The 72,089-nt window shown below is 36.5% G+C and overlaps 1 protein-coding gene across 1 annotated transcript; it reads right to left on the bottom strand.

The window, feature by feature from the left end:
- Positions 1 to 53,821: 53,821 nt before the first annotated feature.
- On the bottom strand, positions 53,822 to 54,775 carry LOC126080524 (olfactory receptor 8K3-like). The gene has a single exon (XM_049891725.1). It carries the CDS (start codon positions 54,773 to 54,775, stop codon positions 53,822 to 53,824), a length of 954 nt encoding a protein of 317 aa, XP_049747682.1.
- Between the last annotated feature and the right edge of the window lie 17,314 nt (positions 54,776 to 72,089).

Genomic DNA, 72,089 nt, shown 5'->3' with positions numbered 1-72,089 from the left:
ACCTCCATTTGTAATGCATACAGTGTGGTGCTTTGGACAAATAACATAAGTTATGTGAATATTTTTATCTCCATCTGAAAAATCATATTCTGTCTCTTTTTTGCAGGGTTTTTAGGAAGGATAAATGAGAGTTAAAGGCTTCAATGTGTCTACGATACTTGAAAATAATTCTAAAATAGTGTGTCTACACTATTTGTCTACCTATTTGTCTTTCTGTCTGTATACCTATCATCTATCATCATCATCATCTGCTGTTTTTTGTTGTTGACAGTAGTTACTTGGAGTTATTATTTTTTGTTGTTAATTGTTTTGATCTTTAAGATATTTATAGGTATATTGTTCTGGGCTGTGACTTAAGATCTTTGTCGCCATTTTCATGATGAATAGGTTCATTAAAATGTTATCCTTGTAAGTGACCCCAGCCCTATATTCCATAACACCTATTCTATGACTAAAGTATCTAAAAGTGTCATTCCTTAGATTACTTTCTTTTCTGGTCTAATTAAAATACTTCCATTTCTAGTTGGGCATTTGTACTGTAACTGACATGTTCTAAGTTTTTTGTAAGAAATCAGGTGTATATATTTTTTCTCATGGAGAAACTTAAGACATATGAGGAAACCTGAATAGTGAAACCTTGATGCCATAAACTCCCACTTGTAAAAAAAGTATCCTCTACTTTCATGAAAAAGAAAGTTTAGAAAATCACAATATGATACAGTAGCATAGGAGAAGAAAAAAATGTACCGATGATGACATCTATGGGAATTACCGGAAGTTATTCAAAAACTTTTTGAACATGAAACATGCTCTGTTAAACATTGGAACTCCCATGTGGCATGATATATCATGGATAAATTTAAGTATAATCTTTAAAAAAGTGCATCTGAATATACCACAGAGGTTTTAAAAATAAAAGAATAGCCCTGCAGGTCAATATACCAAAATAATAGGTTTAAAACTCTGTGGTCATTACTGCCTCATATGAATATGTGTGTATCTACCCCTCCATCTATCTCTCTACCTCTCTACCTCTTATCTCTCTATCTATCTACCTATCAATCTATCCATCTATGTATCTGTCTACATATCTATTTTCTATCTGGGATGTATCTATTCCTGAACACTATGAGTAGTGCAGTCTCTGAGTAAATTATTAGTCAACAAATTCAGACATTAAATTTCATACCATTAAATTACAAAAATGAATAAATGAAGTGCATTTTTATCTCATATAAAACATATCAAGAATAATGGTGGAAAGCAGACTGAATTGAAATAAAATTATTAATATTTTTCTGTGGCTTTGCTATCAAATAACAATGAGGCTGTGAAACTGTGACTAAAATATTCTAGATGCTAGTAAAACATGCTAATTTATAAACATATTCTACCTTTTACCTGTAATGAATCTGTTTTGACACCTTGAGCATATTCCACCTGAGTTTAGAGGTCATCTTAATAGATTTGACACGTTGAACACTAATGACTGAAGATTAGCCAAGTTTGCAATGACATCAAGCATCGTAGATGAAGAATGCAACATGGCGTACAGGAAACAATATATACTTTTCTCTCAGTCTTTGAGCATCTCCCTGGGGAGATACCAAGCAATGTGTTAATTACATCTGAAGCACCTGAAAGCTTAATGAAATATGTAGGATATTTGTTAATTTTCTAAACAAATTGTATTCACCAGGAAGTAAATCTCTTTTAGATATATTTATTCATTTATTCTCAGTTAAGTTTCAATTTGCCCACCCAAGGATCTAGAGTAAAATATTTTACCTTTAGGTCAGGCCATACTCAATATTCCCCCATTTGCTTAATGTTCTAAAATGGAATTAAACTGGTACATTTCATAAATATAATGCACCCTTTCTTTGTGTTTAATTTCCTATATTTTCACTATTTTTTTTTTTTTTTTTTACCTTGGGAACAGATATTAGTCACTTCGACACCTCCTATTATTGCAAGTTTTCTTTTTAAGTCTTCTCTCATTTTATTTCATTAGATGAACATATTCTATTTTATGGGCATGACTCAACATGAGAAGAAACAGCTGCATACATCCATTAATAATTGGAACATGGAATATACGGAGTCTGAATCTCAGGAAAGTGAAAGTTGTAAAAATGAAATACATAAATATCAGTCTCCTAGGCACTAGTGAGCTGAAATGGACTGGTCTTGTACATTTCGAATTGGACAGTTACATGATATATGGCACCAGGATGAAGAATAGAAGAGGAATGACATCATAATCATCCTCAAAAAGAGCATTTCAAGATACCTGTCATGAAGCGCAATGCTGTCAGTGATAGGATGATCTCCAAAAGCCTCCAAAGAACATAAGTTAGTACTACTAGTACTCAAGTTTCCCCACTGAGCACTAATGCCAAAAATGAGGAAATTGAAGACTTTACTAACTTATGAAGTCTGAAATACAGCAAAATTGCAATCAAGATGCATTAACCATTAAGAGCGAATTATAATGTGAAAGTCAGAAAAAAAGAAGTATTTGTAGTTGGAAAATGTGGCCTTGTTGAAAGAAATAATGCCAGAGATTACATGTTGGAATATTGCAAGACCAACGAATTCTTCACCACAAATAACTTTTTTCAAGAACAGAAACAGAGAGCACACAAGTGAGCCTTGCCAAATGGAATATACAGGAATCAAATCGCCTGCACCTGTTGAAACAATATCATCAGTCAGAACCAAGCCAGGGGCCAACAGCAGAACAGACCATTGATCACTCACAGGCAAGGACAAATTGAAGCCGAAAAAAAATTAGAGCAAGTCAAGAGAGCCACAATACAACCTTGAGTGTATTCCACCTGAGTTTAGAGATCATCTCAAGGATAAATTTCACACATTGAAGACTAATGACCAAAGATTAGACAAGTTTGGAATGACATCAAGCATCATAGATGAGGAATTCAAAAGGTCATTAAAAAGGAAGGAAAGAGAAAACCAACGAGAAGGGAAAAAATAATGAAGTTAAAAACTGAACTGAAGATTTCCAAAGGGCAGCTCAAGAACACAAATTAAAGTATTATAATGAAATGGGCAAAGATCTGGAGTGAAAAAAAGAAAAGGGAAGAATATGGTCAACATTTTTTGAGCTGAAAGAACTGAAGAAAAAATTCAAGCCATGTGAGTGAGTGATATGGTAAGTTATTCACATCTTAATAAAGGTTTTAATAAATAAAAGTAACAAGAAGAAAAAAGCCAATTTATCTTACTTTCTAGATATGAAATGAGTGATATATCTATGTATAAGCACTTTAAAAGATGCAGAACCCATATTTTCTCTAGCAGATATTAAATTTTTTTTATCGCTAACAAAATCCTGAAAATTTACTGACTTTGTAAAAAATAAAGCCTTGAAAAAAATCCTTATATTTTATTTCTCTGTCCGCCATTTTAAAATAAGTTCAAAATTTCCATAGAATCAATTGGTTAAGACAGACAAAGTTCAATGAAAGAATGAGTTTTAAAAATACCTGCATTTTCTATGAGAGAGTTTTAATCTAGGATGGACTAATTTCTATTGCTTCAAGTAATAAATTAACATTTTAGGCTAAGAAGTATGTAAATAGAGAAATACCTGATCTTATACTTTGCTTTTATTTCATATGTTGCACATGTTTGCTGGGTTTTAAGTAATTTATCATACTAAGTATTTTTATTCTTCACATCAAGGAGAATATACAGGTTTGTTATTGTTGTTAGGTGGCGTTTTGTGTAGGTAAGACTGGCTATGAATACAAGGTGGACTTCTGCTAGAATATGGCACTGTGGAAACGGAGAAACACCATATGTTGTAGTGAAAGCCATGCCCCTCCCAGTTCTAGGAAAGTGTCAGTCACATATGCTGGCGATTCGAGTATCACTTCTCCTGTACCTTGACTTCTGAGTCTTCCCTACCTCAAAGCATTTCTGTTCAGCTCTCCACTGGTTCACTCTTTCTCTAGGGAATCCAGCAATGTAGGTAGTAGAAATTTGTCAATTCCCTCAGCTCCCTCTGCTTGGTGGTAACTTTCTCTAATAGAGAAATTATATGCAGGTACTATTTGACACGTGGTTGGAGGGACCAATCCCTGGAAGAGGACATCATGGTTGCCATACTAGAGGGTCAGGAAAAATAGGAAGTCCTGCAGTGAGATGGATTGACACAGCCCCACAACGGGCTCAGACCTAGCAAGGATTGTGAGGTGGTGCAGGACAGGGCACTCTTTTCTTCTGTTGTTCATGGGATTTCTGTGATTAGAACCCACCCGATGACACCTCACAAAAAGAAGTATTAAGATTATTGGGGATTATTGAATATTTTAATGAATCACAGGTTAGTTCTTATTCTAATTTCAATAATATTAACTTGTATACTCAAGCTCCTCAGTATTTCTCAACATTCTCTCTCTTTTTCTCTGTCTGTCTTATCTTCAGGAGCCCCTTCAATGAAAACCTATATAGGTAGATTAGACATTTTTTTTTTTTTTTCCTTTGGGTTGATGGATATTCCTGAGTTGTGTATTGTTCCTTTTGATCTGCATGATTACTTTGGTGGGAAGCTCTTGGATGTTTATGTTAATCATGGCAATATCCAATATACTGCAAATTTTGGTTCTTTCACATTTTTGGCATGTGCTGGCACATTGTGGCCCATACCCATAACCACAGGACCACTTCATGCTTGACGCCTGGCCCTGCTGATCCCTGGCAGTGTTCTTCCATGCTGTAATTGATGGGTGACTGTGTGGTCGGGGCCATCTGCACTCACTGTCCATTCTCTGGTGATACCTGCATCTGTCTGATGTCTTTATCAAAAGAAATTTGTGTTTGCAGTTTGCATAAGTTTCTTCTCAGCAAAAGAATGGGAGAGTCAGGCATATAGAGAAAAGAATGTGTTAATGACTTTCCTTATTTTTTTATTGTATGGAGCAGGTTAGGGGCTGGAGGAAGGGATGATTCTCCCCTTACCTGAGACTCCCAAGCAGACACAGTTTGATGGCAGGCTGCCTTTTTCAGGCTCAAAACAGAGTGGGCTGCTCTGATATCCACTAGAAACTGTACAGTTCCTCCCGCCTCCACCTGCCACACACACACACCTTCATCATAACCAGTGGCTCAGGTGGAAGACTTTCTTCTAGTCCTCCTCAATTAGAGGCTTTACACATTGGCATCATGGGCCACTGGGCACCCCATGTTCTTTCTTTCCTCTGGGTAAGAACTTAGGGCTTCTCTCTTCCAATGCCCACTCACTTTGCACTGGGCACTCTGGTCTCAGCTTAATGGGGTTCAGGGCCTCCCAACTCCCTCTCACTTCAGGGTCCCTCCTCTTCTTGAGCTGCCAGGAAACCAGTCATTTCCCTACAAGGTGGTGTCCAGGAATGCAACCTGTCTCTTCTAATCGGTGATTTTTCTCTTTTCCTCTTCCTGATCCTGGTAGGAATACACTTGGTAGGCAAGCTCAAAAAGACAAGATCCCCATCTCAACATCTTCCTCAAGTTTTTGGAGTTTTCTCTGTATATCCTGGGTGCTCTGTCTAATAAAAATCATATTCAGGATGTGAGCATTTTCAAGACTCTCAGAGTCTGTGTCTGAGAACCATCTGAACGCTTCCTACACACACGTTATACACTTACACAACCTAGTTAGTTTTACCAGCCTAATAACTAATACCTAGAGCCTTTTACACCCTCAAGGTCAATTCCTGCCCCTTCTTGGGACTCTAAAGGCCTTACCTAGTAATTTTCCTGTTATTTACCAAATAACTCCAAATATCTAGAGCCTTTCTTGCCCTTAATGGTTAATTCCTCCGGCTTCTTGGGCCTCTTCGAAGGTTTTATGTAGATACTTACCATATAACCCAGGTGCATTTTGTATCTCCCAAGAAGTCATTGTTAGGTCCCAGGCGAATCATCTACCAGGGCTACTGGAAGGTCTCTAGGAGAAATCTCCTGGTGGCACCAGATGTTGGGGTGGCCTGTTGTCCTATCTGCCTCTGGAAATGGGAAGATGACTACTGACTGGCTCACCAGAAATGTTGATGGCTGGAAACTTCAGGTTCTGCTCGGCACAACTCATCTCAGCCAATAAACAAGAGACCAAAGTAGACGAGTGGGAGAGTAGAAAGGGGTCTTTATGTCACTGTGCAAGGATGAGAAACAATTGGGGCTGCTTCTGCCAAGACTGCTCAGACAGGCCGAGGGGAAACATTACCTATAAGGGGTTTATAAGTTGGAAACTCATACAAGTTACATCAGCAACATTATTATCCACATTGCACAGCTGCAATAAGGTTTACATGTAACTTCATGCATCACATCTTCAGAATATGCTGGTTAAGCTACAGCCAGAGCCACGGTGTTACTATATATGAGGGCTGAAAGGTTGTCCTGAATGTCAACATGTCGTCTAAACTTGTTTTTGCCAATTTCCTCTAGTTTTGGGAAGCAGTTAAGGAGAGGGGAACCATGATTTTAATGTGAAGCTTTGCAGCATGCCAAGTAAAGGAACAAGGATTCTAATGTGAAGCTAGGGGTGTGTCAAGCAAGCTGCTCAGGAAATGGAATCTTCCCCAGCCTGGGGAGCTCTGTCTTATCATGACCATCTTCACCTTCTAAACGCTTCAAACTTTCAAAAATATTTATGCTCACGTGACAATGTAACATGCATCTTTTTCTTATATTCCAATGAACTATATTTATTCAAATTTCATTGGCTACGCAGGGGATCTTCTTTCACGATCTTGAACAAAGAAAATAATTTAGATTCTAGGAGCTTCAATAAAACCCTAGAAATGTTGGAAAAAAGAATACAGGAAAAATTTTGAGGAGTAAACTGGAGCAGCTATGTCATAAGGCAAGACAGCTGTATCCTTGCCGCATAATAGACCTTCCTTTAATTAGATATACAGCACGGTATAAAACATGGAATTATCTCATTTTGCCTCTCATAAGTAGGGTAAACAAAAGTCCATGAAAATATAATGCCTAATAAATATTGACCAAAGTTTAAGAAGGTCAAACCTATGAAACAGAATATCCTTTTACCCAAGGAAGTACGCATAAAATAATTGAATGAATATTTTAAAAAGTTTTTCATATAGATAAGAAAAGATAACTACCCATGAAACAAAAACAAACAAAAGATAATTATTAAATAAGAACAAGTAGTGAGGAAGGAATCCCAAACCTGAGAGCAATTCTGGATGACAGCAAGAAATTTATCTTAATTGGTATATACCCAAAGAAAACCAGTGCACACTGATCAGAATATACATTAATTAAGATAAGCTTCTTGAGGTTATCCAGAGTTGCTCCCAAGTTTGGAATTCCTTCCCCACTCTTAGATCTAGGCAAAATGGGTTGATTAGAACAAAGTCAGATAGACAGCTGAACTTGTAAATTGCTAAATTGCAAGGTGCGTTAACAGATTGATATGTGAAATTAAATGCATTAATAACAATGGAACTTCAAAGTCGAGAATCGGGGCACTTGAGCAAATTTAGATAACTTGAGTACTTCAAATCATCACACTATCCTGTGACTCCTTGCAACCTGGCCCAAATCTAACACTCCCCTCGGAAACTATGAAGACTAAAACAGAAGGCAAGTGCTTACACAAACACACATACACAAATGGAAGAACTGACACTGCAAAGCTTATTTTAATAGAAGAAAAAACACCAGAGTCATTGTAGCTCCACTTTTGAAACTAGTGCCTTTTCCCACTTCCACTCAGCATATCCACTCTCCTTTCCTGACTTCATGGTTCCCAACACATTCTCCTGGAGGTCTGGTGGTGCATTGGTTAAGAACTTGGCTGCTAACCAAAAGGTCAGCATTTCAAATCCATCAGCTGCTTCTTGGAAACCCTATGGAACAGTTCTACCCTGTCCATTAAGTTTTCTATGACTCAGAATTGACTCAATGAGAAAAGGTCTTGTTTTCTAGCACTTTCTCAAAAAAAAAAAAAAAACCCAAATGCACTGCTGTTGAGTAGATTCCAACTCCTAGCAACGCAATAGGACAAAATAGTACTCATGCATAGGGTTTCCAAGACAGTAAATCTTTGTGGAAGGTGACTACCACATCTTTCTCCCATGGAGTGGCTAGTGGGTTTGAACTGGCGATCTTACAGTTAGCAGCAGAGCAATTTAGCCACTGCACCACAAGGGCCCCAACATGTTATTCTGCACTATAACATTTACGTAGTTTTTAAGTGTGTGATCCATCTCTTCCCTGCAAGGAAGACAAAGGTTTTTACTCTTTAGTTTCCTCTTTTGTTCATCAGTGCATTTAGAAGAGTGACTGGCACATAAAAGTAAATTTATTAATATGTGTGGAATGTATTTTTGCTCACTATACCCTATAGAGGCTCACAGACAAGGTTTGAAGCCCATGATATAAGAACCATTTGATAAGTGGTAGAAAAGATATTGCTTAATTTATTTCATGTTCTACAAATGGCATGTTTTGCATCTTTGTTCCTCAAGCTATATATCAAGAGATTCAACACTGGAATAACCAGGGTGTAAAATATGGAAGCCACATTATCAGTTTCATGGGAATGACTGGACTCGGGATGCACATATGTAAAAATTAAAGTCCCATAGAACACGACCACCACGGTCAGGTGGGATCCACAGGTGGAGAAGGTCTTGTGCCTGCCCTCTGCTGAGTTAATCCTGAGAGTGGCTAAAAAAACAAGCAGATAAGATACAAGGACTATTAGAAGGGTTGAAATTGAATCAATAGATGCTGAGATGAGAATATCAATTCAATTCTGGTTGAGCAGAGCAAAGATACTAAGGGGAGACAGTCACAGTAGAAAAGACTGATGACATTGTAGCCACAGAAGGATAAATTAAAAATCTTTATGGTTATAAGAAGAGAAACAAATGCACTTTAAAGATAGAGGATTGCCACCAGTACCCGACATACCCTTTGTGACATGATGACTGTGTAGAGCAGAGGGTGACAGATGGCCACATAGCAGTCATAAGGCATTGCTGACAGAATGAATAATTCACTAATGATGAACAAGAGAAAGAAAGCTAGCTGTAGAGCACAAAAACAATAGGAGATTGTATTTTCATCTACAACAAAATTTACCAACATTTTGGGTCCCACAGCTGTTGAATAACCAAGATCAGTGATAGCCAGGTGTCTGAGGAAAAAGTACATGGGAGTTTGTAGCCTGGAGTCCATCTTGGTGAGGATGATGATGCCCAAGTTGCCCACCACTGAGATCATGTAGATGATGAGTAACAGCCCAAACAATGGAGCCTGCAGCTCTGGGTGGTCTGTGATTCCCATCAGAATGAATTCATTCAGGACTGTTAGATTGTGTTTGTCCATCTTGGTCTATCAGGAAACCTATTGTGGATAGAGACATCAGCATCGTCAACAGGGTTTATGTAGTATCCTCTGGTGGATTTTTAGTATACAAGGGCAATATGCTAAATGAATAAGATAAATCCAAAGTTTCCAGTAGAGATATTTGCAAGTAAACCCACCTCCCACCAATAAAGCATAAGTCCATGAAGATAGACAGGGAGAGAACCATGGGGAGAGAAAGAGAAACCTACCTTGTTATCAGTCGGGGAAAATTTGCTCCCCAAAGAACATTTCTCAATGTCTGAGACATTTTGGATGTCACAACTAGGAGAAGGGAACTACAGGTATCTAATGGAAGTCTGGGATGTTGCGAAATATTTTACTATGTACAGGTAACTCCTCACAATAAGGAAATTTCCAGTCCAAATGTCACTGGAGGGGAAGATGAGAAACCCTGATATAGATATAGATACAAGTGTAGATGCAGATGTGCATGTAGGCAGAGACAAAGGTACAGGTGTAGGTATAGGTGTACATGTATGTTTACATGTGCTCGTAGGCATGTGTGTACTTGCATATATACATATATATACACACACACTCATGCACACGCTCACGTTCTTGCACATACACGTACACACATACACACACAGAGATGGGATCCCTGGCAGAGCAGTGGTTAAGGGCTTGGCTGCTAACCAAAAAGTCAGCTGTCTGGATCTACCAGCCACTCCTTAGAGACCCGAAGGGGAAGTTCTCCTCTGTTTTAAAGGGTGTCTATGAGTCAGGATCGAACTGATGACAATGGGCTTGGGTTTTTTTTTAATATACAGATAAATATATGAAGCAAAAATTTAAAAAATATTAAAAATGTTAGGTGTTATGTATATGAATGGTTACTAAACTTTCTCTTTGTTATGTCTTTAATAACAATCACATAATGGCATTTACAAAATTATAATACATTTGTTGATTATAAAAATTTTAAACTGCAAATTCCCAGAATGTGTGCAAGTATCTAATATGCCTCATTTCAAAACGAAGTCCAGTAAAAGCCTTTGCGCCACAGATGGTGCAGACTGAAACAACATACTTGACAAGAATCAAACACATGTCTTGCCAGGGAAAATCTAATAGATCTTTGTGGGGATTTTTCATCTTTACACAGGGGAATATCCAAGGTGGTAGACACATGCAGATACAGCCTCTTTTATACCTCCTCCTGTGGCTTATAGAGTAAGATACCTTAATCTCTTTATCCACACTTGTAAAATGACCACTTCCTTTCAGGGTTGTTGAAAACTCAATGAGGATTACATGTTTCAATGTGTTTAAAGTATCAGGACATAACTCTCAAATATGGAATATATAGTGTCCTTGCTGTTTTTAAAGTGATGACAGTAAGTTATCTGAAAGGAGTTTTCTTTACATATGTATATGTAAATCCTTCTAGTGTGACCTAGCTTCTATGCCAGGCTATGAAGATGAGTAGCTTGAGTAGTGTGTTATCCATGTAACTGACCCAGCCCTTCCTTCCCCCACCCTGAACTCTCTGACTAAAATTGGGCCATCAGTGTACCAGTCTTCTGGGTCATATATCTTCTACCTTACTTACATTTTAATATATCTTAATCGACTGCTAACCTAAAGGTTGGCATTTGGAAACCACCAGCTGCTCTGCAGTAGAAAGATGTGGCAGTCTGCTTCCATAGAGATTTACAGCCTTGGAAACCCTTTGTGGTCACTGATGGGTCAGGATCACCTTAAAGGTAGTGAGTGTGTTTTAATATAAATTTACTTAAAATATGTCTTAATCTAGTTGTCCTTTCATTATAAGTAACACATATAAAGTCATTTCTAACAAATCACATGTATTTTCTCACAAAAATATTTACAATAGTGGGAGGAAATTGAGAGAAAGTGAGGTCACTACCGTTGATTTTAAAATGAACTTTCATTAAAAAATTCCATCTGGTTAATGAAATCCTCTAGTCTAAACTATTATATAACACATAATGCATATAAATATAAGTATATTTAAACTAAAATGTGTATTTTTTTTTTAATAAACCACAGACAAAAAAAAAAAAAAAATTCCAGAAAAGGATGAGGATGGCAGTTTAAGATAAAAGAATAAATGGCTTGAAATGATACTACTTACATGAAAACAGCAGTACCAGCAGCCTCTGAGCCAGGAATAATCAAGGAAATAGAAAAAAAAAAAAAAACAGTATCATATTAAACAATAAAATGGGAAATATACTGTCTCATATAAAATATTGCTGAAAAAGTTGTGACCTACACTGACAAAATGCCTATGTCAGAAAGCAACTATTGGTCTTTTCCCGACTAGCCAAAGGAGAATGAAGAAAACTGAGGACATAAGGAAGCAATTAGTCCAAAGAACTAGTGGGCCACTTGAATCCAAACCTCCCATGACCTGACAACAGAAAACTAGATGGTACCTGGCTGCCACTACTGACCACTCTGACCAAGATTACAATAGAAGGTTTGGGGCAGGATGGGTAAAAAATGTAGAACAAAATTCAATTTGAACAACAACAACAAAAGACCAGATATACTGGTTTGAAAGAGGCTGGAGAAACCCCTGAGACTGATCCCTTAAGATAGATTCTAACATGAAACTATAGACACCCCTGGAGGCCTGCTTTCAGCTCAATAACACACAGGGCTGTTAAATTAAAAGACAACATCTGTGAAGGAGGTGCCACTTAGGACAATCAACTACAGGAGACCAAAAGGGCAAGAAGTCGGAGAGGTACAGGGAAGCCTGACAAATGCAAACAGGGAAACCAGGGAGGAGATTAGGAGACTGCTGGCACATGTTGTGTAAGAATCTTTGATTGGAAAATTCATTCGCTAGGTAACCTTTCACCTAAAACACAATAAAATCTTTTCTTTCTTTCTTTTTTTTTTTTAAAGAAGAACTGAATTGAGCATCAGTAGATATTACAATTAGGAAATCAACTATCTTCAATGAATCCAATAAAACCAACATAAATCTTTAGTTACAATGATGAAAGGCTGAAGTAAAAAAGTTCTTATATTGTTAAATACTGCTTTTTCTATAAAGTAAGGGAAGGTAAGAGGACTTCCTCTTAACAGCTCTGGAGTCCATGGAGAGCACGAAGTTATTTTCCATAGTTTACTATCTTTGTTGAACATCTGATTCTCATTATATAAAGCTATATTTTTTGAGAAAATTATAACTTCTTATGGTAGATTCCATTGGAAATTGAAGAATATGGTATATAGTACACTATCATCAAACTGGCTACTTAAAGTTTCCTAAACTCCAAAACTTGCTTTCACATCTCAACAAAAGGTGTGAGATAGATGGAAATGTATTTGTTTCCTTATCAAGAAAAAAAAAAAAAATTATAAAGAGATTAGCAAAAATGCACATTTGCACAGTTATTTAAACATATACTAAATATTGAATTACATTTGAGCGGGACATAGAAGAGCCTAGAGCCACTATATAACTATTTTGAAGGACATCAACATCGGAGACTGAATACCTGCAGCTTCATCATTCTGCTACGGTAATTTTTAATACTGCACATGCTTCCTTTACTTTCATATTTGAGCCCTGTTATTCACATAGTTAGGCCATCTGAGTTGAGCAAACACTTAAGGACTCAGCTATAAACTGAAAGGTTGGGGGATCAAGTCACTGAGAGGTGCCTGGGAATAAAGGAAGATCTACTTCTGAAAGGTCGCAACTGTTGAAAAACCTATGGAGCACTATTCTCTGATAAATAAAACCGGGGTAATTATGAGGCAAAATTGACTCCAGGACTCTTCTTTTTTTCTCCCTCTTTGTTTCTTGTTTCTTCATATAATTATTTATACAATATAAAATATTATTTAGGCATTTAATGATAATGATTCATAGATGCTTATGAGCATTTAGCCTCTGAAACAAAGTGTGAATATTTGAAAAAAAAAAAAGCATGACAGAAAAACATAGAGAGATTCTAGTCTCAGGCACTATTGAAATGTAGAATACACACAGCACTGACTCAGAAATCCTAATATTTTGCAATGAATATGCCATTGAATAGCAGTGGGACCTTGCAAGTGTCGCTGAAATATCCTGGATATTGCTAAAATATAGAAATAGTCTATCTTTTTACCTGTAACGAAGTCTCCGTCTTCACTCCCCCATGTGATTAACACGACGGAGTGAGACGAATTTATGGACTTTTTTTCAACCCTTTGGAGATGCTCCCTGAGGAGATGACAAGCAATTAGTTGATTATTCCTGAACCATTTAAAAGCTTAAAATATCTGGGGGTTGTTTGTTAATTGCCCAGGACAATTTTTATTCATCAGTAAGCAAGTTTTCAATCATATAGTATGTATACATGTCTATATTTATTTATTTCATACAGACTTGCCTTTTACTCTTTACTCCTTTCCATTTTTACCGCACAGCGATGTGGATTAAAATACTGTATCTATAAAATGGAACTGTCAGTACTCCCTGTTTCTACAGGGGCCTCTTCAAATGGATGACAGAATGAAGATCTGCTTAAACGCTTTCTTATTGCATTGTTTAAAAGACTTAAATGGAACAAAAGTAATGCATCGGGCATGTGTGAGGTATCGCGTCCCAGCTTGCTGTTGTAATTGTTGCTGTTACTGTTATTGATCAGGTTTTTTTTTGTTTGTTGGTTGGTTTTGTTTTTGACCTCAGAAACAGAAATGTTACCCTTCCTTCTAGTTTCATGGTTAATTGCGATCATCAGACTGCTTGGGATTTTACTTGTTTATTTTCCTTTATTACATTTCAATATGTTTTTTTCCATTCTGTCCAATTTTTACCCCAAAACATCTTTCTCACCTTCATACATATCTGGCTGTGCTTCACATGTACTGTACCATGTCAATATACCCTTGTGTCTTGGGCTGAGTTCTCTAGAGTAGCAAAACCAGTAAGTTTAAAAAGGCATAGATAGAGAGAATTATATCAATGGAATGGCTGTAGAGGCTGGAAAGTCACAAGTCTATGGGTCACGTTAGAGGCTTCTCCTGATTTACGCAGCTGCAGGGGCTGGCTAACCCAACATCTGCAGGTCAGACAGCAGGGCTCTTGCTTAGCAGCTGAAGACTGAAGAATCCCAAGATTGCCAGGCAAGACTGCAGGCAAGCTGCTCATTCAATTCCCAAGAACCAGAGATCAGAGTAACAGGAGCCTGGTGCAGGATTCAAAGTGACAAAAAGCCAACAAACCTTGCTAGAATGTGTACTTATATTCCATGCAGGCCACATACACCAACAAATTTGCTATTCCCAGTAGATCCCATCATGGAGATGATGATAACATCATAGGACTGTTATACTACTAAGAATCATGGCCCAGCGAAGTTGACACACAACCTTAACTTTCACACCTTGTAAAGTGTGATATTTTATGTGTAATCTTTTGTTATGAATATACATCTATCATGGTATATCTTATTGGGGCATTTTGCTGTTTAAAATATTCATAATGTATCTATTTATGCTTTTTTTTCTTGTTTTATATATATATATATATTTTTCATTGTTTAAGTAAAAAACTCACTACTAAATGAAAGTTTGACAGTTTAATCCCATAAACCATTATGGGAAGAAAAGACCTGCCCATCTACACCCATAAAGATTACAGCTAGGCAACTTTTGGGGCATTTCAACTCTGTCTTAGAAGTCACTATAAGTCTCAATTGGATTGAAGGCACCTGATAAAATAAAAATTCTTTACTGATAGGTATTTTGTTGTCTCCAGCAGAACATTGTCTGACATTCTTGCTTTGTGCATGTCATCAGGAAAGACCAGTTTCTGCAATCAGACATCATATTTGGTGAAACAGAGGACCAACTGGATAAGGGAAGCCCTCCATGAGATGGATTAACACAGTGGCTACAACAATGGACTCAAGCATACCAAGGATTGTGAAGATAGCAAAGGGCCAGGCAATGTTTTGTTCTGTTTTCCATAAGGTCACCATAAGTTGTTGTCAACACAATGGCAGATAACAACAACCTTTTGAGATGGACTTCTTTCACTTCACATGACTCTGTGGAGGTTTCTCCTTACTGTTGTGTGCATCAATAATTTGTTTCTTTTACTGCTGAGTATTATCTCAGGAGTGGATTTTTTACAATTTGCTAAACAATTTACCCATAGAAGGACATTTTGGGCTTTTACCAGTTTTTACCTATTATAAATAATGTTTCCATGAACATTTTTTTCTTTTTTTTTTTTATTTGTGATTCAGGTGAAAGTTTACGGAGCAAATTTTTTTCCCATTAGATAGTTAATACTCAAATTGTTTTGAGACTTTGGATGACAGACAATAGTGTGAAGTGTCAGCACTTTTCCTTTCTTCACCCTAGGTATTCTGTTTCTGTTTGTCCAGTTTTCCCATCTCTTCCTGCCTTCTTGTCTTTGCTTTTGGGCTAGTGTGTCTATTAGTCTCAAATACATGATTGAGCTATGAATTACATCCCTCAAGTGGGCAATTCTGGCCTCGGAGACCTATTGAATCTTTGGCTAAAGGACAAGCCTCCATATTGACTTCAGTGCTGAGTTAAAAGGGTGTCTAGGGGCCATACTCAGCAGGTTTCTCCAGTCTCTGTCAGACTAGCAAGGCTGGTGTTTTTGTGTGTGTGAATTTGAATTTTGTTCTACATTTTCCTCCCACTCTCTCTGAGACCCTCTACTGTGATGCCTGTCAGAGCAGTTGGTGGTATGAACTGGGCACTTTCTAGTATTTCTCAGCTCGGTCTGGTGGAGTTTGTATTAATTGTGGTCCATTTGTCCTTTGGACTAATCTTTTCCTTGTGTCTTTGGTCTTCTTCATTCTCCTTTTGGTCCAGTCAGAATGGGTTCAGTAAATGTATCTTAGATGACCACGCATGCTTTTAAGACCCTAGTCTCTACTCACCACAGTTGAATGTAGAATATTCTTTTTATAGACTGTTATGCCAATTGAGCTACATGTCCCCTGAGATCGTGGTTTCCTGCCCTCAGCATGGTAGTTCAGTCTCTCAGGGCATATGGATGTCTGTGAAGCTTCTATGACTTTGCCCAGGTCAAGTGGTGAGAACCTTCCCAGTATTGTGTACTGTCTTACACTTCACCAAAGTTACCACATGTCTACTAATTTGTGTAAGTGTTCTTGTATGACCCTAGCTTTCATTTCTTGGGGATAAACACCTAAGTGTTAGTAATTTTAATTTTGACAAAGTCCACTTTATTGATTTGTACTTTTCATCAATGTATTTGCATGCAATGGTAAATCAGTAGATTTTATTGTTGAGTGGTATTCATTTTCTTGGATAGACCACAATTTATTTATTCATTCTCAAGTAGATGAACTGTTGCGTTGTTTTTAGTTTTTGGTTATTACAAATAATTTGCTATCGAAATTTGTACACATGTCTTTATAAGGAAAAAATACTGTCATGTCTCTGGTTAGATATATATGAATAGAATGGCTAAATTTCATGGCAAATCTGTGGTTAGCCTTCTAAGACCTAATCTTTAAAACAAATTATTTTTTTTCAATTATTTATACCCTTTTCATTTTCCACTAGCAGTTTATGAATGTTCTGGTTCCTCCAACTGCCTGATATTCTAATAGCTGTAAAGAGGTCTGTAGATTTTTTCACTTAAATTCATTAATTAAGAATGATGTTGAGCATTTTTTTATGCTTTTTTGCCAGCTGCATATTTTCTTTGGATAAATTATTGTTTATATTTATGACCATTTTTGTAGATTGTTTCTTTCCTTTTTTTTTCTTTTTTTCAGTTTGGAGAACTTTGTGCATATTATGGAAACTACTCATTCATTAGATATATTATTGGAAAATGTTTCCTCCCAAAATATAACTTGTTTTTATACAAGTGTCTTTTGAGAAGCAAAAGTTTTAAAAGTTGCTGTGGTCAAATGTTATATGGATTTTGCTTTCCACGTTTGTCTTAGATGTCTGTGCTGGAGTAACAGAAATATTACAAGTAGATTCCTTTAAGAAACAGAAGTTTATTCTCTCATTATTTACACTTTGGCATAGAGTAGATTCTGAGTCATCTCACAGTTTAGAAAACTAGAAATTCAATTTCAGGGTGCCAGATCCAGGTGAAGGTTTTCTTTCTCTGTTGGCTCTGGGGGAAGGTCCTTGTCATCAACTTTCTCCTGATCTAGGAACTTCTCAGCTCCTGGACCCCGTGTCCAAAGGAAGTGCTCCATCTCCATTACTGGTGATTCTTTATTGGTGGCATGAGATCCTACTCCTTTCTGCTCCTTTCACTCTTCTATCTCAAAGAGATTCACTCAAAATACATCCTAATCCTGTAGATTGGGTCCTTTCTCATTAACATAGCTGCTACTAATCCTGCCTCATTAACATCAGGGAGGCTAAGATTTAAAACACATGGAATAATCACATCAGATAAAAAAATGTTGGACAAGAAACTTATACTGGGAATCCTGGCCTAGCCAAGCTGAAACATATTTTGGGGGAACACAATTCAATCCATTACCAGTGTTATATCTAAAAAATCCCCAAATGTATCTATATAGCAAATGTAAAACCACTTTAAATTCAGACAGGCTTTTTTAAAAAGTTTTTTAATTTGCCACTAACCTGAAACCAAATTCATAAAGAAATGCTAAGTTAACTTTTTAATACTATAACTCCATTGTAGGCTCTATTAGATTTTATACATAAAAAAAATCATGTCATCTATCAATAAGAAGAGCTTTACCTCTTCCTTTCCAATCTGAATGCTTCCTATTTATTTTTTGTTGCCTTACCCTGTTTTCTAAAACACCCAGTAAAAAGTCTGATAGATTTGGGAAGGGTAGATTTACATATTGTGTTCCTGATCTTCCTGAGAATTTATTCAATGTTTCATACCATGTTTGAAGGTAGCTGTAGGTTGATCATGGGGGCCCTCTATCAGTCTGAGGAATTTCCAGGCTAATATTGTCGTTAGTTTTGGTTAGGTGCCCACGGAGTCGGTTCCAATTCACAGCAACCCTATGTACAACAAAATGAAACACTGCTTGGGCCTGCACTATTCTCACAATCGTTGTTATGCTAGAGCCCATCCTTGGAGCCACTGTGTCAGTCCATCTCATTGATGGTCTTCATTTTATTTGCTGACCCCCTACTTTCTTCTTGTTGTTGTTATGTGCCTTGGAGTTGGTTCTGACTCATAGCAACTCTGTGTAGTACAGAACAAAATACTGCCCTGTCCTGAGCCATCCTTACAATTGTTATTATACTGAGCCCATTAGTGCAGCCACTGTGTCAATCCATCTCGTTGAGGGTCTTCCTCTTTTCCACTGATGCTGTACTTTACCAAGCATGATGTCCTTCTCCAGGGACTGAATGCTCCTAATAACAAGTCCAAAGTATGTGAGACATAGTGTCTCCATCCTTGCTTTGGAAAAGCATTCTGGTTATACTTCTTCCAAGACAGATTTGTTCGTTCTTTTGGCAGTCCATGATATATTCAATATTTTTTTTCCAAAACCACAATGCAAAGGCATCAATTCTCCTTTGATCTCCCTTATTCATTGCCCAGCTTTCCCATGCTTATGAGGCAATTGAAAACCCCATGACTTGCGTCAAACAGACCTTAGTGCTCAAGGTGACATCCTTGCTTTTCAACACTTTAACAAGGTCTTTGCAGCCAATTTGCCCAGCGCAATGCATCGTTTGATTTCTTGACTGCTCTTTCCATGGTTATTAATTGTGGATCCAAGTAAAATTAAATCCTTGATAATCTCAATCTTTTCTCCATTTATTATGATGTTATTGGTCCAGTTGTGAGGATTTTTGTTTTCTTAATGTTGAGATGTAATCTACACTGAAGGCTGTGGTCTTTGACCCCCATCAGTAAGCGCTTCAAGGTCTCTTCACTTTCAGCAAGCAAGGTTGTCTCATCTGCATATTGCAGGTTGTTAATGACTCTTCCTCTAATCCTGTTGCCCTGTTCTTTTTCATATAGTTCAGCTTCTCGAATTATTTGTTCAGCATACAGATTGAATAGATATGGTGAAGGGATATAACCCTGACACACCTTTCTTGACTTTAAACCATGTAGGATTCCATTGTTCTGTCCGAACTACTGCCTCTTGATCCGTGCATAGATCCCTCATGAGCACAATTAAGTGCTCTAGGATTCCCGGTCTCCACAGTGTTATCCATAATTTGGTATACTCCACACAGTAAAATGTCCTAGCGTAGTCAATAAGACCCAGGTAAACATCTTTCTGGTATTCTCTGTTCCCAGCCAGGATCCATCTGACATCAGCAATATCCCTGGTTCCACATCCTCTTCTAAATCTGGCTAGAGTTACTGGCAGTTCCTTGCTGATAGACTGCTGTAGCTGTTTTTGAATTATCTTCAGCAAACTTTTACTTGCATTTGATATTACTGGTTGGCTCACCTTTCTTAGGAATAGGCGTAAATAAGGATCTCTTCCAATTGGTTGGCCAGGTAACTGGTTTTCAAACTTCTTGCAGTAGAAGAGCGAGCACTTGCAGTGCTGCATCCACTTGTTGAAATATCTCCATTGGTATTTTGTCAATTCCCCGGCCTTGTGTTTTGCCTGGGCCTGCAGTGCAGCTTGGACTCATTCCTTCAGTATCATCGGTTTCTGATTATGTGTTACCTCCTGAAATGGTTGAACACTGGCCATACCTTTTAGTATGCTGACTCTGTGTGTTCCTTTCATCTTCTTTTGATGCTTTCTGGTCATTTAATATGTTCCCTGTGGAATCCTTCAGTATTGCGACTCAAAGCTTGTATTTCTTCGTCAGTTCTTTCAGCTTGAGAAATGCTGAGTGTGTCCTTCTGTTTTGTACTACTATCTCAGGTTTTTGCACATGAAATCATAACACTTTATTTTGTCCTCTTAGTTGCCCTTGGAAGTCTTCTGTTCAGCTCTTTTGCTTCATCATTTATTCCTTTCACTTTAACTATTGGACTTTCAAGAGCAAGTCTCAGAGTCTCAACTGACATGTGCTTTTGTCTTTTCTTTCTCTCCCGTCTTTTTAGTGACTCCTTGCTTTATTTATGATGTCCTTGGTGTCATTCCACAACTCATCTGGCCTTTGGTAATTAGTGTTCTAGGCATCACATCTATTCTTGCGATGGTGGAGAGGCTCAATATCATCAGTCAGAACAAAGCCAGGGGCCAACCACAGAATTGACAGTCAATTGCTCATATGCAAGTTCAAGTTGAAGCTGAAGAAATCTAAAGCAAGTCCATGAAAACCAAAATATGACCTTAAATATATCCTATCAAAAATATAGAGATCATCCCAAGAATTGATTCGACACACTGAACACTAAGGACCGCAGATTAGTCAAGTTTAGGTGTCATCAAGTAAATCACACCTGAAGAAATCAAAAAATCATTAAAAGACAAGAAAGAGACAAAACCAAATGGATGTCAAAAGATACTCTGACATTTGTTCTTGAATGTAGAGTAGCTAAAGCAAACAAGAGTAATAGTACAGTTTAAGAGGTGAACAGAAGATTTCAAAGGGAGGTTCTAGAAGACAATTTAAAGTATTGTAATGAAATGTGCTGAGACCTAGAGTTAAAAAACTAAAAAGGAAGGACATGTTTGACATTTCTCAAGCTGAAAGAATGGAAGAAAAAATTCAAGACACTTGAGAAAATTTTATGGTATGTGATTTATACCTCAATAAAAGGATTTAAAATATAAAAGTAACAAGAAATAAAGCCAGTTTGTCTGACTTGCTCAATGCAAAATAAAAGATATATCCATGTATGAAGCACTTTAAAAGATGTAGAACCCATGCTTACCTGAGCAGGTATTAAATGTCTTTATGATTAGAAAAATCATGAAACTTTAATGATTTTTAGAAAATAAAGCCTTATAAAAAGTTCTTATATTTTATTTCTGTATCAATTATTTTATATAAGTTCACAAATTCCATAGAATCAATGGTTTGTGATGGTCATAGATAAGTTCCATGAAAAAGTGATTTTTAAAAATGAAAACATTTTCTGTGACAGAATAAATGTTGAATATTTACTTTGCCTGCTCTAGGGATAACTAATTTCTATTGGTCAAAGTAGTAAACTAATATTTTGAGCTAATAATTATATAAATAGACAGGTACTGATCTTGTACTTTGCTGTTATTTTATATATTGTGCATGTTTGGTGGTATTTAACTAATATAATATCATACTAAATATTTTTATTCTTCTCATCAAGGAGACTATACAGGTTTGTTGTTCATTGCTGTTGTATATAGGTAAGACTGGCTATAATAAGATGAACTTCTGCTAGAATATGACACAGTGGAAACTGGAAGAAATATCACATGTTGTAGTGAAGGGCATGCCCTTCACAGTTCTAGGATGGGCCATTCACATACGCTGGAAATTAAAATATCACTGTTCTTCTAACTTGATTTCTGAAACTTCCCTACCTTAACATTTGTGTTCACCTCTCCACCAGTTTACTCTTTCTCTAGGGAATCCAGCAATATATGTAGCACCAATTTGTCAATTCCCTCAGCCCCATCTTCTTGGTGATAACTTTTTCTAATAGAGAAATCATATGCAGGTACTATTTAACACTTGGCGTGTGGGTTCAGTCCTGGGAGAAGGACATCATGGTTGGTGTAGTAGAGGGTCAGTTAAATATAGAAAGAAGCTCAGTGAGGTGGATTGACACAGTGTCTGCAACAATGGGCTCAAACATAGCAATGATTGTGAGGTGGTGCAGAACCAAGCACTTGTTTGTTCTGTTTTTCATGGGGTTTCTGTGATCAGTATCAACTCCTGGCACCATAAAACAACAACAAGTATTAAGATTATTGGGGATTATTAAATATTTTAATGAATCAGATTATTTCTTATTAGAACTGTAATAATATTTACTGTATATCAAGCTCCTCAGTATTTTCTTATCATTCACTGTTTCTCCCTCTTTCTCTGTTTCTCTTATTTTCAGGAGCTCCTTCAATGAAAAACTGTGTGAGTGGATTAGACAAATTTATTTTCTTTGAGTTGATGAGTATCAATGAGTTCTGTGTTTTCCTTTTGGTATGTATGATTACCGTGGTGGGAAGCTCTTCGATGTTTACATTAATCATGGTAATAACCAAAATATTGCATATTTATAAACAGTTCTTTCACATCTTAGACTCTATGAACAGCAAAACATAGAACCACATGGTGCCCTTCACAACTTCAGGTAGTGCTTGTGTCTCTCCTCATTGTATCATCTAGAATTCTTTTCCCAGATGTGTAATGAAACACTCAATAAGTAAATGAATAGCTCAAACAGTAGCTCAAGAGCAGGTTTTAATTTATTTTAAAAAATGAACCGGAAAAGAAAGAAAGAAAAAAAAAAAACTGTCTAGTAGTGGGCCCTGATGCCTCTTGTTGGTTCAGTAGCTCAGCAAAATCAAAGTTAATATACTTGGCAATCCATTGTCCTTAAACTCCCCCAAAGTTGAAGTTCACACAGCAACAAGGTCAGGAAGAAGAAGGTGATGGGGAATAAAACTTCGTCTCACACACCTCCTTTTTTAAAGAAGTAGCATCAATTGTATCTTTATTTTTAAAAAGTGGCTGAATTTCTCAAGCCAAAAGTCCAAAAATCATTTCTTAAAATGGGAAATTCCTCATTTATTGATTTTTAACATCTTTCTTACTAAATCAAAAAACCTAATACATGCCACCCAGTCAATTCTGACTCCTACCTACACAGGACAGATTAGAACTGCCCGTACTGTTTCCAAATAGATGCTGGTGGGTTCGAACTGCTGACCTTTAGGTTAGCAGCTGAGCTCTAACCACTGTGTCACCAAGGCTCCCGTTCCTTAATAAACTTCATAATAATTCCTTATATCCCCCACTGGACTTTTATTACTAAACCTGCCCAGACTATGTCCTGCATCCACATTGTGATAGTTTTCCATTATTTAGTTTGAACTAATCATGCATCAAAATGAATCGATTAGCTTTCTGTGTCAATTTATTAATTCATTGTCTCTATTGAATTTATTTTCTCTTCCAAGCGTTGTCCTAGATATGCACTATTTTATGAACCCCACTGCTATTTCTCTTCTTTTAATTGGATATTCTCTGTCATCTCAGGGATGACATCATTAACTCAGAAAATTTGCATTAAGAAGTTTTTTAGACTAGCTCTTATGAACCTGGAACATGGAACCTGCATATAGAACATGTTTGAAACTACTTGTTTTTGTGCTTAAGACCACTGTGAACTTGGACTATTTATTTATCCTTTGTGAGACGAACTTGGGTAATTTATTTACCCTCTCTTATCCTCCATTTTATCATCTGAGTTATGTAAGTATTAAATAGACTCTGCCTCACAGAGCTGTTGTGAAAACTAAATTACCTAAACATTGAAGAATGACAATGATACACCAGTCAATAAGTATAAGGTATTATTGCCTGGTTGTGCTCATTGTTGCTGTGGAAATCCCTGGTTCCACTCGGACTGACTTGTCTCATCCAATAAACCAGAGACTCAAGTGGGAGTATAGAAAGTCACGTTTGTTTCATTGTTCAAGGGGAGAAACAGTTGGGGCTGATGTTGCCAAGACTGCTCAGTGAGAGCGAGGCAAAAGGTTACTTTTAAGGGGTTTACAAGTAGGAAGATCATACAAGTTAGAACTTCAACATTATTAATCAAACTACTTAGGGGCAACGTGGTTTAAATATAATTTCATGTAAAGTGTCTTCAGAATATGGTGGTTAAACTCCATCCAGAGACGGGGAATTTACCATGTATGATGCTTAAAAGGTTACCCTGAATGTCAACATGGCATCTAAACCAGAACTGCCAATTTCCTCCCGTTTGGGCAGCAATTAAAAAGAGGGAAACCAAGATTTTAATGTAAAGCTATGGGAAATATCAAGAAAAGAAACCAGAATTCTAATGGAAAGCTAAGGGGGTGGAGGGAGAGGGGTGCCAAGCACTCTGCTCCAGGCAGTAGAATTTTCCCCAGCCTGGGGAACTCTGTCTTATCATTGTCATCTTCTCCTTCCAGCTGCTTCAACCTTTCAAAAATATTGATGCTCTTATGACAATATAACATGCACCTTCTCTTGTACCCCAATGGACTATTTTTATTTGCATTACATTGGCTACATGAGGGATTTTATTTCACGATAGTGAGCCATTAAAACAATTTAGACTCTGGTAGCTTCAGTAAAATCCTAGAAATTTTACAAAGAAAAAATAATAATAAACAAAAATACATGGTAAAATTTGAGGAATAACATGGAGCAACTATGTCCATAAGGCAAGAAAACTGTATCCTTGCCACATAACATACCTCACATCAACTAAAAATAGGATTATCTCATTTTGCCTCTCAAAAGTAGGGAAAAAAAGTCAATGGAAATATAGCACATGATAAATACTGAGCAAATGTTAGGAAAGCCAAAACAATGAAAGACAGGCAACAAATTTAACTCATCATAGCATATCCTGTTACTCAATGAAATACACAAAGAGATAATTGAGGAAATGTTTTTTTTTCCAGCTTTTCATATACATAATAAAAGCTAACAACTCTTCAAACAACAAAAAAAAGATAATTATTAAATAAGAACGACAAGTGGGAAAGGGATTCCAAACCTGGGAACAACTATAGATGACCTCAAGAAATGTATCTTAATTGGTGTGTGTACTGATCTCGGAAAAAAGGCACTGATTAAAATGAAGTCAGATGCGGAGCTGAACCTTTGAATTGCTGAACAGTAAGCTAGGTCAACAGATTAACATGGGAAAGTAAAGGCATTAATAAGAAAAAAATGGAACCCTAAAGTCTGGAATGGAGACATTTGAGCAAATTGACATCACTGAGTAACTCAAATCATCGCAATACACTGAGAACCATTAAAACCTGGCAGAATCTAATATCCCCACTCAGAAACTATGACACACATACACAAACACAAATACTGACACTGTAAAGTTCATTTTAATAGTTGAAAAAAACAGAATCACTATAACTCCAGTTTTGTACCTAGTACATTTTTGCACTCCCACTCAGCATATCCACACTCCTTGCCTGATTTAATGGTTCCCAACACACTCTTCTGGAGCCATTGTGGTTCACTGGGTAAGAACTTAGCTGCTAACCAAAAGGTCAGCAGTTCAAATCCACCAGCCACTCCTTGGAAAATCTATGGACCAGTTCTACTCTGTCCTATACGGTCGCTATCAGTCAGAATCAACTCAATGGCAAAGGATTTATTTTTTATTGCATTCTCAAAAAACCCAAATGCACTGTTGTTCAGGAGATCCTGACCCATAGTGACTCTATAGGACAGATTAGAATTGCCCCATAGGGTTTCCAAGGCTGTAAATCTATGGATACCAACTGCCACATATTTCTCCCATGTATTGGCTGGTGGGTTTCAACCACTGACCTTTCAGTTAGCAGCCAAGCACCTTAATCACTGTGCCACCAGGCCCCAGCACATTCTTCTCTACTATAAAATTTACTTAATTGTTATATTTGTGATCCATCTCTTCAGTTCAAGGAAGGCAAAGGTTTTTACTCTTTTGTTGATCAATGTATTTAGAAGAGCGACTGGCACATAAGATATTTATAAATATACGTGGACTATATTTGCCCTCTCTATACTCTGTAGTTTATACCCTAAGGAGGCAAACAGACAAGGTTTGAAGCCCATCATGTAATTTATAGGAACCATATGACACATCAAACTGTAGAAAAGATGTTCCATATTTTTTTCCGTGTCTTATGTAGGGCATATTTTACGTCTTTGTTCCTCAAGCTATAAATCAAGGGATTCAACATGGGGATAACCAGGGTATAAAATATGGAAGCTACTTTATCACCATCAAAGGAATGACTGGACTTGGGCTGCATGTACATAAAGATTAAAGTCCCATAGAACACTATCACTGCCGTCAGGTGGGATCCACAGGTGGACAAGGCCTTGTGCCTGCCCACAGCTGAGTTCATCCTGAAAATGGCTACAAAAACAAGCAGGTAGGAAATAAGCACTATGAAAAGGGATGTAATCACATCAATAGATGCTAAGATAAGAATGATCATTTGAAGTTCATGTGTGTTTGAGCAGAGCAAAGATAACAAAGCATTTGGGTCGCAATAGAAATGCCTGATGACATTGTAGCCACAGAAGGATAAATTAAAAATCTTTATGGTGAAGAGAAGAGAAACAAATGCACAATAAAGATAGAGGATTGCCACCAGCACTGAACACACCCTTTGTGACATGGTGACTATGTAGAGCAGAGGGTTACAGATGGCCATATATCGGTCGTAGGACATTGCTGACAGAATGAACAGCTCAACATTTATGAACAAAATAAAGAATGCTAGTTGTGTAGCACAAAAGTAATAGGAGATTGTATTTTCATCTACAACAAAATTTGCCAGCATTTTTGGTCCCACAGTTGTTGAGTAACCAAGATCAGTGATAGCCAGGTGTCTGAGAAAAAAGTACATGGGAGTTTGTAGCCTGGAGTCCATCTTGGTGAGGATGATGATGCCCAAGTTGCCCACCACTGAGATCATGTAGATGATGAGTAACAGCCCAAACAATGGAGCCTGCAGCTCTGGGTGGTCTGCGATTCCCATCAGAACAAATTCATTAAGCGCTGTTAGATTGTGTTTGCCCATCTAGGTCTATCAGGAAACCTATTGTGGATAGAGACATCAGCATAGTGAACAAGTTTTATGTAGCATATCTGGTAGGTTTTCAGCATACTAAGGTAATATGCTAAATGATTAAGATAAATCCAAATTACCCAATATAGTTAATTGAAATTAAACCCACCTCCCACAAATAAAACATAGGTACATGAAGACTGAGAAAAGCATAGAGGGAAAGAGGGAAAGAGAGAAAAATCTATCTTGTTATCAGCTGGGGAAAATTTGCTTCCCAAAGAACACTTGTGAATGCCTGAGAAGTTTTAGATGTCACAACTAGGAGAAGGGCACTACTGGTATCTAATGGAAGCCTGGGATGTTACTAAACATTGTACTATATACAGAGTAACTCCCCACAATGACAAAATTTCCAGTCTAAAATGTCACTAAGGCGGAAGATGAGAAACCCCGATAAGGAGGTAGAAATAGACACAGATAAAGATGTAGGTCTAGATGTACATGCACATGTAGATGCAAATGTACAGATACACATACATGCACGTATACACAATACTTACACACACACATATACATGTACATAGATGGGGTTCCTGGTGGAGCAGTGGTTAAGAGCTTGGCTGATAGCCAAAAAAATTGGCTTTTTGAATCTACCAGCCTCTCCTTACAAAACATGTGGGGCACTTCTATCCTGTCCTATACTGTCTCTATGAGTCGGAATCACCTTGATGGCAATGGGTGTCGTTTTATTCATTTATTTATTTCTATGCATATGGATATATGAAGAAAAAATAAAAATAAGTTAGAAAATTTAAGTGATAGGTATATGGATGATTGCTAAACTTTCTTTTTTCATTTATGTAATGACAATTACATCATGACATTTACAAAATTTTAATAAATATGTTAATTTCATTTAAAAACTTGAAAGTTCAAATGCACGAAATGTGGGAAACATTTCATATGCCTTACTTCAAAACAGAGTCCTATAAAAGCCCTTGTGCCACGGGTGGTACAGACTGAAACAACACACTTGACAGGTATTGAACACATGATTAACAAGGAAAATCTAATCGATCATGGTGGGGATTACCTGTCTTTATATGGGGATATATATTCCAGGTGCAAAACCCATGTAGATATAGTCTCTGTTATACCTCCACTTCTGGGTTATAGAAACCCTGGCGCTCAGTGGTTAAGTGCTAGGACTGCTAACCAAAAGGTCGGCAGCTCAAATCTACCAGGTACTCCTTGGAAACTCTGTGGGGCAGTTTTACTCTGTCCTATATGGTTGCTATGAGTCAGAATCAACTCGACAGCTATGGGTTTATTTATTTATTTATTTTATATGGTCGCTAGAAGTTCGAATTGACGATAGCAATGGGTTTGGTTCTGGTTTTGTGGGTTATAGAATAAGATACCTGAATTTCTTTATTCACAAATGCAAAATGACCACTTCCTTTCAGGGTTGTTGGAAAAATAAACAAGGATTAAATGTTTCAATGCATTTAAGGTATCGGGACATAAGTCTCAAAAGCAAGTATATAGTGTTGTTCTTATTTTTAAAATGATGACAGTAAGTTACATGAAAGGACTTATGTATACTAAATTCTTCTAGTGTGACCTAGCTTCTACATCAGGGTTATGATGATGAGTAACTATTTATCCATGTAACTGAGTCCTGGCCTTCCCTCTCCCATCCACAACTTCATGACTAAAATGGGACCATCAGTGTGCCAATATTCTGGATTATACATCTTCTAGGTTTTTTTTTTTTTTTTTTTTTAGGGTTATTTAATACACTTTAATATAAGTTGATGAACTGCCAACCTAAAGGTCAGCAGTTAACCATCAGTGGCTCCATGGGAGAAAGATGTGGCAGTCTGCTTCCATGTTATTTACAGCCTTGGAAAACCTAGGGGGCCACTGTTCAGTCAGGATCACCTTAACAGCAGTATGTTTTAATATAAGTTTACTTAAAATATGCCCTAACCTAGGAGTATTTTCATTATAACTAATATACAAAGTTGTTTGTAATAAATCGGATATATTTGCTCATGGAAGAATCTAAGATAAAAACGAGGAAATTTGAACAAATTGGGAGAAAGTGAGGTCCATGTCATTGATATTATTTTTAAAAAATTTCATTAAAAAATTCCATTTGGAGAAATAAATCCTGCAGTTTAAACTATTATATAGTACAAAATGCATATAACTATATCTATATTAAAATGTATATATGTATCCATAATAAACTACAGATCAAAAAAAAAAAAAAAGCCAGAGAAGAATGAAGATGGCACTTTAAGGTAAAATAATGAATGGTTTGAACATACTACTTACATGAAAATAACAGTTGCAGCAGCTTCTGAGTCAGGAATAAGCAAGCAGCAGAAAAAAACAACAGCGTCATATTAAATAATAAAATGGGTACTGGGGAAATACACTATCTCATATAAAACATTGCTTATAAGGTTGTGACCCTATAAACACACATTGCTTATATCAGAAAAGAAACTATTAGCTTCTTCCCACTTAGAACAAAGGAGAATGAAGACAATCAAAGACATAAGGAATCAATTAGTCCAAAGGACATATGGTCCACATGAACCACAGCCTTTTCTAACCTGAGACCAGAAGAACTAGATGGTGCCTGGCTACGACTACAGACAAACCTGACCAGGATCACAATAGAAAGTCTGGGGCAGAATGAGAAAAAAATATATATAAAAAAAAATCCAAATTCAAAAAAAAAAAAAAAACAGAACAAATTTACTGGTTTGAAAGAGGCTGGAGAAACCCCTGAGACAATTGTCTTAAGACAATATTCTATGTGAAACTATAGACGCTCCCAGTGGCCACCAGGATACACTGGTGGCGTAGTGGTTAAGTGCTACAGCTGCTAACCAAGAGGTCGACAGTTCAAATCCTCCAGGCACTCCTTGGAAACTCTGTGGGGCAGTTCTACTCTGTCCTATAGGGTCGCTATGAGTTGGAATCGATTCGACGGCAGTGGGTTTGGTTTTGGTTTGCGTGGTCACCTTTCAGCCCAATAACAGTTGGGGCTGTTAAATTAAACAATAAAATCTGTGAAGAATGTGCCTCTTAAAACAATCAAATACTGTAGCCAAAAGAGCAAGAACAAGAAGACAAGGAGGACTGGGAAACCTGACTAACAGAAAAAGGGGAGCCAGGAAGGAAATGAGAAGAGTGCTGACACATTTTTTTAAGAATCTTTGATTGAAAAATTAATTTGGATGCAAACTTTCACTTAAAACAATATTATTATTATTTTTTTTTAAGAAGTACTGAGTTGGGTATCAGTAGGGAAATCAACTATCTTCAATTAATACAATAAAAGCAATATAAATCTTGTTTGGTTGCAATGATGAAAGGCTGAAGAAAAAAAGGACTTATATTAGTAAGTACTGTTTTTCATATAAGGTTAGGGAAAGAAAGCGGACTTCCTCTCAACAGTTCTGGAGTTCCATGGAGAGCGCCAAGCTATTTTCCACAGTTTACTGTCTTTGTTGAATATCTAATTCTCAATTCATAAAGCTATGTATTTTTGGTATAAATTATACTATCATCATCAATCTGGCTACTTAAAAGTTTCCTAAACTCCAGAAGTTGCTTTTCATATCTCAACAAGAGATGTGTGATGGAAATTTATTTATTTCCTCAGCGAGAGTTTAGCAAAAATGTACATTTATGCAGTTATTTAAATATGCATTAAATATTTAAATCGCACTTGAGAGGGACATAAGAAGAGCCTACAGCCACTATGTAACTAAGGATTTTGAAAGACATCAACATTGGAGGCTGAACACCTGCACAGCTTCATAATTCTGCTGCAGTACTTTTTTAATACTATGTATGCTTCCTACGCTTTCATAGTTGAGCTCTTTTATTCACATAGTTAGCCTACCTGGGTGGCGCAAACAGTTAAGCACTCGGCTACAAACTGAAAGTTTGGGGAGTCGAGTCCACTCAGATGCACCTTGGAAGAAAGAAAGAAAGATCTACTTGTAAAAAGTCACAGCCACTGAAAAACCAATGGATCACAGCTCTCTGACACACATGGGGTAGCTAGGAGGCAAAATTGAATCCAGGACTTTTTTTTTTTTTCTCTCTTTGTTTCTTTTTTATTCATATAATTATTTATATAAAGTAATGTTATTTAGCCATATAATGAGAATGTTTCATAGATGCTTTTGAGCATTTAATTTCTGAAACAAAGTGTGAATATTTGAAAAAAAAAAAAGACAGAAAAAGGGAGAGAGATCCTAGTCTCAGGCACAATTAAAATGTAGAATGCACACAGAACTGACTCCGAAATCCTAAAATTTCACAATGACTTTGCCATTGAATAAAGGTGGAACCCTGTAGGTATCACTGAAGCATTCTGGATATTACTAAAATATAGAAATAGTCTTTCTTTTTACCTGTAATGAAGTCTCTCCCTTGACTCCCCGATTGTTTCTTAACATGGAGAGTGAGACGAATTTATGGAATTTTTTTTCACCCATGGAGCTTCTCCCTGAGGAGATGCCAAGCAATTTGTTGATTGTTCCTGAACCACTTAAAAGCTTAACAAAATATCTAGGTGTTGTCTTTAATTGTCCAGGACAATTCGTATTTACCAGTGAGCAAGTTTTCAATTATATAGTGTGTATACATGTCTGTATTTATCTATTTCATAAGTTCTTACATTTTACTCTTTGCTAACTTTCCATTTTTACCACACAGGGATCTGGGTTAAAATATTGTATCTATAAAACAAACTGTCAGTATTCCCCGTTTCTACAGTGGCCTTTTCAAATGGATGACAAAATGCAGAAGTGCTTACGCACTTTCTTATTGTATTATTTAACAGTCTTAAACAGAATGAAAGCAATGCATTGCGCATATGTGAGGTATCATTTCCAATTTGCTGTTGCTATTGTTGCTGTTTTTGTTATTGTTCAGGATTTTTTGTTTGTTTGTTTGCTAGTTTTGTTTTTGACCACAGGAACAGAAATGTTACCCTTGCTTCTCATTTCATGGTCAAGTGCCATCATCAGGCTGCTTAGGATGTTTGCTTGTTTGTGTACTGTCTTTCACTTCACCAAAGTTACCACTTGTCTACTAATTTGTGTAAGGGTTATTGTATGACCATAGGCTAAATTTCTCTGGGATAAATGTCTAAGGGTGAGTAGTTTTCATTCTGACAAAGTCCAATGTATTGGTTTGTACTTCTCATGGGTATATTTGCATGTAACAATAATTCAGTAGATTTTACGGTTGAGTGACATTCATTTTCTTGGATAGACCACAATTTGTTTATTCATTCTCAAGTAGATGAACAATTGGATTAATTCTACTTTTTGACTATTACAAATAAAGTTGCTAGGGACTTTTGTACCCATGTCTTTATAAGGAAAAGTGCTGTCGTGTCCCTTGGTTAGATAGGTACGAATAGAATGGCTAAATTTCATTTCAAAACTATGGTTAGGCTTCGTGGACCCTAATGTTTAAATTATTTTTTAAAGTATTTATGCCATTTTAATTGTTCAGTAGCAGTTCACGAGTGTTCCAGTTCCTCCACGTATTTATCAACTACCTGATAGTCTAATAGATCTAAAGAGGTACATCATTATTGTTTTAACTTGAAATTTATTAATTAAGAATGATGCTGAGCATTTTTATATGCTTAAAATTGCCAGCTGCATATTTTCTTTGGATAAGTTATTGTTTATTTTTATGACCATTTTTGTAGACCGTTTCCTTCTTTTTCAGTTTTGAGAACTCTGTATATAGAGTTCTCAAAAATGAAAAAAAAAAAAAAAAAGAAAAGGAATCAAATTGACTCGATGGCACTGGGTTTTGGGTGTGGGTATATATTATAGAAATAACTCATTTATTAGATATATAATTAGAAAATATTTTCTCCCAAAATATAACTTGTTTTTACACAAGTGTCTTTTACAAGCGGAAGTTTTAAGATTGGATGTGGACAAGCTTTTTATGGATTTTGCTTTTCGTGTTTGTCTTAGATGTCTGTGCTGGTATAACAGAAATGCCATAAGGGGATGCCTTTAACAAACAGAAGTTTATTCTCTCACCATTTACCCTTTGGCTTCAAGTGGATTCTGAGTCATCTCACAGTTTAGGAAGCTAGAAACTCGAATTCAGGATGCCAGCTCCAGGGGAAGTTTTTCTTTCTCTGATGGCTCTGGAGGAACGTCCTTGTCATCGACTTTCCCCTGATCTAAGAACTTCTCAGCTCCTGGACCCCGGGTCCAAAGGATGTGCTTCATTAGCAGAGATTCCTTCTCAGTGGCATGAGATCCTGCTCCTTTCACTTTTTTGTAGGTCTAAAGAGATTCACTCAAAATACATCCTAATCCTGTTGATTGAGTCTTTCTCGTTAGCATAGCTAGCTCTAATCCTGTCTCATTAACATCATAGAAGTTAGGATTTACAACACATAGAAAAATCACATCAGATCACAAAATGTTGGACAAGGACACTCTACTGGGAATCCTGGCCTAGCCAAGTCGAAACATATTTTGGGGGGACACAATTCAATCTATTACCAGTGTTATATCTATGAAATCCCCAAATGTATCTATATAGTAAATGTAAACCCACTTTAAATTCAGACTGCCTTTTTTTTTTTTTTTAGGTCGGCCACTAATCTGAAAGCAAATTCACCAAGAAATGCTAAGTTAACTTTTTAATACTATAACTCTATTGTAGGCTCTATTAGATTTTATAGTAAAAAAATCATGTCATCTATCAATAAAAAGTTTGACCTCTTCGTTTCCAATCCGAAGGCTATCTATTGATTTATTTTTTATTGCCTTATCCTGTTTTCTAGAACATCCACTAAAATGTCTGATAGATTTGGGAAGGGTAGATTTACACGTTGTGTTCCTGATCTTCCTGAGAATGTATTCAATGGTTCATAGAATGCGTGATGGTAGCTGTATGTTGATCATGAGTGCCCTCTACAAGTCTGAGAAATTTCCGTGTTTATATAGTTCTTAGTGGTGGTTAGGTGCCCATTGTGTCAGTTCCGATTCATAGTGAGCCTTTGTACAACAGAACAAAACACTGCCCGGTCCTGCACTATTCTCACAATCCTTGCTGTCATTGAGCCCATCCTTGGAGCCACTGTGTCAGTCCATCTCATTGATGATCTTCATTTTATTCGCTGACCCCCTACTCTCTTGTTGTTTTTGTTAGGAGCCATCGAGTTGGTTCCTACTCATAGTGACCCTTTGTTTTAAAGAACAAAACACTGCCCAGTCCTGCGACATCATTACAATCGTTGTTATACTTGAGCCCATTGTTGCAGCCACCTTGCCAATCCGTCACGTTGATTCGCTTCTTCTTTTCCACTGACCCTGTGCTTTAACAAGTTTGATGCCCTCTTTCAGGGACTGATCCCTCCTGATAACATGTCCAAAGTATGTGAGGCATAGTGTCTCTATTCTTGCTTCTAAGGAGCATTCTCGTTATTCTTTGTCCAAGACAGATTTGCTCATTTTTCTGGCAGTCCATGACATATTCAATATCCTTCTCCAAAACCATAATACCAAGGCATCAATTCTTCTTCAATCTTCCTTATTCATTCCCCAGTGCTCACATGGACAGTTGAAAACACTATGACTTGGGTCAGACAGACATTAGTCCTCAAGGTGACAGCCATGCTTTTCAACACTTTAAAGAGGCGTTTTGCAGTCATTTTGCCCAGTGCAATGCATCTTTTGATTTCTTGTCTGTTGTTTCCATGGCTGTTGATTGTGGATCCAAGTAAAATGAAATCCTTGACAATCTCAATCTTTTCTCCATTAGTCAAAATGTTGCTTATTCGTTCAGTTGTGAGGATTTTTGTTTTCTTTATGTCGAGGTGTAATCTGTACTGAAGGGTGTGGTCTTTTATCTTCATTAGTAAGGGCTTCAAGTCCTCTTCCTTTCAGGAAGAAAGGTTTTGTTATGTGCATAACACAGGATGTTAGTGAGTCTTCCTCCAATCCTGATGCCCTATTCTTTTTCATATAGTCCAACTTCTCAGATTATTTGTTCAACATACAGATCGAATAGGTATGGTGAAAGGATATACCTCTGACGCACCTTTCCTGACATTACACCATGCAGTATTCCATTGTTCTGTTCAAACTAGTGCCTCTTGATCCATGCACAGATTCCTCATGAGCACAACTAAACATTCTGGAATTCCCGTTCTCCACAATGTTATCCATAATTTGGTATGATCCACACAGTCAAATGCTCTAGCACAGACAATAAAACACAGGTAAACATCTTTGTGGTATTCTCTGCTTTCAGCCAGGATCCATCTGACATCAGCAATGATAGCCCTGGTTCCATGTCCTCTTCTAAATCTGGCTGGAATTTCTGGCAATTCCCTGTAAATACACTGCTGCAACCGCTTTTGAATGATTGTCAGTAAAATTTTACTTGCATGTGATATTAATGATATTGTTCAATAATTTCCACTTTTGATTTGATCACCTTTCTTGGGAAGAGTCATAAATAATGATCTCTTCCAGTTGTTTGGACAAGTAGCTGTCTTCCAAATTTCCTGGCATAGATGAGTGAGCACTTCCAGTCCTGCACCTGTTTGTTGAAACATCTGAATTGGTATTTCGTTAATTCCCAGAGCCTTGTTTTAGCCAGTGCCTTCAGTGCAGCCTGGTCTCCTTCCTTCAGTACCATCAGTTCCTGATCATACGTTACCTCCTGAAATGGTTGAACAACAACCAATTATTTTGGTATACTAACTCTGTGTGCTCCTTTCATGCTTCTTGGTCATTTCATATATTTCCCAGAGAATCCTTCAGAATTGCAACTCAAGGATTGTATTTTTCCTTCAGTTCTTTCAGCCTGAGAAACGCTGAGCGTTTTCTTTCCTTTTGGATTTCTATCTCAGGTTTTTGCACATCTTATCAAAATACTTTGCCTTCTCGAGCTGCCCTAAGAAGTCTTCTTTTCAGCTCTTTTTCTTCATCATTCCTTCTTTTTGCTTCAGCTACTCAACATTCAAGAGCAAATTTCAGAGTCTCATCTGACATACTTTATGTCTTTTCTTTCTCTTCTGTCTTCTTTCATGACCTTTTGTTTTTTTTTTATTGTGTGATGCCATTGGTGTCATTCCATAACTCATCTGGCCTTTGGTTATTAGTGTTCAAGGTGTCAAATCTATTCTTGCAGTGGTCTCCAAATTCAGGTGGGATCTACTCAAGCTCATACTTTGGCCTTGTCTTGACTGATGATATTGAGCTTTTCCATCATCTCTTTCCTCAGACATAGTAGATTTGGTTCCTGTATATTCCATCTGGTGAGGTCCATGTGTATAATTGCTGCTTGTGTTGGTGCAAAAAGTTATTTGCAATGAAGAAGTCATTGGTCTTGCAAAATTCTATCATGTAATCTCTGGCATCGTTTCTATCACCAAGGCCATACTTCCAAATATTGTTCCTTCTTTATTTTCAACTTTTGCATTCCAACCACCAGGAATTATCATTGCACCCTAACTGCATGTTCCGTCAGTTTCAGACTGCAGAAGTTGGTAAAAATCTTCAATTTCTTCAGCTGTGACCTTAGTGGTTGCTTTGAAAATTTGAATAATAGTCATATAACTGGTCTTTCTTGAAGGCGGATGGATAGTATCCTCTCACTGACAGTTTTGTACTGCAGGAGAGATCTGGAAATGTTCTGTTTGGAGATGAATGCAGTGCCATTGCTCTTGAAGTTGTCATTCCCAGCATAGTAGACCATATTGGTCTGGTTCAAAATGACCAGTACCAGTACAATTCAGCTCACTAATGACTAGGATATCAATGTTTATGCATTCCATTTCATTTTTGATGATTTTCAATTTTCCTAGGTTCATACTTTGTAAATTCCAGGTTCCTGAGTCGGAATCGACTCGACGGCACTGGGTTTTCCAGGTATTATTAATGGACGCTTGCAGCTGCTTGTTCTCTTTTTCAGCCATGCCGCATCAGCAAATAAAGGTCTCAATAGCTTGACTCCATCCATGTGCTTAAGGTTGACGCTGCTTTGAGGAATCAGCTCTTCCCCAGCCATATTGATGGAACAGTCAACATACTAGATAGATTTTGGATAGATATTGTCATGAATTGAATGGTGTCCCCTAAATATATCTGTCAACTTGGCTAGGTCATGATTCCCAGTATCGTATGATTGTCTAGTGTTTTATCATCTGATGTGATTTCCCTGTGTTGTAAACATTGTCACTATGATGTAATACGTTGGATTAAAGAAAAAAATAATAAAATTGATTAGCAACAGTTATATTGATGAGATCTGTAAGATTAGACTGTGTCTAAGCCAATCTCTTTTAATATATAGAAGAGAGAAGCAAGCAGAGAGATATGGGTACCTCATACCAACACGAAAGCAGCCCCAGGAGCAGAGTGCATCTTTGGACCTGAGGTTCCTGAGCTGAGACGCTCCCAGACCAAGGGAAGGCTGACAACAAGGACCTTGCTCCAGATCTGACAGAGAGAGAAAGACTTGCCCTGGAGCCGGCACCCTGAATAAGGATTTCTAGCCTATAGGACTGTGAGAGAATAAACTTTGTTAAAGCCATTCATCTGTGGTATTTCTGTTATAGCAGTACTAGATGACCAAGACAGATATATAATTTCATATATATATCCATATGTATAGATAGAAAGGCAAATAATTGATCACAAGGAGGTTTATTTGTCTTTATATATGAAAACACCCCTAGAGCTATTTTTATATAGATATAGCCTCTGCTATACCTCCATTCGTAGTGTATACAAAATGGTAGTTTGGGCAAATAACATATGTTATATGAATCTGTTTATCTCCACCTGAAAAATCATATTTCCAACACTTTCTGGCAGCATTGTTAGGAAGCATAAATGAGAATTAAATGCTTGAATGTGTCTATGATGCATGAAAATAATGGTAGTATTTCCTTGGTGTTATTTGTCTATGTACCTACTTACCTACCTGTCTGTCTGTCTGTCTGTCTATCTATCATCTATCTGTCTACTACCTATATATCTATCTTCTATCTGTGCATTTATCTATCTATCATGTATTTGTCTATCATCATCATCTTTTTCTGGGTATTGACAGTAGTTACTTAAAATGATTTTTTTTTGTTCTTGTTAATTGTTTTGATCTTCAAGATATTTATAGGTAAATTCTTCTAGAATGGGACTTAAGTTCTTTGTCACCATTTTTGTGATGAATAGGTTCATTATAACAATATCCTTGTAACTGACTCCAGCCCCACATTCTGTAACATCAGTTCTATGACTAAAGTGCCCAAAAGTGCCATTCTTTAGATTACTTTGTTGGTCTACTTAAAATATTTTCTCCTCTAAATGGACATTTGTATTATAACTGATGCAGCTAAGTTTTTTGTAACAATCAGATACATATTTTTTTCTTGTAGAGAAACCCAAGATGTATGAGCAAAGCTGAACAATGGTGAAACCTTGATCTCATAAACACTCCACTGTAAAAAAAAAAAAAAAAAATCCTCTACTTTTTATGAAATACTAAAAATTTAAAATATCACCGTATGACACCATAGCATAGGAGAAAAGCAAAACATAGTGATGATGACATATAAATAAATTAATGGAAGTTATTAAAATCTGCCTCAGCATGATGCATTTTCCGTTAAACAATGAAACTCTTATGTGCCAGGAGATAACACATATCAATTTAAGTATAGTTTTAAAAAACGGCGTCTGAGTATACCACAGATATTTTAAAAATACAATAGGTCTACAGGTTAAGATAATAGAATTGTTGGTTTAAATCTTTGTGATCACTGCTTCCTGTGTATGTATATGTGTATATCTATCTGTCTATCTGTCTATCTATCTATCTATCTATCTATCTATCTATCTATCTATCTATCTATCTATCTATCTATCTGTCTGTCTGTCTGTCTGTCTGTCTGTCTGTCTGTCTGTCTGTCTGTCTGTCTATCTATCTACCTACCTACCTATCTATCATCTATCTCTCTCTCTATCATCTATCATCTATCTATATCTATCTATCTATCTATCTATCTATCTATCTATCTATCTATCTATCTATCTATCTATCTATCTATCTATCTATCTATCTATCTATCTATCATCTATCTATCTATCTATCTATCTATCTATCTATCTATCTATCTATCTATCTATCATCTGTCTATCTACCTGTCTATCTATCTACCTGTCTATCTATCTATCTGTCTATCTGTATGTCTGTCTGTCTATCTATCTATCCATCTATCTATCTATCTATCATCTATCTATCTATCTGGCATATATCTATTCCTGAACACTATGAGTGGAGCAGTCTCTGTGTCAACTATTAGCAAATGAATGCAGAAATTAAATTTCATAGCATTAATGATAAAAGTGAATACATGAAATCCACATTTATCTCATATAGAACATATTAGGAATAATGATGGAAAGCAGACAGAATTGAATAAAAAAATGGGGCCTTGAAAAAACCATTAAAGCACTCTTGAAATTGGTAAAACATGGTATTGCATATAAATTTTTACCTTTTACCTGTGTTGAATCTGTTTTACACCCCATGTGATTCTTAGCATGGCATAGTGGGAGCAACTTACAGCTTTCTCTCAGTGTTTACGGCTCTCCCTGAGGAGATACCAAGCTATGTGTTAATTCTGTCTGAAGCCCTTGAAAACTTAAGAACATATCTAGTGTGTCTGTCAATTGTCTAACCAATTTGTATTCAGTAGTGATTGTTTCTTTTAGATTCATCCATTCATTTAGTCTCAGTTAGCTTTCAGTCTGTCCCACCCAGGAGTCTGGATTAAAATACTTTACCTTTAGGACAGACCATTCAATATTCCCCCATTTCCATAACCTTGTCATACAGAATAAAATTTGTAAATTTTATACTCTGATATACCGTTTCTTTGTTTTTTCTATATTTTCACTTTTTTTTTTATTAAGCTTTAGGTGAAAGATTAAGGTAAAGTTATTTCCTCATACAAAACTTTTACACTTATTGCTATGTGACCCTAGTTGCTATAAATATAATGTGAATGTACACTCCCTTTTTCCACCCTGGATTTCCTGTGTCCATTCCACCAGCTCTTATCCCTTTCTGCCTCCTCATCTTACCTTCAACAGGAGTTGCCCATTTAGTCTCAGGTATCTACAAGAACTGAGAAACACATTTTTCACAAGTATTATTTTATGTTTATAGCCCAGTCTAATCTTTGTCTGAAGAGTTGGCTTCAGGAATAGTTTTAGTTCCGGGTTAACAGAGAGTCTGGGGGCCATGTCTTCTGGGGCTCCTCTACTCTCAGTCAGGCCATTAAGTCTAGTCTATTTTCATGAATTTGAGTTCTACACCTCATTTTTCTCCTGCTCCATCAGGAACTCTCTTCTGTGTTCCATGTCTGGGCAGTCATTGGTGGTAGGTGGGCTCCATCTAGTTCCTCTGGTCTCAGGCTCATGGAGTCTGTGGTTTATGTGGCCCATTTTATCTCCTGTGCTAATACTTTCCTTGTGTCATTGGTGTCTTCATTCTCCTTTGTTCCACGTGGATTGGGACCAATTGATACATCTTAGATGGCTGCTTGCAAGTTTTTAAGATGCCAGATGCCACTTACCAAAGTGGGATTTAGAACATTTTCTTAATAATCTTTGTTATGCCAGTTGACTTAGATGTCCCCTGAAACCATGGTCCTCAGACTGCCACTCCTGCTATTCTGTCCCTTGATGTGTTTGGTTGTGTTCAGGAAACATCTTAGCTTTTGGTTTAGTCCATTTGTGCTGACTTCTCCTGTATTGTGTGTTGTCCCTTCCTTCACCTAAGATAATTCTTGTCTACTATTTAGTTAGCGAATTTACCTGTCCTTTCTTCCCCACCCTTGTAACCACCTAAGAATGTTTTCTTCTGTATTTAAACCATTTCTTGAGTTTTATAAAAGTGGTCTCGTACAATATTTGTACTTTTACTACTAACTAGTTTCACTCAGCATAATGCCTTCCAGATTCATCCATGTTATTTGATGTTTTGAAGATTCATAATTGTTCTTTATTGTTGTGTAGCATTTCATTGTGTGAATATAAAATAATTTGTTTATCCATTCATACTTTGATGAGCACATAGATTGTTTCCATGTTTTTCTAAAATGAACAGTGCTGCAGTGAAACTATCTATTTTTCCGTTGGCTCTTATTTTTCCAGGATATATTTTAAAGAGTTGAAATCCTGGATTGTATGGTACTTCTATTTCTAGATTTTTAAGGAAGCACCAAATCGATTTCCAAAGTGGTTCTACCATTTTACATTCCCACCAGCTGTGTGTAATGTTCCAGTTTCTCCACAAGCTCTCCAACATTGATTTTTTTTTTTTTTAATACTAGCGTTGTTGAGGTGAGAAGGTATCTCATTGTAGTGTTGATTTGCATTTATGTAATGTCTAATCCTTGTGAGCATTTTCTCCTCTATCTGTTAGCCACCCGAATATTTTCTTTGGTGAAATGCCTGTTCATATCTTTTGCCCTTTTTTTAAATTGGGTTTTTTGTTTTTTTGTAGTTGAAGTTTTGCAGTATCTTCTAGGTTTTAGAGTTTAGACCCTGTTCATATATGTCATACTCCAAAATTTCTTTCCCAGTCTGTAGGTAATCTTTTTACTCTTTTAATGAAGCCTTTGGTTGAACATAAGTGTTTCGTTTTTAGGTTCTCCCAGCTTTCTAATTTCTCTTCTGGTTTTGTGCTTTTATAGTAATGTTTTTTATACTGTTTATATCATGCATTAGGACCGATATCATTGTCCCTATTTTTTCTTCCATAATCTTTAACAATTTAGATTTTATATTTAGGTCTTTGGTTCATTTCAAGTTAGTTTTTGTGCATGGTGTGAGGTATTGATCTTGTTTTATTTTTTTGCAGATGGATATTCAGTTATGCCAGCACCATTTTTTAAAGAGACTGTCTTTTCCCCATTTATTGGACTTTGGGCCCTTGTGAAATATTGGCTACTCATAGGTAAATAAACTTACATCTTGTTTCTCAATTCTGTTCCACTGGTCTATGTATCTGTTGTACCAATCCTAAGCTGTTTTGACTATAGTGGCGGTATAACAGGTTTTAATACCACTTAGCATAAGTCCTCCCACTTCACTCTTCTTCTCCAGTAGTGCTTTACTTATTTGGGACCTCTTCCTTTTCCATATGAATTAGGTCATTTGTTTCTCCATCTCTTTAAAAAAATGCTTTGGAATTTGAATTGGGATTACATTTTATCTGTAGATCACTTTGGGTAGAATTGATAATTTCACAATGTCGAGTCTTCCTATCTGTGACCAAAGTATGTTTTTCCACGTCTGTGTATCTCTTTTTGTTTCTTGCAATAGTGTCTTGTAGTTTTCTTTGTATAGGTCTTTTACATCTATGGTTAGATTTATTCCGAAAATATTTTACCTTCTTGCAGGCTATTGTAAATGGTATTGATTTGGTGACTTCCTCTCCAAAAAGTCCTCTTTGTTGGTGTCAGGAATCTAACTGATTTTTGTATGTTTATCTCATATCTTGATGCCTTGCTGAAATCCTCTATTAGTTCCAGTAGTATTCTTGTGGATTCTTGGGGTTTTTTCTGTGTATAAAATCATGTCAGCTACAAATCGAGTTACTTTTAATTCATCCTTACCAGTTTGGATGGCCTCTATTTCTTTTTCTTGCCTAATTGCTCTGGCTAGGACCTCCAGAACAATGTTGAATAAGCATGGTGATAAAATGCATCCTTGTCTGGTTCCTGTTCTCAAAGGGAATGGTTTCAGACTCTCTTCATTTAGGATGATGTTGGTTGTTGGCTTTGCATATAAATTTTTTTTTTTTTTTTTGCATAAATGTCCTTTATTATTTTGAAGAATTTCCCTTCTGTTCCTATTTTGCTGAGAGCTTTTATCATGAATGGATGTAGGACTTATTCAAATGTATTTTCTGCATCAATTGATAAGGTCATTTGGTTCTTACTGTTTGTGTTCTGTATGTGTTGGATTACGTTGATTGTTTTTCTAAGGTTGAACCATCCCTGCATACCTAATACGAATCCCACTTTGTCATGGTGAATAATTTTTTGATATGTTGTTGAATTCTATTGGCTAGAATTTAGTTGGAGAGTTTTGCAACTATGTTCTTGAGGGATATTGGTCTGTAGTGAGTAATTCAAATCATTACACTACCCTGGGACTCATTGCAACCTGGCCAAATCTAATACCCCTCCCCCTCAGAAACCACGAAGGCCAAAACAGAAGGCAAGGGCTTACACAAACACACACATACACAAACACAAGTACTGACACTGCAAAGTTTATTCTAATAGTTGAAATAAACACCAGAATCACTAACTGCACTCTTGTACCCAGCACCTTTTCCCACTACCACTCAGCTTATTCACTCTTTGCTGATTTCATGGTTCCCAACACATTCTCCTGAAGCCATGGTAGTGCACTAGGCCAGAGCTTGGCTGCTAACCAAAAGGTCAGCAGTTTAATTCCACCAGCCTCTCCTTGGAAAATCTATGAAGCAGTTCTACTCTGTCCTGTAGGGTTGCTATCAGTCAGAATCAACTCAATGGCAAAGGATTTTGTTTTTTAGCATATTCTTAAAAAACCCAAATGCACTGTTGTTCAGGAGATTCTGAATCATAGTGACCATTTAGGACAGAGTAGTACTAGTACTGCCCCACAGGGTTTCCAAGGCTGTAAATCTTTGTAAAAGCTGATTATTTCTCTCAGGGATTGACTGCTGGGTTTGAACTGACCTTTCACTCAGCAGCCAACACTTTAATCACTGCACCACCAGGGCCCCAACACATTTTTCTCTATGATAAAATTCACCTAATTATTATATTTGTAACCCACCTCTTAACTTCAAGGAAGGCAAAGGTTTACACTGTTTTGTTCATCAATGCATTTAGAAGAGTGACTGACACATAAGATATTTATAAATATATGTGGAATATATTTGTGCTCGCTAAAACCTACGGAGGCACACAGACAAGGTTTTCAACCCATCATATATTTCATAGGAACCATACAATGAATCAAACTATAGAAAAGACGTTGCATATTTTTTTCCATGTTCTATGTAGGGCATATTTTACATCTTTGCTCCTCAAGCTATAAATCAAGGGATTCAACATGGGGATAACCAGGCTGTAAAATATGGAAGCCACTTTATCAGCATCAAAAGAATGACTGGAGTTGGGCTGCATGTACATAAAGACTAAAGTCCCATAGAACACTATCACTACTGTCATGTGGGATTCACAGGTGGAGAAGGCCTTGTGCCTGCTCACACCTGAGTGCATCCTGAGAATGGCCACAAAAATGAGCAGGTAAGAAACAAGAACTATTAAAATGGATGTAATCAAATCAATAGATGCTAAGATGAGAATGATCAATTGAATTTCATGTGTGTCTGAGCAGAGCAAAGATAACAAGGGATTAGTGTCACAGTAGAAATGACTGATGACATTGCAGCCACAGAAGGATAAATTAAAAACCATTGTGGTGATAATAAGAGAAACAAATGCACAATAAAGATAGAGGATTGCCACCAGCACATGGCACACCCTTTGTGAGATGATGACAGAGTAGAGCAGAGGGTTACAGATGGCTACATAACGGTCATAGGACATTGCAGACAGAATGAAAAGTTCACCATTTACGAACAAAATAATGAAAGCTAGCTGTGTAGCACAAAAATAATAGGAGATTTTATTTTCATCTACAACAAAATTGACTAGCATTTTGGGTCCCACAGCTGTTGAATAACCAAGATCAGTGATAGCCAGGTGTCTGAGAAAAAAGTACATGGGTGTTTGTAGCTTGGAGTCCATCTTGGTGAGGATGATGATGCCCAAGTTGCCCACCACTGAGGTCATGTAGATGATGAGGAACAGCCCGAACAATGGAGCCTAGAGCTCTGGGCGGTCTGTGATTCCCGTCAGAATGAACTCATTCAGCACTGTTAGATTGTGTTTGTCCATCTTGGTCTGTCAGGAAACCTATTCTGGATAGAGACAGCAGTGTAGTCAATAGGTTTTATGTAGCACCATCTGGTAGATTTTTAGTATAGAAAGGCAATATGCTGAATGATTAAGATAAATCCAAACTTTCCAATACAGTTATTTGAAATTAAACCTACGCCCCACAAGTAAAGCATAGATACATGAAGATAGAGAGAGAAGGAAAGAGGGAAAGAAAGAGAAATCTAACTTGTTATCAGTTGGGTAAAATTTGCTCCCCAAAGAACATTTGTCAATGTCTGGGACATTTTGGATGTCACATCTAGGAGAAGTGTACTACTCCTAACTAATGGAAGCCTGGGGTATTACTAAAAAAAAAAACATTCTACTATGTACAGGGTAACGCCACACAATAAGAAAATTTCCATTCCAAAATGTCACTATGGCAGAAGTTGAGAAACCCTGTAGTAAACATAGAGATAGAGACAGACACAGATAAAGACGTACGTGTATGTGTACATGCACATGTAGATGTACATATATGTATATATATACATGCACATATACATGTACATATACACAATACATACACACATACGCATACATGCACATATACATATACACAATACATATATAAATATACATACATATACATGTACATAGATGGGATTCCTGGTGGAGCAGCGGATAACAGGTTGGCTGATAAGCCAAAAATCAGCTCTTTAAATCTAACAGCCTCTCCTTGAAAAACCTATGGGGCAGTTCTCTTCTGTCCTCTAGTGTCTCCGTGTGTCAGAATCAACTTGATGGCAACAGAGTTTGTTTTGTTTTGTTTTGTTTTGTTTTTGAATGCTTATAAATATATGAAGCAAAAATAAAAAAAGTTAAAAATTTTAAGTGGTAGGTATATGGGTGATTACTAAACTTTCCCTTTTTTTCATTTACAGGATGACATTTGTGAACTTGTACTACAAATGCCAATTTCATTATAAAAATTTTAAACTGCAAATTCTCAAAATACATGGAAACATTTAATATGCCTTACTTCAAAACAGAGTCCTCTAAAAGTCCTTGTGCCACAGGTGGTAAAGACTGAAACAATACACTTGGCAGGTATTGAACACTAGATTAACAAGGAAAATCTAATCGATCATGCTGGGCGTTATCTGTCTTTATACGGGGAAATATTCCAGGTGGAAGGCCCATGCAGATATAATCCCTGTTATATCTCCATTTGTGGGTTATAGAATAAGATACCTTAATTTCTTTATTCACATCTGCAAAATGAACACTTTCCTTGAGGACTGTTGGAAAAGTAAATGAGGATTAAATGTTTCAATGCATTTAAGGTATCGCAATATAAGTCTCAAAAATCAAGGATATAGTGTTGTTGTTTTTAAAATGATGACAATATTTTACGTGAAAGGACTTTTCTTTACATATGTATACAGGAATCGTTCTAGTTGACCTAGCTTCTATGTCAGGGTTATGATGATGAGTAGGTTGAGTAGTGTGTTATCCATGTAACTGACCCCAGCTGTTCTCTCCCCCATCTTCAACTCCGTGACTAAAATTGGACCACCAGTGTGCCAAGCTCCTGAATTATACATCTTCTACTTTACTTAATACATTTTAATGTAAGCTGATGGACTGCTTACCTAAAGCTCTGCAGTTCAAAACCACCAGTGGCTCCCTGGGAGAAAGATGTGGCAGTCTGCTTCCATAGTTATTTACAGCCTTGGAAACACTTTGGGGTCACTGTTGAGTCAGGATCACCTTAGCAGCCGTGCCTTTGAATATAAATTTACTTAAAATATGTCCTGCCCTAGGAGAAGCTACTTTATAACTAACATACACTAAGTTGTTTGTAACAAATCAGATATATTTTGTCATCAAAGTATCTAAGATAGTGAGAGGAAACTTGAACAAATTGGGAGAAAGGGAGGTCCATGTCATTGATTTTATATAATGAAATTTCATTAAAAAATTCCTTTTGGATAAAGACATCTTCTGGCTTAAACTATTATATAGTACATAATTCATACAAACATATTTAAATTAAAATGAATAATATATGTCCCTAATATATGAGAGATTTTTTTAAAAATGCCCGAGAAGGATGAGGATGGCAGTTTAAGGTAAAAGAATTAATGGTTTGAAATGATATTACAATGTAAATAGCAGGACCAGCAGCCTCTGAGTTAGAAATAATCAAGCAATAGAAAAATACAATCATATCATATTAAATAATAAAATGGTAACAGGAGGAATCCACTATCTCATATAAAACATTACTTAGATGGTTGTGATCCTAAACACACACACTGCTTATGTCAGAAAAGAAACTATTGGCCTCTTTCCTCTTAGAACAAAGGAAAATGAAGAAAAAAAAAAAAAAAAAGTCTTAAGGAAGCAAATATTCCAAAGGACATATGGCCCACATGAACCACAGCTTCCTCTAACCTGAGACCAGAAGACCTAGATGGTGTCTGGCTATGACTTCAGACCACTCTGAGGAGGATCACAATACAAGGTCTGGGGCAGAATGGGGAAAAAGTGTACCACAAAATTCAAAAAAAAAAAAAAAAAAGAGACCAGATTTACTGGTTTGAAAGAGCCTGGAGAAACACCTGAGACAAGTGTCCTAAGATAATTTTCTAATGTGAAACTATAGACACTGCCCGTGGCCACCTCTGAGCACAATAACAGACAGGGTTATTAAATTAAACAATAAAATCTGTGAAGAATGTGCCCCTTACAACTACCAACTATAGGAGACCAAGAGGGCAAGAAGGCGGGGAGGGACAGAGAACCTTACTAATGGACACAGAGAAGCCAGGAAGGAAACAAGGAGAGTGTTGACACATTTTGTGTAAGAAGTTTTTATTGGAAAATTAATTTGCTATGTAAACTTTCGCCTAGAACACAATATTTTTTTTTTTAAAGAAGTTCGGAATTGGGTATCAGTAGATATTACAATTAGGAGATCAAGTATCATCAATGAATGCAATAAAAGCAAAGTAAATCTTGTTTAGTTGCAATGATGCAAGGCTGAAGAAAAAAAAGTACTTGTATTTCTAAGTCCTGCTTTTCGTGTACGGTAAGGGAAGAGAAGAGGACTTCCTCTCAATAGCTTTGGAGTTCCATGGAGAGCACCAAGTTATTTTCCACAGTTTACTATCTTTGTTGAGTATCTCATTCTCCTTTTATAAAGCTATATTCCTTGAGAAAATTATGTATTATTTCTGCCAGATTCTACTGGGAATTGAAGAATGTGGTATATATAATTGAATCATCATAAAACTGGGTACTTAAAAGTTTTGCAAACTCTTAAAAATTGCTTTTCACATCTCAACATGAGTTGTGAGATGGAAATTTATTTTCTCATCAAGAGGTTAGCAAAAATATACATTTATACAGGTATTAAAATATGAATTATATATTAAATTACACTTAAGAGGGACATACGAAGAGAGTAGAGCCAGCTTATAACTAAGGATTTGAAAGGACATCAACATTGGAGACTGAATAGTGTAGCTTCATAATTCTGCTACAGTATTTTTAATACTGCATATGCTTCCTTTACTTTCATATATTAGGTCTGTTATTCACGTAATTAGGCCACCTGGGTGGCGCAAACAGTTAAACACTCAGCTACAAACTGAAAGGTTGGGGGATCAAATCCAGTCAGAGGAGCCTTGGAAAAAAGAAAGATCTACTTCTGAAAGTTCACAGCCATTGAAAAACTATGGACCACAGTTCTCTGATGCACACGGGGTAGCTTTGAGGACAAATTGGCTCCAGGACTTTTTTTTTTTTTTTTCCTGTTACTTTTTTATTCATATAGTTACTTATATAAAGTAAAAATACCATTTAGACATAATGATGAGGCTTCAAATATGCTTATGAGCATTTAGCCACTGAAACAGAGAGTGACTGTTTGAAAAAAATAATAATGATATCAAAAAAAAAAAAAAAAAAAGGAGAGAGATCCTAGTCTCAGGCACTCTTGAAAAGTAGAATGCACACAGAACTGACTCAGAAATCCTAATATTTTGCAGTGATTTTGCTGTTGAATAAAGGTGGAACCCTGCAAGTGTCACTGAAACATTTCAGGTATTGGTAAAAAATGGAAAAAGTCTGTCTTTTTACCTGTAATGAAGCCTCTGTCTTGACTCCCCCAAGTGTTTCTTAACATGGCAGAGTAAGAAGAATTTATGGATTTTTTTTACCCTTGGAGATTCTCCCTGAGGAGATGACAGGCAATTTGGGGACTGTTCCTGAAGCATATGAAAGCTTAACAAAATACGTCTGGGTGGTTGGTTAACTGTCCAGGATATTGTGTATTCACCAGTGACCAAATTTTTATTCATATAGTGTGTACGTATGTCTATGTTTATCTATTTCATATGCTCTTGCATTTTACTCTTTGTTAACGTTTATTTGTACCACATGGGGATCTGCATTAATATTCTCTATCTGTAAAACAGAACTGTCAATATTCCCCATTTTTACCGTGGTCTCTTCAAATGGATGACAAAATGAAGTTGTGCTTAAACACTTTCTTACTGCGTTATTCTTACTGCATTATTTAAAAGATTTAAATGAAATAAAAGCAATGCATTGTGCATGCGTGAGGTATCACTTCCTCATTTCCTGTTATTTTTGTTATTGTTGCTGTTACTGCTATTTTCAAGGTTTTTTTTTTCCTTTTTGATCTCATAAACAGAAACGTTACCCTTGCTTCTCATTTCCTAGTCAATTGCCATCACGTGTTTATGTTTTTTGCTTCTTTGTTTTATTTTCCATCATTACATTTCTATATTTTATGTTTTTTCATTCTGTCCAATCCTCATTCAAAAACTTTTTTCTCACCTTAATGCATGTTCTGCTGTGATTGATATAACATTCTACCATATCAATACACTGTCGTAAAGTGTGATAGTCTGCATAGTGTTTCATTATGAATATATACTTGCTGTGCAATAAATATTCTTGCTGCATTTTGTCATTGTAAATATCTATAATGTATCCATTTGTGACTTTTTTTTTTTGCTAATTTCTCCTATATTATGATATGTATGTGGCGTAGTGGTTAAGAGCCTGGCTTTTAGCCAAAAGAGATCGGCAGTTCAGATCCACCAGGTGCTTCTTGGAAACCCTGTGGGGCAGTTCTACTTTGTCCTATAGGGTCATAACGAGTCAGATGCGACTGAACAGCTTTGGATTTTGTTTGGTTTTATGTACCCAAAAAACAACCCACTTATATATATACATATATTTATTTATAAAAATCATTGCTATCTGAAATGTTGGCTGTTTGAACTCACTAGCCTTTCCAGGGAGAAAAGACCTGGCCATCTGCACCCATGAAGATTACAGCCTAAGCAACTCTATGGGACATTTCTACTCTGTCCTATACATTGCTGTGATTTTCAACTGACCAGATGACATCTAACAAAACAAAAATTCTTGAATGGTACATATTTTGTTGCCTCCCACAGAACATTGTCTGACTTTACTGATTCAGGTAAACAAGTTTCTGGAGGAGGACATCACATTTGGGGAACGAGAGGGCCAGCGAGAATGGGGGAAGCCCTCCATAAGCTGGATTGACACAGTGGCTGCACCAATGTACTCGGACATACTGATGACTGTGAGGCTAGGACAGGGCCAGGCAATGTTTTCTTCTGTTTTACAGAACGTGGCCATGAGTTGGAGTCACTCAATGGCAGGTAACAACAACCACCACCTTTGGTGATTGACTTTTCACTTCACACGATTCTAATGAGGTCCATTCACGCTGTTGAGTGCATCAATAATTTGTTCTTTTTTTTACTCCTGAGCATTACTTCATATGTGGATTTAGTACAGTTTAATTACCCATTCACCCACAGAAGGACGTTTCGGGTTGTTACTGGCTTTATCTATTATAAGTAATGTTTCTTTTCACATTTGTGTAAGGATTTTTGTACGAACGTAAGTTTTCATTTCTGTAGGATAAATGTGTAAGTGTGGGTTGTTTTCATTCTGACGAAGTCCCATGTATTCATTTGTATTTTTCATCCATGTATTTGCACGTACCAATAATTCAGTAGTTTTTATGACAGAGTGGTATTAACTTGTTGGAAATACCACAATTTATTCATCCATTGTCAAGCAGATGAACATTTGGGTTGATTTTAGTTTTTGAGTATTACAGATCAACTTGTTCTGGACATTCGTGTACACGTATTTATACGGCTAACTGCTGTCATTTCACTTGGGTAGATATGAGTAAATTGGTTAAATTTTAGGATAAAACTATGTTCAGCTTTTTAAGACCCTGATGCTTAAAAGAAATTCTTTTTGTAAGTATTTTCATGATTTTAATTTTCCAGTAGCAGTTTATGAATGTTCCATTTCTCTCACATAATTACTAAACACCTGATATTCTAACAGATGTAGAGTTATGTCATCAATGTTTTAACTTGAAGTTCATTGATGAGTGATGAATTGCACATTTTTAATGTGCTTATTTGCCACCAGAATATGGCCTATGAATGAATGAATGTTCATTTTTATGCTCATTTTTCTGGGCTGTTTTCTTTTTCTTTTTACTTTATTTTATTATTGATATTATTATTTTTGAGTTTTGAGTCCTATCTCTGTATATATTATGGAGATCTGGTGGAAAAGTTATTAAAGATCGGGGCAGCTCAAACATCCCCTAAAATGTGGAATAAATTTGGTAAGAGGGGATTTACTTTTTTTTTTTTTTTCCTGCTCTTACTGAATGTATTTAATCTTTCACACTACGTGTGATGGTAACTGCGGGCTGTTCATGGATGTCCTCTTTCAGTTTGAGAAAGCTCTCTTTTAATACTAATTTGATCAAAGTTTTATCACATTTATTGAGACTTTTAAAACGTTTCTGTACATGTAGTTATACGGCTTTGTTTGCCAGTTTATTTGTTATTATGATGAATGTCGTTAATTGAATTTTTTTTAATGGGAAACTATCCATGCATTCCTGGGGCACACCAAATTAAGTGTACTATTGTCTTTACATATTGCCAGACTCAATTTCTTAAATTTTTCTTTAGATTTTCACACATGTGCTCTGTTGTTTTCTTTTCTTTTAATGTCTTTGTCTGCCTTTGATATCGGTTTAACCTATCCTCATAAAGGAGATGTAAATATACCCTTCTCTTCAGTTCTGTAAAAGAGTTTGTGTAGACTTGGCTAATTCTTTTTCCCTAAATACTTAATAAAATTTCTGAATCAAGCCACTTGGAATAATGAGAATGGGGTGTGTTTTAAATTTCCATTTTGATATTCTCTTTATAAATGGTATTTTTCTCACAGGTTTTCTCGTCTCTATATATATGCAAAAATATCATAACCCACCTTGCAGGGTCCTATCCTAAAACCCAGATTGCAGTCTTTTATAAAAACAACCTTAGTGTATCTAAAATTTAATTATTTCTCATTACAAATTTTTTGAATATTAAAAGAATAAGAAAAAAAAAAGAAAATTAGGAGGGAATATGGAGCAACTATGTCCAGAAATCATGGCAAATATAGAAAATGCTACATGTCACACCTCACTCACTAGAAACACAGCATAGTCCTAACCATGGGTTATCTCCTTATGCTTCTTCCAAGCAGGATAATCAAAATCATGAATTCAGACAATAGATCCTGATCAAAATACACACTCATATTATTCAAATTTAAGAAAATCCAGCCAAACAAAGCCATGGCAACAAACATAACTCAGCATACGATAGACTTCTGATGCAAGGGTACAGAAACAATTAGAAAATCACTTCTAAACAAGAGTAATTATTGTTTTCTAGAGAGATAAGGATAAAAATCTATGAGACAAAAGCACAGATTTAGGAAGCAATATCTGTCCTGAAGAGACAAAATGAAAAAACCTGGAAACTTCTGTGGCCGACCTCAATAAATCTGTCTTAACTTCTATACCCACTGATACAGGCAAAATTGGCTAATTTGGACAAAACCAGATACTCAGCTGATCCTGTGGAATATAATTTTATTTTGTTTATACTAATATTACAATATAGTAATAATAAAAATAAATAAAGTATATGGACTCTAAGGGCTCAAATACGAAAGTAGAGGCACTGATGATGAAAGACAGTGATTTCAAGGTTTAGAAAGTGGACATTTGAGCAAATTCATATAACTGAGTACTCGAACCAACCCACCCCAGTGAGCCTTGTTTTAATCAGAATTAACCACCCAGGGCAGAGTGTAAGAAATAAAATAGGAGGTGTGTGTGAGCATGCATACACACACACACACACACACACACACACACACACACACTTTCTTTATATATTTTTTTCTACTAGATAAGGAAAACACCAGGTATTTGGAAATGTTCCGGGATCTATTAGTTTCACTATCTCACTCAACATATTCAATGTTCTCATTAAAAAAAAAAAAAAGTAACATCCTCCAGACATTCTAATATACTATCAACTTTCTTAATTATTATGCTTATAAGGCATTGCTCCTGCTCAAGGAAGGCAACGCTTGTACTGTTTCATTTATTAGTCTACTTACAGCCTTAGTAGAGTGACTGGTAGAAGGCAGAAACAGAAATACATGTTATCTGTGATTTTGTGCTTCCTATCCCCTCTGGAGGCACACAGAAAAAAAGTTTAAAGCACAAAATGTAATTCATATAAATCAAAAGTTATAGGGAATGTTGAGAAAATGTATTCCATAATTGTTCTAAAGCTCTATGTAAGGCATATTTTACATTTTTATTCCTCAAACTGTAGATCAGGGGATTCAACATGGGGATCACCAGGGTGTAAAATATGGAAGCCACTTTATCAGTGTCAAAGGACTGAATGGACTTGGGCTGCAGATACATGAAGATTAAACTCCCATAGAACACTACTACCACAGTCAGGTGGGATCCACAGGTGGAGAAGGCCTTGTGCCTGCCCTCAGCTGAGTTCAGCCTGAGAATGGATGCAATTATGACTAAGTAAGAAACGAGAATTATTAGGAGGGATGAAATCAAATCAAAAACAGATAAGATGAGAATGACCAATTTGATTTCCTCTGTGTCTGAGCAGAGCAAAGATACCAAGGGGAGAATATCACAATAGAAATGCCGGATGACACTGTGGCCACAGAAGGATAAATTAAAAATCTTTATGGTGACCAGGAGAGAAAAAAATGTGCTGTAGAGATAGGGGATTGCAACCAGCACCAAACACGTCCTTTGTGACATGATGACTGTGTAGCACAAAGGGTTACAGATGGCCACATAGCGGTCGCAGGACATTGCTGACAGAATAAAAAATTCACTAATTATGAACATGTTAACGAAAACTAACTGTGTAGCACAAAAAGAACAGGAGATAGTATTTTCATCCACAACAAAATTTACCAACATTTTTGGTCCCATGGCTGTTGAATAACCAAGATCAGTGATAGCCAGGTGTCTGAGAAAAAAGTACATCGGAGTTTGTAGCTTGGAGTCCATCTTGGTGAGGATGATGATGCCCAAGTTGCCCACCACTGAGATCATGTAGATGATGAGGAACAGCCCGAACAATGGTGCCTGCAGCTCTGGGCGGTCTGTGATTCCCAACAGAATGAATTCATTCAGCCCTGTTAGATTGTGTTTGTCCATCTAGGTCTATCAGGAAACCTATCGTGGATAGAGACATCAGCATAGTCAATAGGGTTTATGTAGCATCATCTGATAGATCTTTAGTATACAAAGGCAATATGCTAAATGAATAAGATAAATCCAAACCCTCCAATACAGTTATTTGAAATTAATCCCACCTCCCACAAATAAAGTATAGGCACATGAATATAGAGAGAGAAGGAAAGAGGGAAAGAGAGAAATCTAACTTGTTATCAAGTGGGTAAAATTTGCTCCCCAAGGAACATTTGTCAATGCCTGGGACATTTTGGATGTCACAACTAGGAGAAGGGTACTACTCGTACCTAATGGAAGCCTGGGATGTTACTAAACATTCTACTATATGCCGAGTAACTCTACACAATAAGAAAATTTCCAGTCCAAACTGTCACTATAGCAGAAGTTGAGAAACCCTGATATAAACATAGAGATAGAGATAGACACAGGACATAGTTGTAAGTGTAGATGAACATGTATAGGTAGACGTACATATATGTACATACACATGAACATATACACAATATGTAGTCATATACAGATACACATACATGTACATAGATGGGATTCCTGGTGGAGCAGTGGTTAAGAGCTTGGCTGATGTTTCTCATCAAGAGATTGGCAAAAATCTACATTTATACATTATTTAAATATACATTATATATTAAAATTACACTTAAGAGGGACATAGAAAGAGCCTAGAACCAGCTTATAACTAAGGATTTGAAAGGGCATCAACATTGGAGACTGAATACTGTAGCTTCATTTTTCTGCTACAGTATTTTTAATACTGCATATGCTTCCTTTGATTTCATATTTGAGCTCTATTATTCACATAATTAGGCCAACTGGGTGGCACAAACAGTTAAACACTCAGCTACAAACTGAAAGTTTGGGGGATCGAATCTACTCAGAGGCACCTTGGAAGAAAGAAAGATCTACTGAAAGTTCACAGCCATTGAAAAACTATGGACCACAGTTTTCTGACACACACAGGGTAGGATTGAGGCAAAATAGACTCCAGGACTTTTTTTTTTTAGTTTTTTATTCACATAATTACTTACATAAAGTAAAAATATTGTTTAGTCATAATGTTTCAAAGATACTTATGAGAATTTAGCCTCTGAAACAAAGTGTGAATATTCAAAAAAAATTAATAATGTGAAAAAAAAGGCACAGAGATCCTAGTCTCAGGCACTACTGAAAAGTGGAATGAACACAGAGCTGCCTCAGAAATCTTAATATTTTGCAATGACTTTGCCATTGAATAAAGGTGGGACCTTGCAAGTGTCACTGAAACATTTCTCTTATTGGTAAAATATGGAAACAGTCTTTTTACCTGCAATGAATCATCTGTCTTGACTTCCCCAAGTGTTTCTTAACACGGCAGAGTGAGAAGAATTTATGGATTTTTTTTTTCACCCTTGGAGATTCTCCCTGAGTACATGCCAAGCAATTTGTTGATTGTTCCTGAAGCATTTGAAAGCTTAACAAAATACCTGGGGGTTGTTATTTAATTGTCCAGGACATTTTGTATTCACCAGTGACCAAAATTTTATTGATATAGTATGTATGCATGTCTGTGTTTATCTATTTCATATAGTCTTGCATTTTACTTTGTTAGCATTCCATTTTTACCACATGGGGATCTGGATTAAAATATTGTATCTGTAAAACAGAACTATCGATATTCCTATTTCTACAGGGGCCCCTACTAATAGATGACAAAATGAAGCTGTGCTTAAACACTTTCCTATTTCATTATTTCAAAGAGTTAAATGGAATAAAAATAATGCATTGTGCATATGTGAGATATCACTTCCTAGTTTACTGTTATTTTTGTTTTTGTTGCTGTTATTGCTGTTTTCAAAGTTTCTTTTTTTTTTTGTTTTCCTTTTTGACCTCAGGAACAGAAATGTTACCCTTGTTTCTCATTTCATAGTCAATTGCCATCATGTGTTTATGTTTTTTGCTTGTTTGTTTTATTTTCCATCACTATATTTCAGTATTTTATGTTTTTTCATTTTGTCCAATCCTCATTCCAGAACTTATTTCTCAGCTTAATAAATGTTCTGTTATGCTTGATATAATGTTCTACCATATCAACGCACCCTCATAAAGTGCTATATTGTGTGGAATGTTTCATTATGAATATATATTTACAGTGCTATAAATATTTTTGCTGCATTTGTGGTTGTAAATATTTCCAATATATCCCTTTGTGACCTTTTTTTTTTGTTATTATTTCTCCTATATAATGGTATGCATGTGGCGTAAAAATTAAAAAAAAAAAAATTATTTTATGTGGCATAGTGGTTAAGAGTCCAGCTGTTAACCAAAAGATCGGCAGTTCAAGCCCACCAAGTGTTCCTTGGAAACCCTGTGGGCAGTTCTACTTTGTCCTATAGGATCATTATGAGTCAAAATCAACTCGACATCATTGGATTTTGGTTATATATTTGTATATATATACATAAAACTCACTGCTAAGTGAAAAGTTAGCTGTTTGAACCTACTAACCTTCCTGGGGAGAAAAGACCTGGCCATCTGCACCCATAAAGATTACAGCCTAAGCAACCCTATGGGACATTTCTACTCTGTCCTGTGCATCACTATGATTTTCAATTGACTGAATGACACCTAACAAAACAAAAAAGTCTTGAATGGTACCTATTTTGTTGCCTCCAACAGAATGTTGTCTGACTTTCTTGCTTCAGGCATGTTATCAGGAAAGACCAGTTTCTGGGTGAGGACATCATGTTTGGTGAAGTAGAGGGCCAGTAAGAATGAAGGAACCTCTCCATGAGATGAATTGACACAGTGGCTCCAACAACGAACTTTAACATACTGATGATTGCGAGGATAGGACAGGCCCAGGCAATGTTCTGTGCTGTTTTACATAACGTCGCCCTGAGTAAGGTAACTCAGTGACAGGTAACAACAACAACAACCTCTTGTGATTGACTGTTTTCACTTCACATGATTCTATTGAGGTCCATCCACGATGTTGTGTGTATCAATACTTTGTTCTTTTTTACTGCTGAGTATGACTTTAGGTATGGATTTGGTACAGTTTGATTACCCATTACCCATAGAAGGACATTATGGGTTGTTACTAGTTTTTAGCTATTATAAAAAGTGTTTCTTTGAACATTTGCGTAAGGATTTTTGTATGAACATAAGTTTTCACATGTGTGGGATAAATGTCTCCATGTGGGTTGTTTTAATTTTGACAAAGCCTGATGTATCAATTTGTATTTTTCATCCATGTATTTGCATGTCCCAATAATTCAGTAGTTTTTATTACTGCGTGGTGTTAACTTGCTTGGAAATACCACAATTTATTCATCCATTCTCAACTAGATGAACATTTGGGTTGATTCTAGTTTTTGAGTATTACAAACAAACTTGTTATAGACATTTGTATACATGTATTTATAAGGATAAATGCTCTCATTTCACTTGGGCAGATATGAGTAAATTGGTTAAAATTTAGGGTAAAACAATGTTCAACTTTTTAAGACCCTGGTACTTAAAACAAATTATTTTTTTAAGTATTTTTATCAATTTAATTTTCCACTAACAGTTTATGAATGTTCTGTTTCCCCCGCAAACTTACCAGACACCTGATATTCTAATAACCCACCCCAGTGCCGTCGAGTCATCAGTGAATTTCAGCTTAAACCCTGGTGAGATAACAACAGATGTATAGTTATCTCACCAGGTTTTAACCTGAAATTCACTGCTGGATAATGAACTGAACATTTTTAAAGTGTTCATTTGCCAGCTGAATATGTCTTAAAAATAAGTGAATGTTCATTTTTTTATGAGTTTTTATGGACTGTTTCTTTTCTTTTTCTTTTATTATTATTATTGTTGAGTTTTGAGGCCTTTCTCTGTATATATTATGGAGCCCTGGTGGAACAGTGGTTAAAGAGCTGGGTGGCTAACCAAAAGTTTGGCACTTCGAATCTACCACCCAATCCTTAAAAACCGTGTGAGACAGTTCTAATCTTTCCTATAGGGTTGTTATGAGTCAGAATCTACTCCATAGCAATGGGGGGGTGGTTGGGTGAGGGGAGGGACATATATATTATGGACACAGACCATTTATGAGATACACTATTTGAAAATATTATCTCCCAGAATATGACTTGTTTTTATAAAGTGTCTTTTGAAGAGCAGAAGTTTAATATTTCCTGTTGTCAAACTTTTTATGAATTTCGTTTTTGGTGTCATAGCTACGAAATCTCCAAATGTATCAATCCAAAAAAACTGTTGCTTTTTTAAAAATAAAATTATAAGCTGAGAATAAATTCACAAATAAATGCTAGGTTAATTTTTTAGTTCTATGACTCTATTGTAGGCTCTATTAGATTTTTTACATAAAAAATCATGTCATGTATCAATAATTAAAGTTTTCCTCCTTCTCTTCCAATCTTGATGCTTTCTATTTTTTTATTTAATTCTGTATCGCCTTATTGTGTGGCCTTGAACAGCCACTAAATGTGGAATAGATTTGGTGAGAGTAGATTTACTTGTTTTGATCCTGGTCTTACTGGGAATGTATTCAGTCTTTCATACCATGTGTGATGGTAGCTGTAGGTTGTTCATGGGTGCCCTCTATCAGTTTGAGGAAGCTCCATTTTAATACTAGATTGGTTAAGGTTTTATCACAATTGTTGGTACTTTTAAAATGCTTCTCTACATCTATTGTATGTTTTCCTTGGCATTTTTATTTGTAATTATGGAGAATGTCAATAAATGATTTTTTAATGCAAAACTATCCACACATTTCTGAAGCATGCTTATTTGGTTTACTACTGTCTTTACATATTGCCAGACTCAATTTCTTAATTTTTACTTTAGATTTTTCACATATGTGCTCTGTTGTTTTCTTTTAATGCCTTTGTCCGCCTTTGATATCAGAGTAAAGCTATCCTCATATAGGAAATGCAAAACACCCCTCTTCAGTTTTGTAGAAGAGTTTGTGTACAATTGGTTAATTCTTTTTCACTAAAAGCTTATCCAAAGTTACCAATCCAGCCACTTGGGATGGTTGTGAATGGGTTGTGTTTTAAATTTCCATTTTGATATCCTGTCTTTACAAATGATATTTTTCTCATGTGTTTTCTAGTCTCTCTACATACTTGCAAATATATCATAACCTACCTCATAGGATCCTAACCTCAAGTACAGATTGGATTATTTTTTTAAAGGCAAAAAAAAAAAAAAAAGCTTTAATATATCTAAAATTTATTTTTTTCTCATTACAATTTTTTTTTGAATATTTAAAGAGTAAGAACAAAAAAATATGCAGGAAAATTAAGAGGGAATATGGAGCAACTATGTCCAGAAATCATGACAAATATATAAAATGCTACCTGTTACACCTCACTCACTAGAAACACAGCATGACCCAAACCATGGATTATCTCCTTATGCTTCTTCCAAGCAGAGTAATCGGAATGATGAATTCAAACAACAGATACTGACTGAACTGAAGTTCACACTCATGTTCATCGAGCTTAAGAAAATCCAGCCAAACAAAAACAAGGCAACAAACCTAACTCATCCTACAATAGACCTCTTATGCAAGGGCACATAAACAATTAGAAAATGACTTCTAAACAAGAGTAATTGTTCTTTTCTGGAGACATAAGGATAACAATCTTTGAGACAAAAGCATGGAAATAGGAAGCAATAATAATCCGGGACAGAAAAAATGAAAAAAGCTGGGAAATTCTGTGGCCAACCTCAAAAATTTACCTTAACAGGTATACCCACTGATACAGACAAAATGGGCTAACTTAGACAAAAGCAGGTACCGAGCTGATCTCACTGAATATAAGTTTATTTTTTTACTGTTTATACTAATGTCACAATATAAAAACAAAAAAAAAATTTTTTTAATAATAAAAATAATAACAAAGTAAACAGACTCTAAGGGCTCAAATATGAAAGTAAAGGCAGGGTTTAGAAACTGGAGATTTGAGCAAATTCAAATGACTGAGTACTTTAAATCAACCCACCACACTGAGCCTTCTTTTCATCAGAATTAGCTACCCAGGGCTGAGTGTCAGCAATAAAACAGAAAGTTTGTGGAAGTGTGCACACGGGCACGAGCACATACACACTTTCTCCTTTTTTTTTTCCTAGTACGTGAGGAAAACACCAGGTACTTGGAAATCTTCCTGTATCTATTAAAGCTTCACTATCCCACTGAAGATATTCAATTTTCTTTTTTTTTAAAAACTACCAACTTTCTTAATTATTATACTCATATTGCATCACTCCTGCTCAAAGAAGGCAACACTTTGTACTGTTTCATTTATTAATCTACTTACAGCTCTTAGTAGAGTGACTGGTAGAAGGCAATATCGAAATATATGTTGAACTTTTCTGTGCGTTTTGTGCTTGCTATTCCCTCTGGAGGCACACAGAAAGAAGTTTAAAGCCCAAATGTGAATTATATGAATCATATGTTAGAGTGAACTTTGAGAGAATATATTGCATAATTGTCCTATGTAAGGCATATTTTACATCTCTATTCCTCAAACTGTAGATCAAGGGATTCAACATGGGGATAACCAGGGTGTAAAATATGGAAGTCATTTTATCAGTGTCAAAGGAATGACTGGACTTGGGCTTCAGATACATAAAGATTAAAGTCCCATAGAACACTACCACCACAGTCAGGTGGGATCCACAGGTGGAGAAGGCCTTGTGCCTGCCCTCAGCTGAGCTCAGTCTGAGAATGGATATGAGTATGTAAGAATCAAGAACTATTAGAAGGGATGAAATCAAACCAAAAACAGATAAGATGAAAATGACCAATTTGATCTCATGCGTGTCTGAGCAGAGCAAAGATAACAAGGGGAGACTGTCACAGTAGAAATGCCTGATGACATTGTGGCCACAGAAGGATAAATTAAAAATCTTTATAGTGACCAAAAGAGAAACAAATGTGCTGTAGAGATAAGGGATTGCCACCAGCACAGAACACAACCCTCGTGACATGATGATGGTGTAGCACAAAGGGTTACAGATGGCCACATAGCGGTCGTAGGACATTGCTGACAGAATAAACAATTCAGTAGTTATGAATATCATAAAGAAAACTTGCTGTATAGCACAAAAATAATACAAGATTTTATTTTCATCCACAACAAAATTTACCAGCATTTTGGATCCCACGGCTGTGGAATAACCAAGATCATTGATAGCCAGGTGTCAGAGAAAAAAGTACATGGGAGTTTGTAGCCTGGAGCCTATCTTGGTGAGGATGATGATGCCCAAGTTGCCCCCACTGAAATCATGTAGATGATGAGGAGCAGCCCAAACAATGGAGCCTGCAGCTCTGAGCGGTCTGTGATTCCCATCAGAATGAATTCATTGAGTGCTGTTAGATTATGTTTGTCCGTCTTGGTTTATTGGGTAACTTGTTCTGAATGGAGACATCAGCATCATCAATAGATTTTATGCAATATCGTCTGGTAGGTTTTTGTATACAAAACCAGAAGGAATAGTATAAATCCAAACATTCTATTTTAGGATATTTGAATACATATCCAACTGAAACAAATTTTACACGTCCATATACATATTAGATAGATTGATGGATACATTGGTAGATAGATGAAACAAAAATGAATAATATGTTAAATTTTTAGGTGTTAGGTACATAGATATTTATTATATTCTTCTTAAAACTTTTATCTTTTTCACATACCTAAAAAATACACAGATATATTTTGAACCCTGTCCTTCAAAATACTATCTTATGAAAACTCATATATATATAGATGGTCCAGAATGGAACAATCAACATACTAGACAGGTTTTCAATAGATACATAATTGATCACAGTGGAAATTATTTGTCTTTATACAAGAAAACATGCCTAGAGATATATGTACATTGATGCAACTTCTGCTGTAGCTCCATTTGTAATGCATACAGTGTGGTGCTTTGGACAAATAACATAAGTTATGTGAATCTTTTTATCCCCATCTGAAAAATCATATTCTGTCTCTTTTCTGCAGGGTTGTTAGGAAGGATAAATGAGAGTTAAAGGCTTCAATGTGTCTACGATGCTTGAAAATAATTCTAAAATAGTGTGTCTACACTATTTGTCTACCTATTTGTCTTTCTGTCTGTATAGCTATCATCTATCATCATCATCATCTGTTTTTTGTTGTTGACAGTAGTTACTTGGAATTATTATTTTTTGTTGTTAATTGTTTTGATCTTTAAGATATTTATAGGTATATTGTTCTGGACTGTGACTTAAGATCTTTGTCACCATTTTCAGGATGAATAGGTTCATTAAAATGTTATCCTTGTAAGTGACCCCAGCCCTATATTCCATAACACCTATTCTATGACTAAAGTGTCTAAAAGTGTCATTCTTTAGATTACTTTCTTTTCTGGTCTAATTAAAATACTTTCATTTCTAGTTGGGCATTTGTATTGCAACTGACACATTCTAAGTTTTTTGTAAGAAATCAGGTGTATATATTTTTTCTCATGGAGAAACCTAAGACATATGAGGAAACCTGAATAGTGAAAACTTGATACCATAAACTCCCGCTTGTAAAAAAGTATCCTCTACTTTCATGAAAAAGAAAGTTTAGAAAATCACAATATGATACGGTAGCATAGGAAAAGAAAAAAACGTACCGATGATGACATCTATGGGAATTACCGGAAGTTATTCAAAAACTTTTGAACATGAAACATGCTCTGTTAAACACTGGAACTCCTATGTGGCATGATATATCATGGATAAATTTAAGTATAATCTTTAAAAAAGTGCATCTGAATATACCATGGAGGTTTTAAAAATAAAAGAATAGCCCTGCAGGTCAATATACCAAAATAATAGGTTTAAAACTCTGTGATCATCACTGCCTCATATGAATATGTGTGTATCTACCCCTCCACCTATCTCTCTACCTCTCTAACTCTTATCTCTCTATCTATCTACCTATCAATCTATCCATCTATGTATCTGCCTACATATCTATTTTCTATCTGGGATGTATCTATTCCTGAACACTGTGAGTAGTGCAGTCTCTGAGTAAATTATTAGTCAACAAATTCAGACATTAAATTTCATACCATTAAATTACAAAAGTGAATAAATGAAGTGCATTTTTATCTCATATAAAACATATCAAGAATAATGGTGGAAAGCAGACTGAATTGAATTAAAATTATTAATATTTTTCTGTGGCTTTGCTATCAAATAAAAATGAAGCTGTGAAACTGTGACTAAAATATTCTAGATGCTAGTAAAACATGCTAATTATAAACAAATTCTATCTTTTACCTGTAATGAATCTGTTTTCACACCTTGAGCATATTCCACCTGAGCTTAGAGGTCATCTCAAGAATAGATTTGACACATTGAACACTAATGACTGAAGATTAGCCAAGTTTGGAATGACATCAAGCATAGTAGATGAAGAATGCAACATGGCGTAGAGGAAACAATATATACTTTTCTCTCAGTCTTTGAGCATCTCCCTGGGGAGATACCAAGCAATGTGTTAATTACATCTGAAGCACCTGAAAGCTTAATGAAATGTGTAGCATATTTGTTAATTTTCTAAACAAATTGTATTCACCAGGAAGTAAATCTCTTTTAGATAGATTTATTCATTTATTCTCAGTTAAGTTTCAATTTGCCCATCCAAGGATCTAGAGTAAAATATTTTACCTTTAGGTCAGGCCATACTCAATATTCCCCCATTTGCTTAATGTTCTAAAATGGAATTAAATTAGTACATTTCATAAATATAATGCACCCTTTCTTTGTGTTTTATTTCCTATATTTTCAGTATTTTTTTTTACCTTGGGAACAGATATTAGTCACTTCGACACCTCCTATTATTGCAAGTTTTCTTTTTAAGTCTTCTCTCATTTTATTTTATTAGATGAACATATTCTATTTTATGGGCATGACTCAACATGAGAAGAAACAGCTGCGTACATCCATTAATAATTGGAACATGGAATATACGGAGTCTGAATCTCAGGAAAGTGAAAGTTGTAAAAATGAAATACATAAAGATCAGTCTCCTAGGCATTAGTGAGCTGAAACGGACTGGTCTTGTACATTTCGAATTGGACAGTTACATGATATACAGTACCAGGATGAAGAATACAAGAGGAATGACATCACAATCATCCTCAAAAAGAACATTTCAAGATACCTGTCATGAAGCACAGTGCTGTCAGTGATAGGATGATCTCCAAAAGCCTCCAAAGAACATAAGTTAGTACTACTAGTACTCAAGTTTCCCCACCGAGCACTAATGCCAAAAATGAGGAAATTGAAGACTTTACTAATTATGAAGTCTGAAATACAGCAAAATTGCAATCAAGATGCATTAATCATTAAGAGTGGATTATAATGTGAAAGTCAGAAAAAAAGAAGTATTTGTAGCTGGAAAATGTGGCCTTGGTGAAAGAAATAATGCCAGAGATTACATGTTGGAATATTGCAAGACCAACAAATTCTTCATCACAAATAGCTTTTTTCAAGAACGGAAACAGAGAGCACACAAGTGAGCCTTGCCAAATGGAATATACAGGAATCAAATCGCCTACACCTGTTGAAACAATATCATCAGTCAGAACCAAGCCAGGGGCCAACAGCAGAACAGACCATTGATCACTCATAGGCAAAGACAAATTGAAGCTGAAAAAAAATTAGAGCAAGTCAAGAGAGGCACAATACAACCTTGAGTGTATTCCACCTGAGTTTAGAGATCATCTCAAGGATAAATTTCACACATTGAAGACTAATGACCAAAGATTAGACAAGTTTGGAATGACATCAAGCATCATAGATGAGGAATGCAAAAGGTCATTACAAAGGAAAGAAAGAGAAAACGAAAATGGATATCAGAAGAGATTCTGAAACTTGTTCTTGAACACAGAGTAGCTAACAAGAAGGGAAAAAATAATGAAGTTAAAAACTCAACTGAAGATTTCCAAAGGGCAGCTCAAGAACACAAATTAAAGTATTATAATGAAATGGGCAAAGATCTGGAGCTAAAAACAGAAAAGGGAAGAATATGGTCAACATTTTTTGAGCTGAAAGAACTGAAGAAAAAATTCAAGCCATGTGAGTGAATAATATAATATGTTAATCACATCTTAATAAAGGTTTTAATAAATAAAAGTAACAAGAAAAAAAAAGCCAATTTATCTTACTTTCTAGATATGAAATGAGTGATATATCTATGTATAAGCACTTTAAAAGATGCAGAACCCGTATTTTCTCTAGCAGATATTAAATGTTTTTATCGCTAACAAAACCATGAAAATTTACTGACTTTGTAAAAAATAAAGCCTTGAAAAAAATCCTTATATTTTATTTCTCTGTCCACCATTTTAAAATAAGTTCAAAATTGCCATAGAATCAATTGGTTAAGACAAAGGAAAGTTCAATGAAAGAATGAGTTTTAAAAATACCTGGATTTTCTATGAGAGAGTTTTAATCCAGGATGGACTAATTTCTATTGCTTCAAGTAATAAATTAAGAAGTATGTAAATACAGAAATATCTGATCTTATACTTTGCTTTTATTTCATATGCTGCACATGTTTGCTGGGTTTTAAGTAATTTATCATACTAAATATTTTTATTCTTCACATCACGGAGAATATAGAGGTTTGTTATTGTTGTTAGGTGGCTTTTTGTGTAGGTAAGACTGGCTAGGAATACAAGGTGGACTTCTGCTAGAATATGGCACTGTGGAAACTGGGAGAAACACCACATGTTGTAGTGAAAGCTATGCCCCTCCCAGTTCTAGGAAAGTGTCAGTCACATATGCTGGAAATTCGAGTATCACTTCTCCTGTCCCTTGACTTCTGAGTCTTCCCTACTTCAAACCATTTCTGTTCAGCTCTCCACTGGTTTACTCTTTCTCTAGGGAATCCAGCAATGTAGGTAGTAGAAATTTGTCAATTCCCTCAGCTCCCTCTGCTTGGTGGTAACTTTCTCTAATAGAGAAATTATATGCAGGTACTATTTGACACGTGGTTGGAGGGACCAATCCCTGGAGGAGGACACCATGGTTGCCATACTACAGGGTTGGGAAAAATAGGAAGTCCTTCAGTGAGATGGATTGACACAGCCCCACAACGGGCTCAGACATAGCAAGGATTGTGAGGTGGTGCAGGACAGGGCATTCTTTTCTTCTGTTGTTCATGGGATTTCTGTGATTAGAACCCACCCGATGACACCTCACAAAAAGAAGTATTAAGATTATTGGGGATTATTGAATATTTTAATGAATCACAGGTTAGTTCTTATTCTAATTTCAATAATATTAACTTGTATACTCAAGCTCCTCAGTATTTCTCAACATTCTCTCTCTTTTTCTCTGTCTGTCTTATCTTCAGGAGCCCCTTCAATGAAAACGTATATAGGTAGATTAGACATTTTTTTTTTCCTTTGGGTTGATGGATATTCCTGAGTTGTGTATTGTTCCTTTTGATCTGCATGATTACTTTGGTGGGAAGCTCTTGGATGTTTATGGTAATCATGGCAATATCCAATATACTGCAAATTTTGGTTCTTTCACATTTTTGGCATGTGCTGGCACATTGTGGTCCATACCCATAACCACAGGACCACTTCATGCTTGACGCCCGGCTCTGCTGATCCCTGGCAGTGTTCTTCCATGCTGTAATTGATGGGTGACTGTGTGGTCGGGGCCATCTGCACTCACCGTCCATTCTCTGGTGATACCTGCATCTGCCTGATGTCTTTATCAAAAGAAATTTGTGTTTGCAGTTTGCATAAGTTTCTTCGCAGCAAAAGAATGGGAGAGTCAGGCATATAGAGAAAAGAATGTGTTAATGACTTTCCTTATTTTTTTATTCTATAGAGCAGGTTAGGGGCTGGAGGAAGGGATGGTTCTCCCCTTACCTGAGACTCCCAGACAGACACAGTTTGATGGCAGGCTGCCTTTTTCAGGCTCAAAACAGAGTGGGCTGCTCTGATATCCACTAGAAACTGTACAGTTCCTCCCGCCTCCACCTGCCACACACACACACCTTCATCATAACCAGTGGCTCAGGTGGAAGACTTTCTTCTAGTCCTCCTCAATTAGAGGCTTTACACATTGGCATCATGGGCCACGGGGCACCCCATGTTCTTTCTTTCCTCTGGGTAAGAACTTAGGGCTTCTCTCTTCCAATGCCCACTCACTTTGCACTGGGCACTCTGGTCTCAGCTTAATGGGGTTCAGGGCCTCCCAACTCCCTCTCACTTCAGGGTCCCTCCTCTTCTTGAGCTGCCAGGAAACCAGTCATTTCCCTACAAGGTGGTGTCCAGGAATGCAACCTGTCTCTTCTAATTGGTGATTTTTCTCTTTTCCTCTTCCTGATCCTGGTAGGAATACACTTGGTAGGCAAGCTCAAAAAGACAAGATCCCCATCTCAACATCTTCCTCAAGTTTTTGGAGTTTTCTCTGTATATCCTGGGTGCTCTGTCTAATAAAAATCATATTCAGGATGTGAGCATTTTCAAGACTCTCAGAGTCTGTGTCTGAGAACCATCTAAACGCTTCCTACACACACGTTATACACTTACACAACCTAGTTAGTTTTACCAGCCTAATAACTAATACCTAGAGCCTTTTACACCCTCAAGGGTCAATTCCTGCCCCTTCTTGGGACTCTAAAGGCCTTACCTAGTAATTTTCCTGTTATTTACCAAATAACTCCAAATGTCTAGAGCCTTTCTTGCCCTTAATGGTTAATTCCTCCAGCTTCTTGGGCCTCTTCGAAGGTTTTATGTAGATACTTACCATATACCATATAACCCAGGTGCATTTCGTATATCCCAAGAAGTCATTGTTAGGTCCCAGGCGAATCATCTACCAGGGCTACTGGAAGGTCTCTAGGAGAAATCTCCTGGTGGCACCAGATGTTGGGGTGGCCTGTTGTCCTATCCGCCTCTGGAACTGGGAAGATGACTACTGGCTGGCTCACCAGAAATGTTGCCGGCTGGAAACTTCAGGTTCTGCTCGGCACAACTCATCTCAGCCAATAAACAAGAGACCAAAGTAGACAAGTGGAAGAGTAGAAAGGGGTCTTTATTTCACGGTGCAAGGATGGGAAACAGTTGGGACTGCTTCTGCCAAGACTGCTCAGACAGGCCGAGGGGAAACATTACCTATAAGGGGTTTATAAGTTGGAAACTCATACAAGTTACATCAGCAACATTATTTTCCACATTGCAGAGCTGCAATAAGGTTTACATGTAACTTCATGCATCACGTCTTCAGAATATGCTGGTTAAACTACAGCCAGAGCCATGGTGTTACTATATATGAGGACTGAAAGGTTGTCCTGAATGTCATCATGACGTCTAAACTTGTTTTTGCCAATTTCCTCTAGTTTTGGGAAGCAGTTAAGGAGAGGGGAACCATGATTTTAATGTGAAGCTTTGCAGCATGCCAAGTAAAGGAACAAGGATTCTAATGTGAAGCTAGGGGTGTGTCAAGCAAGCTGCTCAGGGAAGTGGAATCTTCCCCAGCCTGGGGAGCTCTGTCTTATCATGATCATCTTCACCTTCTAAATGCTTCAAACTTTCAAAACTATTTATGCTCACATGACAATGTAACATGCATCTTTTTCTTATATTCCAATAAACTATATTTATTCAAATTTCATTGGCTACGCAGGGGATCTTCTTTCACGATCTTGAACAAAGAAAATAATTTAGATTCTAGGAGCTTCAATAAAACCCTAGAAATGTTGGAAAAAAGAATACAGGAAAAATTTTGAGGAGTAATCTGGAGCAGCTATGTCATAAGGCAAGACAGCTGTATCTTTGCCGCATAATAGACCTTCCTTTAATTAGATATACAGCACGGTATAAAACATGGAATTATCTCATTTTGCCTCTCATAAGTAGGGTTAACAAAAGTCCATGAAAATATAGTGCCTAATAAATATTGACCAAAGTTTAAGAAGGTCAAACCTATGAAACAGAATATCCTTTTACCCAAGGAAGTACGCATAAAATAATTGAATGAATATTTTAAAAAGTTTTTCATATAGATAAGAAAAGATAACTACCCATGAAACAAAAACAAACAAAAGATAATTATTAAACAAGAACAAGTAGTGAGGAAGGAATCCCAAACCTGAGAGCAATTCTGGATGACAGCAAGAAATTTATCTTAATTGGTATATACCCAAAGAAAACCAGTGCACACTGATCAGAATATACATTAATTAAGATAAGCTTCTTGAGGTTATCCAGAGTTGCTCCCAAGTTTGGAATTCCTTCCCCACTCTTAGATCTAGGCAAAATGGGTGGATTAGAACAAAGTCAGACAGACAGCTGAACTTGTAAATTGCTAAATTGCAAGGTGCGTTAACAGATTGATATGTGAAATTAAATGCGTTAATAACAATGGAACTTCAAAGTCGAGAATCGGGGCACTTGAGCAAATTTAGATAACTTGAGTACTTCAAATCATCACACTATCCTGTGACTCCTTGCAACCTGGCCCAAATCTAACACTCCCCTCGGAAACTATGAAGACTAAAACAGAAGGCAAGTGCTTACACAAACACACATACACAAATGGAAGAACTGACACTGCAAAGCTTATTTTAATAGAAGAAAAAACACCAGAGTCATTGTAGCTCCACTTTTGAAACTAGTGCCTTTTCCCACTTCCACTCAGCATATCCACTCTCCTTTCCTGACTTCATGGTTCCCAACACATTCTCCTGGAAGTCTGGTGGTGCATTGGTTAAGAACTTGGCTGCTAACCAAAAGGTCAGCATTTCAAATCCATCAGCTGCTTCTTGGAAACCCTATGGAACAGTTCTACCCTGTCCATTAAGTTTTCTATGACTCAGAATTGACTCAATGAGAAAAGGTCTTGTTTTCTAGCACTTTCTCAAAAAAAAAAAAAAACCCAAATGCACTGCTGTTGAGTAGATTCCAACTCCTAGCAACGCAATAGGACAAAATAGTACTCATGCATAGGGTTTCCAAGACAGTAAATCTTTGTGGAAGGTGACTACCACATCTTTCTCCCATGGAGTGGCTAGTGGGTTTGAACTGGCGATCTTACAGTTAGCAGCAGAGCAATTTAGCCACTGCACCACAAGGGCCCCAACATGTTATTCTGCACTATAACATTTACGTAGTTTTTAAGTGTGTGATCCATCTCTTCCCTGCAAGGAAGACAAAGGTTTTTACTCTTTAGTTTCCTCTTTTGTTCATCAGTGCATTTAGAAGAGTGACTGGCACATAAAAGTAAATTTATTAATATGTGTGGAATGTATTTTTGCTCACTATACCCTATAGAGGCTCACAGACAAGGTTTGAAGCCCATGATATAAGAACCATTTGATAAGTGGTAGAAAAGATATTGCTTAATTTATTTCATGTTCTACAAATGGCATGTTTTGCATCTTTGTTCCTCAAGCTATATATCAAGAGATTCAACACTGGAATAACCAGGGTGTAAAATATGGAAGCCACATTATCAGTTTCATGGGAATGACTGGACTCGGGATGCACATATGTAAAAATTAAAGTCCCATAGAACACGACCACCACGGTCAGGTGGGATCCACAGGTGGAGAAGGTCTTGTGCCTGCCCTCTGCTGAGTTAATCCTGAGAGTGGCTAAAAAAACAAGCAGATAAGATACAAGGACTATTAGAAGGGTTGAAATCGAATCAATAGATGCTGAGATGAGAATATCAATTCAATTCTGGTTGAGCAGAGCAAAGATACTAAGGGGAGACAGTCACAGTAGAAAAGACTGATGACATTGTAGCCACAAAAGGATAAATTAAAAATCTTTATGGTTATAAGAAGAGAAACAAATGCACTTTAAAGATAGAGGATTGCCACCAGTACCCGACATACCCTTTGTGACATGATGACTGTGTAGAGCAGAGGGTGACAGATGGCCACATAGCAGTCATAAGGCATTGCTGACAGAATGAATAATTCACTAATGATGAACAAGAGAAAGAAAGCTAGCTGTAGAGCACAAAAACAATAGGAGATTGTATTTTCATCTACAACAAAATTTACCAACATTTTGGGTCCCACAGCTGTTGAATAACCAAGATCAGTGATAGCCAGGTGTCTGAGAAAAAAATACATGGGAGTTTGTAGCCTGGAGTCCATCTTGGTGAGGATGATGATGCCCAAGTTGCCCACCACTGAGATCATGTAGATGATGAGTAACAGCCCAAACAATGGAGCCTGCAGCTCTGGGTGGTCTGTGATTCCCG

The sequence above is a fragment of the Elephas maximus genome, chromosome 7 (assembly GCF_024166365.1).
Source record: "Elephas maximus indicus isolate mEleMax1 chromosome 7, mEleMax1 primary haplotype, whole genome shotgun sequence".
NCBI lineage: Eukaryota > Metazoa > Chordata > Mammalia > Proboscidea > Elephantidae > Elephas > Elephas maximus.
Note: the sequence above shows the minus strand (reverse complement) of the source record. Positions and strands in the feature narration are given on the sequence as shown.

Bases quoted from the DNA above. Each gene is read 5' to 3' on its own strand.
- LOC126080524 (XM_049891725.1), bottom strand. From the start codon at position 54,775: ATGGACAAACACAATCTAACAGGGCTGAATGAATTCATTCTGTTGGGA.